Source organism: Thamnophis elegans, chromosome 17, assembly GCF_009769535.1.
Source record: "Thamnophis elegans isolate rThaEle1 chromosome 17, rThaEle1.pri, whole genome shotgun sequence".
Taxonomy (NCBI): Eukaryota; Metazoa; Chordata; class Lepidosauria; order Squamata; family Colubridae; genus Thamnophis; species Thamnophis elegans.
The window spans coordinates 13,702,186-13,772,759 of record NC_045557.1 but is presented as its reverse complement, the minus strand read 5'-3'; the positions used below and the strand labels follow the sequence as shown (position 1 = coordinate 13,772,759).

At 45.9% G+C, this 70,574-nt stretch overlaps 3 protein-coding genes and 1 long non-coding RNA gene across 6 annotated transcripts; 2 read left to right on the top strand and 2 right to left on the bottom strand.

The window, feature by feature from the left end:
- Positions 1-21,857: 21,857 nt before the first annotated feature.
- Positions 21,858-48,129, bottom strand: LOC116520257 (protein Spindly-A-like). Of its 3 annotated transcripts, XM_032234424.1 has the most exons (9): positions 48,092-48,129; positions 38,936-39,065; positions 37,639-37,714; positions 34,901-35,244; positions 28,742-28,852; positions 26,289-26,387; positions 25,227-25,337; positions 23,910-24,047; positions 21,858-22,114 (listed from the first exon to the last, which is right to left on the bottom strand). In XM_032234424.1, the coding sequence occupies exons 5-9, from the start codon at positions 28,829-28,831 to the stop codon at positions 22,112-22,114; spliced, it is 441 nt and encodes a 146-aa protein (XP_032090315.1). In that variant the 5' UTR covers positions 28,832-28,852; positions 34,901-35,244; positions 37,639-37,714; positions 38,936-39,065; positions 48,092-48,129; the 3' UTR covers positions 21,858-22,111. The 3 variants fall into 3 exon arrangements, with proteins under 3 accessions (XP_032090315.1, XP_032090316.1, XP_032090314.1); XM_032234425.1 differs by lacking the exons at positions 34,901-35,244; positions 37,639-37,714; XM_032234423.1 differs by lacking the exons at positions 21,858-22,114; positions 23,910-24,047; positions 25,227-25,337; ... (2 more) ...; positions 34,901-35,244; positions 48,092-48,129 and having other exon boundaries at positions 37,177-37,714; positions 38,936-39,271.
- A 584-nt stretch (positions 48,130-48,713) lies between these two features.
- LOC116520258 (prelamin-A/C-like) lies at positions 48,714-51,327 on the top strand. Its single transcript, XM_032234426.1, has 3 exons — positions 48,714-48,936; positions 49,344-49,592; positions 50,938-51,327. Exons 1-3 carry the CDS (start codon positions 48,790-48,792, stop codon positions 50,962-50,964), a joined length of 423 nt encoding a protein of 140 aa, XP_032090317.1. The 5' UTR covers positions 48,714-48,789; the 3' UTR covers positions 50,965-51,327.
- A 5,275-nt stretch (positions 51,328-56,602) lies between these two features.
- Positions 56,603-64,531, bottom strand: LOC116520255 (prelamin-A/C-like). Its single transcript, XM_032234419.1, is given in 13 exon segments — positions 56,603-57,206; positions 58,397-58,489; positions 59,285-59,404; positions 59,673-59,718; positions 59,720-59,751; positions 61,036-61,246; positions 61,651-61,791; positions 61,793-61,860; positions 62,211-62,336; positions 62,622-62,792; positions 63,795-63,820; positions 63,823-63,919; positions 64,479-64,531. Coding segments are annotated over 12 exon segments (1,539 nt in total). The 5' UTR covers positions 63,875-63,919; positions 64,479-64,531; the 3' UTR covers positions 56,603-56,753.
- LOC116520267 lies at positions 59,769-60,794 on the top strand. Its single transcript, XR_004256740.1, has 2 exons — positions 59,769-60,214; positions 60,396-60,794. It is a non-coding gene; the product is annotated as an uncharacterized LOC116520267 (long non-coding RNA).
- Positions 64,532-70,574: the final 6,043 nt, after the last annotated feature.

The following is a 70,574-nucleotide window of genomic DNA, read 5'->3' as shown; positions in this document are numbered from 1 at the left end:
TGAGATTTGAACAGCCGAACTGCTGAACTGCAGTCAGCTGAAGTAGCCTGCAGTGCTGCACTCTAACCACTGCGCCACCTCGGCCTCTTAAGAGAGGCTTCTAATAAGAGTAAGGGGGCTGGAAAGGTGGCAGTGGTACACATTTAAATTCCAAGGATGGATTAACTAATGTCACAATGCCCCCCCCTTAGTTCCCCCCCCTCTTGCTTGGGACAGCCGGGATTGAGTTAACCCAATAACCATCTAACTGAATCTCTGCAGAAACCCAGGTTTCCTGTAAGAAGAGGATGTCAAATTGTGATATATAGTAAAAAAAAAAGAGTTGGTCATTTGATGGGACGGACCAACCCGCTACATTCCAGGTTATAAGGGAAAGTGGGTCACCTTTTGCAGCTCATCAGGAAACTTGATTTAGAGAAAGGGAAGTTGTCTGATTGTTGCCATGGATTGAGGTGTCATCACACTCAGAATTGGCCTTCTCTAAAAGTAGGGGGGGGGTCCCATCTAAGTCCTGTGTAGACTCCTGAGGAACTTCTTCAGGGGGAGAGGCTTTAGCACCAGCTAACACAGCTTGCCATTCCGATGCGTCTTCTCTGGGTGTGGGGCAAGGAGTTATTAGGTCATGCTTCATTCTTTGAGACGGTGGCTCTGACATGGGTCGTCTCTCAGGTTCTTGGGTTTTATGAATTGAGTGGATGGAAACACAGGAGCCATGGATAGCCAGTAAGATGGTCTTTATTGTTACAGAAGTAAGATAACAACGATTCCTGGTTTCACAAAACACGCCCAGCATTTATAGTAATTGTAACAATCACATTAACCAATCAGGGCCAGGTACCGCACAGCAACTGCTGATGCAGTACTTTAGCCAATCAGGGAAGATTAGCAGTTAAGGAAGGCCAGCAACCGCCTCTGCTGCGTCCTAGCCAATCAGGCCGCAGCAGAGCAGTTGCTGGCCCGTTTGCAAGTCTCCTAATACATAACATCCCTTCTCCCCCAGATCTGCACAAGCTTGGCTAAAGAGCATGCGCAGACGATCTCAGACCAGGCCTCTTCGTTGTAGATGGACTTGGAGAGGTGGTGACTGTTTGATTGGGGGGTGGGGGGAAACACATAGGATCATAACAAGGAGCTTTGAACGTTCCAGAACATTGTAAGAACATTAACTCATTTTAATCAGTTTGTCTGTGTGTTACATTTGCGTGTGTGTGTGTAACATTTAACTTCTCCTTTCCCCCAGTTAATTCACATTTCAAGCACAGTTAAATTCATTCACTTCTCCTTTTCCCCCAGTTAATTCACATTTCAAGCAGTTAAATTCATTCACTTCTCCTTTCCCCCAGTTAATGCATTCTACGTTCCCTCTGCATACTCTATTTTTACTTTTAATTCACATTACCCCATTTTAGCAAATTTCTCATTCCCCTTTCCCCCTTTTTCTATGCATGCCCAAACAAACCCCTTTGAAATTCTCCCGGTCCTGGGCTCGGAGGCAACCTCTGAAGCGAAGACCGGCCCTGGAGGCGGCTCATGGATGGCTTCGGGAGGTCAGTGAGCGGTGATCAGAGGGAGGGCTTTGCGCGGAGGTGGGTGGACTGGCAGGGCAGCGCGGAGGTCCGGCGGGAGGGAAGAGTAGAGGCGGAATGGGACGGCGGCCCGTGACTTCCTGGCCTCTCGCAAACAGGCAGAGGCTCTCCCTGGGCGGCTGGGTTGAGGAGCGTTGAGAGCGGCTCGGGAGACAGCTGAGTTGGCCCTGGAGGCGGATGAGAGCCGGCAGGGCAGGCTGCGCAGGCGGTGAGGCAGCGAGGAGGTCGCGGCGGCTTGACACGGCTGGCCCCGGAGCTCCCCGAGCTTCTCGTTGGGAGGCAGGCATTGGAGGCAGAAGGCAGGCAGACGGTGGCCTGGTTTCTCGGGCTGCTCGCGGCGTCGGGAACAGCAAGACTTTGGCGGCAGGTAGAGGCAGCTCTTCGGAAGGCAGCGAGGATTTGCAGGCAGGCTGCGGAGGCAAGACGTTGAGCTCTTCGCGGCAGGAAGGGTTGGCTCGAACGGGAAGCAGCAGGCGGCTTCTGAGCGGAAAGTTAGGGTTGCTCCTTGGTAGGCAAGCTTCGCAGGCAGGCTGAGTGGCCAGATCGCGAAGCAGTTTGTGCTATCGGGACAGCTGGCTGGATCCGTGAGGTGCACAGAAAGCCCTACGACTTCGGGCCCAGACAGTTCCGGCCGAGGTTGGCTTCCGCAGACTGCGGCTCGTCTTCGGAGTAGGCGTAGACCGGGGGTCTGTTGCTCGTCCTCCGAGTTGGCGTAAATTGAAGCTTCTCGTTGGCTGGATACTGCTGTAGCTGGGCGCATGCTGGCCTTGGGTTCCGGCAGGTCCTTCACGGGCTCTTCTCCGCGGTTGAGCCTCGCAGTCCATTGCTCGTCCTTGCGCATCGGCGGCACTCCGTCCGAGGTGAGCGCGGGACACCCCCTCGGGCGGACGGAGGCCGCGTCTGATCGATGCCAAGTTGGCGGAGACGCTGGCAGGCTCCAATGGCGGTGGCTACGGCTGCTGCTGCTGCTGGAAGGTAGCCTCTGGAGTTGTGCGAAGGCAGCTCGGGTAGCCTCTGGAGTTGTGCGAGGTAGAGGTGGCTGCTACTGGCTGTTTTCTCCCGCTCCAGGATCTGCGGGAATCGCGGATCCCACCTTCGTCGCCAATTTTATGAATTGAGTGGATGGAAACACAAAAGCCATGGATAGCCAGTATGATGGTCTTTATTGTTACAGAAGTAAGATAACGATTCCTGGTTTCACAAAACACGCCCAGCATTTATAGTAATTGTAACAATCACATTAACCAATCAGGGCCAGGTACTGCACAGCAACTGCTGATGCAGTACCTTAGCCAATCAGGGAAGATTAGCAGTTAAGGAAGGCCAGCAACCGCCTCTGCTGCGTCCTAGCCAATCAGGCCGCAGCAGAGCAGTTGCTGGCCCGTTTGCAAGTCTCCTAATACATAACACCGGGTTTGTACACTTCAAGTGATTTTCTTTTGGAAATATATCCTACATGCTGCATTGGAGGGCACTCTTGTCCAAGGAACAAGCCTATGAAATTTTATTTACAGCATTTATTTACTCCCTGCTACTGCAGAGAGGGTCAATTGCGGTATACTCTGCATGCTTCCTTTCCTTTCCTGGGAGTCAAACGTGGGGAAGGGGGGGGGACGTTTATACAGAACCAATTTGGTCTCATGTTTTTGGCCACAGGCGACTGAGCTGGAGAACTGTGAATTCCAATCCTGCAGCTTTGGCCATGATGGCCGGCTGGGTGATTTGGGGCTGGTTATTTTTCCCCCCTTCTGCCCTAGGAGGGGGGCATCGGGAAGCCACATCTGTATCTGTTGCCAGAGCACAACTGTTGGCCCCGCCTAGGCCATTGTGTGCAGCATCCTTTCCCTAGTTACAGGGTTACAACAGGGGAGAAACCCCAACTTTCCTTTTTCAGGAGAATGCGATCGAAGTTCTCTTTCTCTTTTCTGCTTTGGAGCCTGTTCTAGTCCCCTACAAGCAAAAGTCCTGTATGGGGAAGTGGGGGTGGGTGGGGGGGGGCAATCTTTTGTCTTCCCAGCTCTCCTCTTGTTTTCTGGCTATGCTGCCCACAAAGGTGATTTGCAGATCATCTTCCTGAGACAACTGGCATCCCAGGCAAGGCTCACTGATGGCCAGAGAAGCCTCTCTGCTTTTATCTCTTAAAATTCTGAAAATTCTAATCAGGGTGAAAAGGGTGTGTGTGTGTGTGTGTGTGTGTGTGTGTGTGTGTAGAAAGTAAAATTTTGGCAATCTATGATAGAGCCTCCATGGACAAGTATAGTCTATCTGACTCTGTGTCAGGCCTGCAGTGGTTCCTTTAAGAATCTTTGGCCTGCCACACTCTCATTAAGGGGGGGGGGGGATTTAGCAAGAGGTAGAATGTGTTGTTTTCAAAATAAAAAATTCCTTCCTAGAAGCTCAAGGTCATCTTTTGTCTCCCAAACCTTTACACCTGGACGGAAGCAGTTAGGCGTAGACGCCAGCATGGAAGAAGAAGATTGGACCATGTGATGGACTGTGGGTGTGGGGACAAGATAATGAACTTTTTTTGGGGAAGAAGGTGGGGCTTAGCAGTGAGAAGACGGACTTTCAGGCAGTTCCTGAGAGACCATCTATACCGGGTCATCTGGACGATTCGTTTCGGATCTAAGCTGTCCCGGAGAGACAGTGAAAGTTGGAGGGGACTCCAGTGGTCCCAGAGATGTTCGCAAAATCTCTGGGAATTTAAGGAAAGCCCTCCTAATCCAGTGATTTCCGGATCAGCCGATGCTGACTATAACTGCAAAAGCCCAGAGAGAGACTGGATTTAAGCATGTCGTTTGATGTGAGTTTTAAATCTTTTTTTCTTGTTGGAAAGAGAACACTCTAAATTTGGAAACAGTTTAAAATAAGGCTGACTAGTGAGAAAAGCGGCGGGGACAAATCTTGCCGATTGAAAGTTTATTTTTCTGTTCCTTTTTTTTTAATCTTTGGAAGCCGGGCTGGACTCTTTTGTAATTTAAATCGGTTTCTTGTGTTCCTCCTTTTTGTTGTAGATATTTTTAACTTTGAACCTAATGGGGACATTGAATTTAAACCTAAAGTGCTTTGAAGATCTGCTTTTTGTTTTTCTTTTAGCCTTTTGGTTGTATTTTAACAATTAGTAATTAACAAACGCTACGGAACAACAAGCTAAAGCAAGCTATAAACTACAAATCATAAGCTAACACTGCCATCTAGTGGACTTGAATTTTGTTATCAAAATCCCTCCTGTAATGCATTTGATTTACGTATTTTGAACAAAATAGTTGGAAGAGTTCCTTTTTTCCCCCTTTCCTTTTCTCTACCTTCTTTCTTTTCCTTTCTCTCTTTCCCCTTTTCCTCATTTCTCCCTCCTTTCCCCTGTGTACTCTATGTACTTCATACACTGTACTTATAACCCTCCACCCTCTAATACTAATTGGCTATGAGTAGAAAAGCAGTTGCTTTTGGCTCTACATCAACCTCCGCCTCCACACCTGCGGGAGGCCAGAGGACAACACAGACAATGTCCCCGCATGAAAAAGAGAAGGAAGCAAATTTTTAAACACTTATGCAAATGATGCAGAAAATGCAAGCAGGAATTGACAGTAAAGATAGCAAGTTAGACACTCTTATTAAAAAAATGGAGGTAATGGAACAACAAAATCAAAGTATAGTGCAAAAAGTTGATAAAATGGAAGGGAAAGTTGAAAGCATGCACAACTGGATGCTGAAATACAAAGACAGGATTCAAAAAATTGAAAATAAAATCCAAGAAGGAGAGAAGAAAACCGAGAAGCTAGAGACTAGACTAAGTGATCTTTTTATTGGGAATTATATTGGAAACATACAATAGAGAATTGAAATATTTGATTGTAAATGTGTTAACAGCAGCCAGAATTGTATTTGCAAAAAACTGGAAAAACGAAACAATACCAAAACAGGAAGAAGTTATCCGAAAAATAATGGACTGTGCCGAAATGAATAAATTGACATTTGAAATTAGAGAGCAAGAGGATGAACAATTTTATAAGATATGGGATTTGTTTTATCGGTGGCTAGGGGGGAAAAAAAAACTTTGGAAATGAAAAATGATATACTTATGCCTTAATTGAAGAAAGTAAATGATGATATAATTATGCTGTGAAATAATCTAACAATGACACAATGAAGTATTAATATAAGGTCTGGGGATATAATGTATAAGGTTAAGAACTTATTATAATGATATTTCGCTGCTGATAAGCAATTCTAATAGGGGAACAAATGAAAACTGGTATATATAGGCAGCGATGCTTTGTTGAAAAATGAAGGAATAAGATCTCTGTTTGAAGGTATGAAATGCAAGGTTAACAATAAATAGAAGTATACTTCCTGGGGAAAAATAATGCTAATGTTAACTGAATATATATTGCAGAATGAAAATGTGGCCTTTAGTTATATTAGATGAAATATTTGAGACGGTAAATATTATTTGAAGATGCAGATGTTAAAACACTTGTAACCAAACGACATGCTGTATGTAATGATGGGTTTTTTTTCTTTTTTGTCTCCCCCCCCTTTTTTTTAAACCCTAGGTTATTGTGGTGTCTATTAAATATACAACAGAGAGATACGGGATGTGTGTATGGGGGGAAACGTAGTAGGGATGCACCTGTGATCAAATAACATACTGTATGGGACGATGGGGGTTTTTTTGTTTTTTTTTCCCTTTCCTTTCCCCTTTTTTTTCTATTGTTATGTGATGTTGTATATGTAATAAAAAATAAAATTATTTAAAAAAAAAGATAATGAACTTTTAACTGGGTGGGATCCTGATGTAACTCCCAGAATTGGGATCCCACAGCACAATGCCAACATGCCTGTCTTATTAAATTGGAACTTTAAGGATCATTTTGCCTTGGACTCTGATTTAATTCTACATGATACTTGGAACGCTGACACTCTGGACTAATGATCTTTTTTTCTCTCCCTTCAACCGTTAGTTGTGAAAGCAATCCAGAAAATGTTGAATACGTTTGTCATTTGGCTTTCCCACATTGTAGGACCTTATTTTAGGTATTGTCCAGAATATGGAAGGTATTAAATCTTTTTGCTTAAGAGTTATTAATTTAAATATTAAGCAATGGTGAGTCCCAGTCCTGCCTTTGGCTATATGACTGTATGGGCACATGCTCTGCTGTTATGCTGATCTCTTCTGATTTGTTTTTGTAGGAAAAGAGGAATTCTGCCTAGCTGCTTTCTTTTGCATTGCATGGATTATACACTTCAACCTGTCAAGATTCAAGAGCCAACCAAGGCTAGTTACAGTCGACTAAGTTTGGATTTGCCCCCATCCTTAAGATGATGACTTTGACATTGAGACACTTAAAGGTATTTTATCAGGGAGATCATCGGATCTTCCTGTGGAATCATGGCAACATGGAGATGGACACTTCGGGCCCTGGCCAGCTCTTGCCTTGCCCTCATTGGGCCTTTGACTCCCCTGACACCTGTGGCAAAAGTCTGATGTCCAGGTGTCTCATCAGATCCCGAGGCTGGAAAGAGCCCGAGACAATTATGACAATTGATATGAAATCACATATTATCCAATTGAATATATTTGTATACATTATTATTACCAGTGCTTTTGACCCCCAATGTGTGCCAGCATGTATTTGTTGTAAAGGAATCCTTAGAGGTGCATCTGGTAGAATAACTTTGCTCTCTACCTGCCAACCATCGTTCCCCTCCTTGCCTCCGATAAACTTGGCCCATGCCCTGTGCCCGGGTGTATAAGAGGCCGGGGAAGGGGGTATGGATGGAGACATGGGAATTCGGGTAGCTGTTCCATCTGAGTGTCGTAGGGCAGCTTCCTTAGCAGCCCTATCTGCAGCCCAGTTCCCTTTCGCGTAAAGGGTGTCTTCCTTAGAAGGCCCCTTGACATGTATGACTGCTACTTCTTTTGGCTGCCAGACTGCTTCCAACAATTCTAAAATTTGTGGACCATACTTAATAGTTGACCCCTTTGCATTTAATAATCCTCTTTCCTTCCATAAAGCTCCATGGGTGTGCAAGATTCCAAAGGCACATTTGCTATCTGTGTAAATATTTACTGTTAGTCCTACAGCCAGCTGTAAGGCTCTAGTTAAAGCTACCAGCTCAGCCAGCTGAGCAGAAGTCTTTACTGGTAGTGATTTGGCTTCTATAACTTCCCACAGTGGGACCACTGCGTATCCCGCCTTTCTCAGACCTTCCATCATAAAGCTGCTACCATCTGTAAACCATTCACAGTCAGCATTTGGGAGATGCTGAGCACTAAGATTGGGTCTACTGGCATATACAGACTCCACCACCTGTACGCAATCATGATGCAATTCAGTATCCACCTGGGGCAAGAGTGTAGCTGGATTGCCTGGCAAGGTGCCTTGCCTGGCAAGCACCCAATGCCCTGGAGTCAGTAAGGCAAAGATCAACCACTGCCCTCCATGAAGCAAAAAGCTTCCAGTGATCTCAAGGAACCCTTTGAAGACAAGGCCAAATTTTCCTTAAAACCACTGATCAGATTCCCAGAGGAAAGTGAAGGTACTTTTTTTAAAAAATATCTAAAGCCAGCTCTAGCATTCCAAGCACTTATCGTGTGCCATAATTTTGATCATGTGACCAGAGGGCACTGCAATAACCTCAACTTTTCACCAAAGTTTGTTGATACATATAAATACTGAATCATGGTTCAGACCCAAGCCAGAGGTTTCTGGCTAATGAAGCTAAATGTGCCCTATTACCAGTAATAAAGTTGCAGGGTTTGATGAAATAAAAGAAATACTGTTTAAAACTTTCCAAAACAATGGAGTTAAACTTTTACTTCTTAATATAGGAAAAATTCAGCAGTAGCCAAGAGACTAACAAACATCAATTTATATTCCAAAAATCAAACAACACATCTTAAGAATGCTCAAATCTGCAACTCCTACAGAAGCATTTGGACCACAGATCTTGATCAGGATAAAGCAACAGATACAATTTACATAGACTTCTGCAAAGCCTTTGATTCAGTGGTGCATAAGAAACTACTGTTAAAACTAATAATATAAAATCATCTGCGATAATATTATAAGCAGCTGCGTCTTCTTTGCCGATGACATAAAATTATTTAACACCACCAACAATGCTGCTGCCCTACAAAACGACCTCGACTATGTGTCAGAATGGTCGCGCAATTGACAACTCCAAATGCTCTGTCCTACACATGGGCAATAAAAATCAGAATACCAAATGCAAGTTGGGCGGAAACGACCTTGTAGACGACGCTCACTCTGTCAAGGACCTAGCTGTACATTACTCATCTCAAATGATCTAAGCCCCAGAGCTCACTATAACAGCATTGCCCAAAAAGGCATTATGAATTGTTAACCTAATTTTGCAAAACGTCTTCTCTGGCAACATTGTACTGCTAACTGGTGCATACAAATACAATTTGTATGCCTGGAATCCTGGAATCCACACTGTATATCAGACATTAATATGATCGAGTGGGTCCAGAGGTATTTCATAAGAAGTGTATTCCACTCTTCTCCACTCTACTCACAATAGAATCCCTTATGCCACCAGGCTCAACATTTTGGGCTTGAACAATCTCAACTGCGCCACCTGAAGTTGAACCTAAGCATAATACACAGAATTGTCTTCTACAACATCCTATTTCAGCTTCAAGCACAATAATATGCGGGCAAACAATCGATACAAACTCAAGGAAAACTGTTCCAAACTCGATTACAAAAAATACGACTTCAGAAAAAAGTGGTCAATGCTTGGAATGCTCTATCCAACTCCATTGTAACATCCTCAAACCCTCACAGCTTCAGCCTTAAATTGTCTACCATGGACCTCACCCCATTCTTCTGTAAATGGGGTGTGCATAAGCGCACCAGCGTGTCTACTGTCCCTGTCCTACTATCCCCATTTATTTTTATTAATTTCCTTTGTTCATGTCCATATTCATACTTATACCTGCTATCCTGTACATGATTGATAAACTAATAATAAATAAATAAATTACTGCACAACTGCACTTGTCTCAAATGCTGGTAAGAGACACTTCACAATCTAGTCTTCAACAGCACATGAACAGGAAGTGCTAGATGTATAAGCTAGATTAAAAAAAACAGATGCACACAAGATCACATTATTAATATCCAATAGAAAAGGGAGAGAGCCACGTTATTGACAAGAAATCTATAATTGCTTTATGAATTATGCCACATTGAGGGTAACCCTTAATAAGATAGGTTTACCTAGGCCATTTCTTCTTACTGCATAAATTTGCATGATTACTAGGGAGCAACAGTTACAGTGAAATATGGTGCAATTAAATTGTTCAAAATTAATTTTGCACACTGCTACCTTCTTTATCATATATGCAAAGAAATGATACACTGGAATTAGAAACTGGAATTAAAAGTGTTGGAAGAAACATCAACTGCCTCAGATATGTAAATGGTGGGTCTGGAAGAAGGAAAAAGTAAGGAATTTCTTGTTAAAAAGTCAAATAAGCTGGTAGAAAAAAGTTTCTTCTATTTATTAAAAATCCAATATGTTAAAAGGTAATGCCAATATACATAAAAAGATGGATAAGCTGTTGAAGTCTTCATATTTCCAGATTCAAGCATTCACAGATATGGTGACTTATTTAAAAAAATGCCTATTACTTGAAAGAAAATCTAAGATAACTTTATATAAAATACTGAGGTGCAGGGATATCATAATGGAAACACAGGTGTATATTATCAAGACTATTTTTTTCCCAGTTGTAATAAATAGCTCTGAAAACTGGAACATTAGAAAAGCTGAAGAAAAATCAATGCCTTTGAATGGTAGTGTTGGAAAAAATTGCTACGAATACCTTAGACTGGAAGAAAAAATAGTTCATCGATAGATAAGGTAAAAACAGAATGCTTGCTGGAAGCACACATAACGAATCTACTTTAAATATTGTGGTCACATAAAGTGAAATCTATAGTCATTGGACAATATCCTGGCACTTGGAAAGTTCAAGAGATAAGAAAAAAATACCTACATGACTAGATGGCATCAGCGATGAGACAAAATGACTTTAAAAGAACTCAAAGAAGCAGTTAATGACAATTGTGTCAAAGATTGGCATTCAGTAAAGTTTAGAAGTGATCAAACAATTGTAAAATGAAATCAAGAGATAAATTGACTGCTGATTTAGTTTTCAATGGTTTTTGTTTACAGTTAATATTTAAGGTAGATAACAGTATACTTGGAATTTAGCATCACAAAACAGTATTTGAAACTAAACTATGTATAAAAGAGGACCATTTAATTGCTAAAATGCATAAACTTTTGTTGAAATTTGAAATGGAAGAATAAGCGGAACAGTATGATAAAGTGAGCAAATAACTTTGGACAATATTTATTATTTTATTTATTCATTTATTTATATCCTGCCTTTATTATTTTCATAAATAAGTCAAGGTGACAAACATATCCAACACCTCTCTCTTCCTATTTTCCCCAAAACAACCCTTGTGAAGTGGATTGGGCTGGAAGTGACTGGCCCAAGGTCACCCACTTGGTATTTATGGACTTGAACTCACATTGCCTTGCTTTCTGGACTATTGCCTAAACTACTAGACCAAACTGGCTCTATCAATATAAAGAGAGAACAGTGGGAAAATATGTAACTATGAACTTTTATAAAATGATGTACCACTGGTACATGACTCCAGAAAAAAATATCCAAAATATATAAAGATGCTGCAAATTTATGATGGAAATGTGGAAAATATGCAAGGTCATTTTATCATGACTGGCAGACATGCACAAAAGCTAGAGAATCTTGGGTTAGAATATGTATAGTGATAGAAAGAATTTTAAAGAGTAATATATTCAATTGAAAGCAGAGATCTTATTGGAACTAATAGACAGACACTTAAAAAAAAGAGTCATGGAAGACTTTTTATATGTAGCTGCTGCAAGATTTTATGCTAAAAATGGAAAGCTTCCGAAATATGTATGATGGAGAAATAAATGGTAAAGATGACAGAATTAACAGAGAGATAGCAAAATTGTCTTATTAGAGAAAGGACAAAAATATATTTATTACTAGCAGGAAGCTTCTTATAGACTTTTTGTTGAAAAATTAAAAAAATGAACTTGTGCTTTATGGATTTGATGATGAGAAAGGCTAAAGAATGGAAAAAAGGAAGTTATGTTGCGGTCTTAGAGAGAGCTAAATAGCACTAGCAATAGCACTTAGACATATAGCACTTTACAGTGCTTTACAGCCATCTTTAAATGGTTTACAGAGTCAACATATTGCCCCCAACATCCTGGGTATTCATTTTACCCACCCCAGAAGGATGGAAGGCTGAGTCAACTGTGAGCCTGCTGAGATTTGAACTACCAAATTGCAGGCAGCAGAAGTAGCCCACAGTACTGCACTTTAACCACTGCACGGCTCATATATTTGTAATTGCTGTTAAAGATTGGAAGCCATTTGTTTACAACATTATCTGTTTTTTCCTTTCTTTTCTCTATTTTTTCTTTGCATTTTTTGTTCTTTTTTGTTCACTTCCCTTACTCTTCTCTTTCAAAATTTGCATTATTTTAAAAATCTTTAATAAAAATTATATAAAAATGAAAAGGTTTATAAGCGACAGAACAATGGATTAGTAAGTCTGTGTTATGTTGCTGTCTATACCTATTTGTCCTCAGCGAAGAGGTGCTCTGGTTGAAGTTGGGTTTATGGAAACAATAGGGATTGCTGCTGGTGTATTACCAGCCCTGTTTCTCAACAGCTTCTCTGCCTGAGTTGCTGAATTCCATTGCTAAGTTGGCAATAATATCTCTAAAGATGCTGCTCACGTATTTTCAAAACCTTGCAGTTCTTTCTCCTCCAAAAGTGAAAAAGTCAAATGAAATAAAATGACAGTCAAGCTGGCCAATATTAGTATCCTCCATTTTCTTGATGATGTCAAAGCAAGCAGTCTGGTTATTATGACCAGTTTTAAAGACAACTATGCAGCAGAAAGGTAACATAACACCACTGTATTACAATCTTAACACTATAGGAATGAGCCAAGGAATTACGACAAAATGCAATGGTAACTGGTAACCAATGGGTAACTGCCTTGAAGCTCTTGCATTCACATTGCAGAATCCTCCAAAGTATTTTAAAATATATCACAGCAGAGGCATAATCCATGAAAGCTCATTGCCCAATAATCGATTGCATGATTATGTAGGTATAATGCTAATCTGGCAGCAAAGCATCTGAACATATACTTAATTGCTCATAGTTGCTATGAGTAATTTAGTAAGTACTTTAGAATGCAAGGAAACATAAGTGAAATATCTTTTTATAAGCCTTCAAAGCGGCCTAGCTTCTTCCCAAATTGACATGATTTCATATTCATAGGACAGCTACAAATAATCATGTGAATCTGGGAAGAGGCACAATGTAATAGTTCAAAAAGGAAGTGCTTGTTACTGGCCAAATGTTTTCCATAGTACCTCTTCTGAAAGCATTTTAAAGCCCTAAAAAAATATTAAAAGCTCTGTCAATTCATACAAAAGCTCTCATTACCAGGTTATACATCCAGTCGTTCCAATAGCTATGTTACACCCACTGCTTTAATGACATCTCTGGATGGAAGATGGCTGCCGAGTTTTTTCGCTCCGGCTCGGGTTGCTGAGAAATTGCGTGGGAGAAGGTGGAATCTTGGTCCAGGAACCCGGCTTCGTGCTTGAAGGAAGTAAGAACTCCTTAGAATACCCGTGCCAGCAGTGGACTGAGGAGATTTGCCTCCCCAGAGCTGCTAGGCTCGGAAGATGCGGACGAGAGAAGATATCCGGAAAAAAAGCGCTGGGCTGGGGCGGAGACTGCCGGCGCGGCTTGCTAGTGCAACTTGGAGACGTTGCTGCCGGGATCCTCGGAACCTTGGAACTTAGAGGGGCTTGGAGTTTGAAAGACCTAGGATACTCCAGAGTGGCCTTCGATGGTGTCGGACGTCCCCTTTCCCCCTCCCTTACAGCGGACGGTGGCTTGGTCGTGGGCGCTGTTGGATGCCCCCCCCCCCGCTCATACGGGCGGTGATTTTTGGAGTTTTGCCGGCGTTGTCGGGCGCCCCCCCCCAAGCCCCGGAGCGTGTTCCAAGCTAGGGGTGACGGTGGCAGCCGCTTTAGATAGTTTTGCGCCCACCTGGTCGACTGACTCACTGAACCCTTGGGGACTGTTCCGGACTACTATCACCACCTTACCATCAGGTGGAAAAATCTATAAGAGGGGATTTAATGTTCTTAACATACTTCCCCTCTCCTTACGACCCACCTTGGCCTCCCTGGACCTTAGACTTTGGACTTTCAGACTCTGGACCCCCCATTATTATACCGTCCAAGAACGTGATATACCATCTACGTACCCTATATCCCACGGTTGGTGTACAGCTACCTGAACCGCATTTCTAAGAAGCTGCGTAATCCTTCTGTGCGCATGTGCGAAGGAATATGGCTGCCGGGCTTTTCGCTCCGGCGTTCACATGGGAAAAATAGCCAAAGAAGAGAAATTGCCCCCAGAAATCGAGCTTGAGAGAGACCAGGGCACGGGCGATTTCTCGGAGGGTCTGGTGCTGGCAACGGACTGGAGAGATTTTGCTCTCCAAGGCTGCCTTCCACGAAAAACGCCGACGCCGCTCGGAGGTGCCCGGAAGACGCCGCGGCTCAGCTGATTAGTGAGGCGCTTAAAGACACCGCCCGGGTGCCGTTCGGAGCCTGAAGAGAGATCAGGGCACGAGCGATTTTACGGAGAGTCTGGTGCAGGCAGCGGACTGGAGAGATTCTGCTCTCCGAGGCTGCCTTTTGCGAAAGACGCTGACGCCGTTCGGGGACGCCCGGAAGACGCCGCGGCCCAGCTGATTAGCGCGGCGTTTAAAGACACCGCCCAGGTGCCGCTTGGAAGGCGTTGCGGCCCAAGTCGGCCAGAGACGTTGGGTAACTATTGTTGGAGGTTCGTTGTGACCCGGCTGACCTGAGAGAGCCTTGACTCTCCTCCACTTGCTGGCTGAGAGAATCTCCCCCCCCCCCTTTTTATGCTACTTTCTTTGTCTCGTCTGTGTTTTGGCTGCTGTGGACTTGCATTGGATTATTCATCGCCCCGGGGAGAAGGCGGTTAGCCTGGAACAGCACTGGGAGAGAATGGGAGGCTGTCTTCATCTGCTGCTATTGCACCCCCCTTCCTCTCCCCTCGGCTTGGCCTCCCCTGTTGGTGCATTCCCCCCTCCACTGGGCCGTCGCCATCGCAGGGCCTTTTGCTGGGCGAGATTAGACTCCTCTTGGAATGCGGCTTTTGGACTTCTTGGAGTATATCTTCATCTGCTCTTTTATCTGCACTTTCATCTGCCACGGCCACTGTTGCCTGATGCCGCCTTGGACCTGCTACCACAGATAGCGCCATTACTGGCCGAGCGGGGGTACTTACAGTACATAGAAGGCCCTCTCCTTGCCTCAATCATCTTGGACTTTTTTGGACCTTCCCAGAACTATTCGCACTTTAAACTAATCAATTTTTTGCGCAATCTATAATTTATAATTTCTTTCTTTTCTTTCATCTTTCTCTTCTTTCCTTGTATGGGCTATGCATGAGGTATGCTTGAGATGAATGAATGTCCCACTTTTATGATCATATTGTTGTAAATTTTGTGTTTTTAACTTCTTACGTGGGGACTGTTTGGGGGAGTGTATCAGTACGCGTGATTCGGAGGACCTGCCGGGAGTTGCGGGGGCCACGGGGGTGGTTGAGGGGACCAGAGACACGGGAGAGGGTCGGGGTATTGCGGTCGTAACAGGGAGGGGCAGATACGGCGGGGACTTTAGGGCAGGCCATTACCGGGGAAGGAGGGTTCGCTACATTACAGAGATCCCTCCTTCCGGCCCTAGGAGTCCCACTCCAAGACCAGATGGCGCAAGCAGTCAGGACCCTGGTCTCAGGCTGTTGTCGCTAAATGCCAGGTCTGTTGTACATAAAGCTCCTCTCGTCCGGGACTTAATTTTAGACGAGAGGGCAGACCTGGCATGTATTACTGAAACCTGGCTGGGCCCAGAGGGAGGAGTCCCCCTTGTAGAGCTGTGCCCAGAAGGATTTCAGGTGCTGCATCAGCCGAGAGCCCAGGGAAGGGGTGGGGGTGTGGCCGCTGTTATCCGAGAGTCGTTAGTTCCTCGTAGGGTCCCTGCTCCGGAGATTGTCGGGTGTGAGTCTTTGCTGTTAAAGTTGGACCTCAAGGGTCAAGTGGGTCTGCTGCTAACGTACCTGCCTCCCAACAGCGTTGCAGCAGCCCTCCCCTCGCTCCTCGAGTCGGTAGCCGAGCTGGCAATTGAGTTCCCTAGGTTGATGGTCCTGGGGGACTTTAATTTGCCGTCGCTCGGTGAAAACTCTGATGGGGCGCAGGAGTTCATGGCTTCCATGACAGCCATGGGCTTGACCCAAGTAATTCGGGGCCCAACCCATTCAGCGGGACACATGCTTGACCTCGTATTTCTCTCGGAGCAGTGGATTTGTGATCTTGGTCTGAGGGGGAGTGACATCATACCCCTGTCGTGGTCAGACCATTGCCTACTGAGGCTCGACTTCCGGAGGCCAAACCCCCACTGTAGGGAGGAGGAACCGACCAGGTGGTTCCGCCCCAGGCGTCTTATGGAACCGTCAAGGTTCCAGACAGAGCTTGGGGTTATTCCTGACACTTTCGCCCACAGTCCGGTGGAGACTCTGGCTGCTGCGTGGCACTCGGCAGCGTCGGAGGCCCTCGACCGGATTGCGCCACTGCGGCTCCTCCGAGGCGGCGGATCCCGGAGACCCCCTTGGTTTACCGAGGAACTCCGGGAGATGAAGCGCCGGAGGAGATGCCTAGAGCACCGTTGGAGGTCCGATAAGTCCGAATCGAACCGGGCAATGGTAACCACCTGCACCAGGGAATACACCAGGGCACTTAGGGCAGCAAAAAGATCGCACATAGCCACCCTGGTAGCATCCGCTGAGTCCCGTCCAGCCGCCCTGTTTAGGATAACCCGCTCCCTATTGAACAAAAGGGAGGCGGGGGAACCCTTGCAGGGCAGAGCTGAAGAATATGCCCAATTCTTAGCGGACAAAATTGCTCGGTTTCGGTCGGACTTGGACTCCACCCCTGCAGTTCCAGCCGAGGCGCAGGGGGACCAAGTAGAACAGCTCTGGGTTGAGTTTCAGGACGTTACCCCCGGGGATGTGGACAAGGCCATGAGAGCTGTAAGTACCTCCACCTGCGTCCTGGATCCGTGTCCCTCATGGCTGGTTACTAACTGCAGTGAGGTGACACGAGGCTGGATCCAGGCGGTTGTAACCGCCTCCCTTCGGGAGGGGAACTTCCCCGCCACACTGAAAGCGGCGGTGGTGAGACCCCTCCTGAAGAAACCATCCTTGGATCCAGCTGTTCTTAATAGCTATCGTCCAGTCTCCAACCTTCCCTTTCTGGGGAAGGTTGTTGAGAAGGTGGTGGCCTTCCAGCTCCAACGGTCCTTGGAGGAAGCAAACTACCTAGACCCCTTCCAGTCAGGCTTCAGGCCCGGTTACAGCACAGAAACCGCTTTGGTTGCATTGATGGATGATCTCTGGAGAGCCAGAGATGAAGGACGTTCCTCCATCCTGGTCCTCCTTGACCTCTCAGCGGCTTTCGATACCATCGACCATGGTATCCTTCTGCGACGACTGCGGGAGGTGGGAGTGGGAGGCACCGTGCTACGGTGGTTCTCCTCCTACCTCTCGGACAGGTCACAGTCGGTGTTAGTGGGGGGGCAGAGATCGTCCCCTAGGCCCCTAAATTATGGGGTGCCTCAGGGCTCAGTCTTATCCCCCCTACTATTCAACATCTACATGAAACCGCTGGGAGAGATCATCCGCAGGCACGGGATTAGATACCATCAATATGCGGACGATACTCAATTGTATCTGTCCGCCCCGTGCCAACTCAATGAAGCGGTAGACGTGATGAGCCGGGGCCTTGAGGCCGTTATGGACTGGATGAGGGTTAACAAGCTTGTGCTCAACCCAGAAAAGACCGAGTGGCTGTTGTGTTTCCCTCCCAAAGATTTGGCTACTATTCCACCACTCAGGCTGGGGGGTCAAATTTTATACCCCTCAGAGAGGGTTCGCAACTTGGGAGTCCTCCTGGATCCACAGCTGTCATTTGACCACCACTTGACGGCTGTGACCAGGGGGGCATTCGCCCAGGTTCGCCTGGTGCGCCAGTTGCGACCCTACCTGAATCGGGAGGCTCTCACAACAGTCACTCGGGCCCTTGTGACCTCTAGGCTGGAATACTGCAATGTGCTCTACATGGGGCTGCCCTTGAGGAGCATCCGGCGACTTCAGCTAGTGCAGAATGCAGCCGCGCGAGTGATCGCGGGTGCACCCCGATTCACCCGCATTACACCTATCCTCCGCGAGCTGCGCTGGCTACCTGTTGATCTCCGGATGCGCTTCAAGGTGCTATTAATCACCCATAAAGCCCTACATGGCAGTGGATCTGGATACTTGAGAGACCGCCTTCTGCCAATTACATCCCTGCGACCGATAAGATCCCATAGATTAGGCCTCCTCCGTATCCCATCGGCCAGCCAATGTCGGCTGGCAACTACAAGGAGGAGGGCCTTCTCAGCAGTAGCCCCGACCCTTTGGAACGAGCTCCCCGTGGAGATTCGTACCCTCTCCACCGTCCAAGCCTTCCGCATAGCCTTGAAGAACTGGCTCGCCCGTCAGGCCTGGGGATAGGATAGTTACCCCTCCCGAATGATGAATGTATGTTGCTTGCTATTTTATTACATGTTTGTCCTACTGTCTGCATTTCCCCTTCCCAGTTTTTGTGTGAGCCGCCCTGAGTCCCCTCAGGGAAAAGGGCGGCCTACAAATTCTAATAAAATTCTAAATTCTAAATTCTAAATTCTTGTTTCCTCCCTTTTCTTTTTCTTTTTTTTCCTTCTTTGTATGGGATATGTATGTGATTGAGCGAATGTGCCCACTTTTACTACCTATTATTGCTGTATTTTTTGTGTTTTTAATCATTACGTGGGGATTGTTTGGGTGAACGGATGAGTATGCTTGATTCGGAGGACCTGCCGGGGAATGCGGGGGTCACTGGGGTGGTCGGGGGGACCACGGACACGGGAGTGGGCCGGAGCATTACGGTCGTAACAGGGAGGGGCAGATATGGCGGGGACTTTAGGGCTGACCATTACCGGGGAAGGAGGGCTCGCTAAGTCACAGAGATCCCTCCTTACGGCCCTATGAGTTCTACTCTGAGGCCAGATGGCGCGAGTAATCAGGACCCTGGTCTCAGGCTGTTGTCGCTAAATGCCAGGTCTGTTGTTCATAAGGCTCCCCTCGTCCGGGACTTAATTTTAGACGAGAGGGCAGACCTGGCATGTATTACTGAAACCTGGCTGGGCCCAGAGGGAGGAGTCCCCCTCGTAGAGATGTGCCCAGAAGGATTTCAGGTGCTTCATCAGCCGAGAGCCCAGGGAAGGGGTGGCGGTGTGGCTATGGTTATCCGGGAGTCATTAGTACCTCGTAGGATCCCTGCTCCGGAGCTTGTCGGGTGTGAGTCCCTGCTGGTGAAGTTGGACCTCAAGGGTCAAGTGGGTCTGCTGTTAACGTACCTGCCTCCCAACAGCGTTGCATCAGCCCTCCCCTCGCTCCTCGAGTCGGTAGCCGAACTAGCAATTGAGATCCCCAGACTTATGGTCTTGGGGGACTTCAATTTGCCTTCGCTCGGTGAACACTCTGACGGGGCGCAGGAGTTCATGGCTTCCATGACGGCCATGGGCTTGACCCAGGTAATTCGGGGCCCAACCCACTCAGCAGGTCACATGCTCGACCTCGTATTTCTCTCGGAGCAGTGGACTTGTGATCTTGGTCTGAGGGGTAATGAGATCATACCCCTGTCGTGGTCAGACCACTGCCTACTGAGGCTTGACTTTCGGAGGCCAAACCCCCACTGTAGGGAGGAGGAACCGACCAAGTGGTTCCGCCCCAGGCGACTTATGGACCCCCTGAGGTTCCAGACGGAGCTTGGGGTCATTCCTGATACTCTCGCCCACAATCCGGTGGAGACTCTGGTTGCTGCCTGGCACTCGGCAGCATCAGAGACCCTTGACCGGATTGCGCCACTACGGCCCCTCCGAGGCGGCCGATCCCAGAGGCCTCCTTGGTTCACCGAGGAGCTCCGGGAGAGGAAGCGCCGGAGGAGACGCCTAAAGCACCTATGGAGGTCCGATAAATCCGAATCGAACCGAGCACTCTTAACAACTTGCACCAAGGAGTACATCAGGGCACTTAGGGCAGCAAAAAGATCTTATATTGCCACCTTGGTTGCGTCCGCTGAGTCTCGCCCAGCCGCCCTGTTTAGGATAACCCGTTCCCTCCTAAATAGGAGGGATACGGGGGAACCCTTGCAGGGTAGGGCTGAGGATTATGCCCAATTCTTAGCGGACAAAGTTGCTCGGTTTCGGTCGGATTTGGACTCCATCTCTGCAGATCCAACCGAGGCACAAGAGGATGAATTAGTTGACCACCCCTGGGTTGAGTTTCAGGATGTTGCCCCTGGGGACGTGGACAAGGCCATGAGAGCTGTGAGTGCCTCCACCTGTGTACTGGACCCGTGTCCCTCCTGGCTGGTCGCTAACAGCAGTGAGGTGACACGAGGCTGGATCCAGGCGGTTGTCACCGCCTCTCTTCGGGAGGGGCACTTCCCTGCCGCACTCAAAGCGGCGGTGGTGAGACCCTTCCTGAAGAAGCCATCTTTGGATCCAGCTGTTCTCAACAATTACCGTCCAGTCTCCAACCTCCCCTTTGTAGGGAAGGTTGTTGAGAAGGTGGTGGCCTTCCAGCTTCAACGGTCCTTGGAGGAAACCAGTTACCTTGACCCCTTCCAGTTGGGCTTCAGACTTGGTTACAGCACAGAAACCGCTTTGGTCGCATTGACCGATGATCTCTGGAGAGCCAGGGATGGAGGCCATGCCTCCATTCTGGTTCTCCTTGACCTCTTGGCGGCTTTCGATACCATCGACCATGGTATCCTTCTGCGACGACTGCGGGAGGTGGGGGTGGGAGGCACTGTCTTGCAGTGGTTCTCCTCCTACCTCTCGGACAGGCCGCAGTCGGTGTTAGTTGGGGGGCAGAGATCGACCCCTAGGCCCCTAACATAGGGTTCGGTCTTATCCCCCCTACTATTTAACATCTACATGAAACCGCTGGGCGAGATCATTCGGAGGCACGGGATAAGATACCATCAATATGCAGACGATACCCAGCTGTATCTGTCTGCCCCGTGCCAACTCAATGAAGCGGTGGACGTGATGAGCCGGGGTCTTGAAGCCGTTAGGGACTGGATGAGGGCTAACAAGCTTGTACTCAACCCGGAGAAAACCGAGTGGCTGTTGTGTTTCCCTCCCAACAATTTGGCTAGTGTTCCATCACTCAGGCTGGGGGGGGTCAAACTTTATACCCCTCAGACAGGGTTCGCAACTTGGGAGTCCTCCTGGACCCACAGCTGACCTTCGACCATCATCTGACGGCTGTGACCAGGGGGGCATTTGCCCAAGTTCGCCTGGTGCGCCAATTGCGACCCTATCTGAATCGGGAGGCTCTCACAACAGTCACTTGGGCCCTTGTGACCTCTAGGCTGGAATACTGCAATGTGCTCTACATGGGGCTGCCCTTGAAGAGCATCTGGCGACTTCAGCTAGTCCAGAATGCAGCCGCGCGAGTGATTGTGGGTGCACCTCGGTTCGCCCACATAACACCTATCCTCCGCGAGCTGCGCTGGCTACCTGTTGATCTCCGGGTGCGCTTCAAGGTGCTACTTACCACCCACAAAGCCCTTCATGGTAGTGGATCTGCGTACTTGAGAGACCGCCTCCTGCCAATTACCTCCTTGCGACCTATTAGATCGCATAGATTAGGTCTCCTCCGAGTTCCATCCACCAGTCAGTGTCGACTGGCAACCACACGGAGGAGAGCCTTTTCAGTAGTAGCTCCTACCCTTTGGAACGATCTCCCCGTGGAGATTCGTACCCTCACCACCGTCCAGACCTTCCGCACAGCCCTCAAGACCTGGCTATCCCGTCAGGCCTGGGGATAAAGATCGTAATCCGTCCCTACCCGAATGATGAATGTATGTTGTTTTATTTCTATTTTTACTTTATTCAAATATTTATTATTTTATTATTTTATTTTACTCCTTCCCCATTAATTGTAAGCCGCCCTGAGTCCCCTCAGGGAAAAGGGCGGCCTATAAATGACAATAAAAAACATTAAAAAACCAAACAAACAAAAAGCATGAGCAGTAGAGATGCAGGTCTGTGATGATTGTCTTTGCACTGACCTGGTGTTCTCACTCTGACAAGCTTTAAGTTGCTTTTCAGTTACAAAAAGCTTTCGCTCCATCTCCAAGACTCTCTGACTTTCAAATAAAGCTTTCATCCGCTGTAAAGATAATTCATAATTCAAATTTTCTTTCTCTTTACTAAAAATAAGGAAACAAAAAGTAAGTATTAGAAAACATACAATTGCATAAAGTCAACCTTCACATCGCAGGTCTCAGTTCCTTCCATCTTTTTCACTTAATCCCCATATAAAGATATTAGGATTAAAAACGTGTAATATATGAAGCAAAATTAGCAGCCAAAACCATTCAAAAAGATTTATGACGCTCTCAGTACAGAACAATAGTGACTTTTCTAGCCAGCGAAAATCTGTCGCTTTCAGGAGAGAATACAGAAGAAGAAGAAAATTGAAGGAAGAGAACAACTTCAATTATCATTGAAAAATATCATTGAATCTGGCTCATGAAGTAATATTAAAACATTGAAAGTGGTGTATGATTAAGGTATTGGACTAAGACCAGGAAAGATCAGCTTGGGCCCACCTTCAGATAGGGGAAATCATCCCATTCAATGTATGAAATTATGCTATAGCCTGAGGTAAAAATATGTATAAGGGAATATATAAATTCAACTATCTTCAAGAGGAAAATTATCAAATGATTAATGAAATTAACAGCTTACACACCAAATAGATATTTGTGGTATTTTATTGCTTTTATGCTTCGTGAAATCAGCCTAGAAAACACAACCATGAAAACACATTTTGGGTTCTTATTCCAAAATGGCTTGCTCAATGAATATTAAAGCTTGTCTTTATATAAATGCAAAGTTGTAACACCACTTCCCTTCTTTATTGTACTTCCTGGAACTGAGATTGACAGAGCAAACTATTGTGTGTACTATTCCTCAGTAATGGAGTTCCTCAAGTCTTTCAGTATCATCTACAATCATGATGAACAATGCTTGGGATAAGGGTAAAAACAACCCAAAGTCATTCTTCTGTATCTGTCAGTGTTCCAAGTAATGCACCCATAGAAAGCAGAACTCCAAGGCAAGTAGATTCCTCAAAGAACATTTTATTGGATACATCATATTGACACAACTGGTGAAAACCAACTCTGAAAGTTCCTGTGGTTTTCATCTAATTACTTTTTAATTATAAAATTTAAAAAGTTACCCTTCCCCCAAGTCATCAGTTATATTGTCCAATAGAGGTGCTGGCCAGTTGCTTGGTTACTCCACTCCTCCTCTCCCCCAGTCACGTGTTGGAATGTTCTTGGTTTGACTACAAGCCCCCAGTTAGTTATTTTCCCCTGTCCTGTCCCTTCTTCTTCCTTGTGGCAACCCTAAAGCTTCAAAGATGGCCTCAGCCACATTCACTTCAGGATTGACAATCGTTGGAAGAAGCATGGCCACGTTTCATTTTTATTCCAATTTTGGGGCTCTCTAAAGCAAATTGCTCCTATTTCATTCTTAAAACCACATTATAAACTGAGAAACAGAAATTGCATGATTATAATTTAATTACGGTATTTTGCCACTGAATATCCATGATGCATTGGGGAGCTCCCTCACACACTCCTTTCCTGAAACCTTTTGCATTTAAACACCCTGCTTGTGCCTCTTGCCTTGATTTAATAGTTCTTGCTGCCATCACCTATATGCCTGGGAATCCCTCACTTTTGGCGTACTCTCCACTATTCCCTGTGTGTCAGAGAGAGATGGGCCCCATGTTATTTTCGGCATAAATTCCTTTATGGGAGATCTATTTTCTTCAGTTGTACATCTCAGGTATTTATGGTTAAGCCACTCACTCTTATTTCATGATTCTTTTTGCTGCATGGGCTTATACTATGTAATGTTTTCCAGATTAGTTCTAAATCATTCCTTCACTAACTGCCAATAAAGGATTTGATAATTTAGTCATGTACATACCATTGGTTTTTCTAATTGTTTCACTTTCATTTCTTCTATTTCACCATTTCTTTGTTGAAGCATGTTGGGTAAAGGGTCCAGCTGGTCATGTTCTCCCTGTGAACCTATCATTCTTCGAAGATCTGCAGCTATCTGCAGCTACAAATCAAACCAAATTTTGGTCATTTTTTAATTACATGTATATGAAATATACAGGTAGTCCTCGTCTTGCAACAGTTCATTTAATGACTGTTCAAAGTTATAACTGCACTGATAAAAGCGACTTATGACTGTTTTTCACAGTTACAATATTTGCAGTATCCCCATCATCATATGATCAAAATTCAGATGCTTGGACACTGGTTCATACAGTATCTGTTCAAAAAGTAAAGGTAATCCTTGACTTACAACTTTTCATTTGGTGACCATTTAAAGTTACGACGGCACAGAAAAACTTTCAGACTTATGACCATTTGCAGCATCCCCATGGTCAAATGACCAAAATTCAGACTCAGCAACTGATTTTACGATGGTTGCAGTGTCCCAGAGTAATGTGATCGCATTTTGCAACCCTTTTGCAAAGTCAATGGGGAAGACAGATTCACTTAACAATCATGTGACTAACTTAACGTCTGCAGTGATTCACTTAACGTGGCAAGAAATGTCAAAAAATGGGGCAAACGTCACTTAACAAAATTCTCATTTAACAACATAACTTTGGGCTCAATTGTGGTCATAAGTCGAGGATTACCTGTAGTTAGCCAAGTCAGTTCTATGAGATTTAACACCAGTTCTTGTAAGTATTCGTTTGTACTGAAAATATCAACTGAAAATACCAAGCATGGGTCCTCTGGAAAATGTTTTGACTAAGAATAGCACATCAACCAAAGCTAAAATCTTCCTAATATTTCATACTAATACTTTGTTTTCTACAACAGAAATAGAATGGATAAGCATTTCTCAATCTTGACAACTTTAAGATATGTAGTCTTCAACTCCCAGAATTCCCCAAGCAAGATGTGGATATTTGTGCCAGGAAGGTAACGATACATTTTGCTGGTTCATGATTAAAGAAGGCACCATTCACCATTTTTTTTTGTTTTAAGAATTCAAAAATAATTTGCGCTAGAAGGCAACTTGTTTCTAGAAAAGTAGCATTTACATAGTAAGTGATATTAATATTACACAGATGAAATAGCTTTGTTACCTAAACACAGCTTTCTTAATTCCATAGCTGTATCTCATCTTAATTCTGTAACAATTTTATATATGTACAAAACAGAAATGCTTAGCTATTAGAAAGAATAAAATTCTAGAATAAATTTTAAATTAACATACCTCGACTCTTCGCAACTGTTCTCTGGTGAAATTATGCTGTTTTTGCAATGACTGATATTTTACTTTCATGCTAATTAGATTACGTTCCATTTCTACTCCATGATCCTCTACCTATTGAAAAAAAAATCCACGTAAAGTTGGTTCACATTCTAATGCATTCAATATTTATAGCAAATTATATAGTCCTCAGAAAGCTATACAGTACAAGAGAAATTATCCATCTGCTTAGAAAGATAAATAATGAAAGTTAATAACTTTGCCATATTATTCACCAAATCAAAGCCAGGCAGCTTCTATGTAATTACCAACTTATTTTAAAATCATTGCCAACATAATTATTTCCATAAGTTTGAAAGAATCTGTGAGATTACTTGATCATTACTGTTATTACTGTATGGATTAGAATCTTAAAAATTAAGTTCCTATATATTTGAATGCTACATGCATTTATTCGGCTAAATTGTTTTGAATAAAATATTGTCCTAAAGCAGGGGTGTCAAATGCAAGGCCGGGGGGGGGGGGGGTCACCTGACAGCTGCTGCTGTGTTGGAATATTTTCAGGGAGGGCTTATTTTAGTGCATGTGCTCAAAAACCAGATTGGCCTTATTATCCGGAGAGGTCTTATTTTCAGGAAAACAGGATAGACAAACTTACTAATGAATAATTGGCATGAGAAATTTTTGTTACCGAGTCTAGAGAAGTATTTCTCAACCTTGGCAATTTTAAGATGTATGGACTCCCAGAATCCTCCAGCCAGCATAGTGGCTTGGGAATTCTGAGATTTGCAGTCCATACTTTTTAAAGTTGCCAAAGTTGGGAAACCCTGTTCTAAAGGATTCAGCAGTGTTGTATTGTTTCCAAACATGTAATAACTTACTACATGTACTACTAAATGTATTAAGACTTTGGTTAAAATGCTTTTTCAGAATCTTTGGCATCTGCTTTGAATGAAAAATATAATTCAAGAGAATTGATACTGAGAAGTGACTCAATATAAGAAGGCTTTGAAACTAACAATGGCTTTGTTGCAAGTAATATATTATGATTATGAAAATCGGTACCTCAGCAAATAGAGAATTGCCTTGACTGGGAAAATCCTGGGCCTGCTGTAGTGCATGGTCATGTTGAACTTGCAGATCTCGATTCATCTCACAGGCTTCCTGAATTTGAGTAAAACATTGTTAATTTACCCAAACTAAACTCAATTTAAATTTACCCAAACTAAATGTATCTTATTTACAGAACTCTCCAATCCTGTAAATATTCCAAATTTTGAAAACACATGATAATGGCATTACATGTCACAAAACATCAACCATGGTCAGTTTGATCTAGTGTTCAAGGCATCGGGCTAGAAAGCAGGAGACTATGAAAACAAGTTGGGTGATTATTGGGCAGTCACTCTCGGCCCAACCTATCTCACAAGGTTGTTGCTGTGGGGAAAAATAGGAGAAGGAAAGTGTTGGATATATTCACCACCTGGATTTATTTGTAAAAATAATAAAGGCATTATAAATAATAATAGCACTAGGATTTAGACTTATATACCACTTTATAGTGCTTTACAGTCCTCACTAAGCAGTTTAGAGTCAGCCCTAGCAATCTGGATCCTCATTTTACCAATTTCAGAAGGCTGAGTCAACCTTGAGCTGGTCAGAATTGGTCTGCGGTGGGCAGAACTAGCCTGTAATCCTGCATTGCACCCATTGTGACACCACAGCTCCAAAGATAAATGTCTAGAAGCAATCTGTTTAGCAATCTGCTAAGATTGCTCTCTGATACTTTCCCAGGTTACTGTCTTATGCATCAACTTATTTTATCCTTTTTCAGAGCCAGGAGACAGTGCTGGAATGTAGTTGCCTATCATTTTCTTTCCCAAGACAAGACCAGGGTAGGTGCAGAAATGTTGTAAAAGAAATGCAAATCTTCCAGGTTGTCCCAAAGGTGTTTTCTTTCAAAAGGCAACTGGACTTTCTGGTTTTTCTTTGAAGATATTTCGCCTCTCATCCAAGCTTTTTCAGCTGAAGCTGGGACAACCATGACCTGGATGACTAAGAATCTCCATAGAGAATCCTCCAGGTTGCCATTTTGCTTTATCCTACACTAGCAAACATTTTTTTTAAAAAAAACAACTGAAAGAATATGATTATATTCTAATGATGTTAGCAGAGGCTAACAAAAACTAAATAGATAATATATTTTAGCTTCAGGAGATCACAATGTCTGTCCGTCTGTCTGTCTGTCCATCCATCCATCCATCCTTAACATTGTATTACAGAAAACACAAGTTTTATTACTGACTAGTCTTAGGAAAAAAATTGATAATTTAAGGCAGTCCAGTAATTGTTCAGAATAGTAGATGTAGACAATTGCTTTTGATGCTTAAAACAAAATAGAAGGACAAAAATCAAGTAGAGGATTTGCTTTATTTATCCTAGCTACCGATTCAAACAAATACATTCCTAACAAAATAAATAATAGGTAAGCATATGTCCTTTCAGTTGAAATCTGTAAAAGATACAAATCCAGCAAAGCTTCTCACTGCTAAAAATATTTATGTTATAAGGCCTAGAATTAAAAAGCTGATCATTTCTTGGGTACAAGTTTTTGGTTTTTTGGGGGTAAGATTTGTATTGGTACCTATGCTGAGTGATCAAGCTTGGATGACCAAACCCAGAAAATTCTCAGCAACTGATTTTACGATGGTTGCAGTGTCCCAGAGTAATGTGATCGCATTTTTTGCAAACCCTTTTGCAAAGTCAATGGGGAAGACAGATTCACTTAACAATCATGTGACTAACTTAACGTCTGCAGTGATTCACTTAACGTGGCAAGAAATGTCAAAAAATGGGGCAAACGTCACTTAACAAAATTCTCATTTAACAACATAACTTTGGGCTCAATTGTGGTCATAAGTCGAGGATTACCTGTAGTTAGCCAAGTCAGTTCTATGAGATTTAACACCAGTTCTTGTAAGTATTCGTTTGTACTGAAAATATCAACTGAAAATACCAAGCATGGGTCCTCTGGAAAATGTTTTGACTAAGAATAGCACATCAACCAAAGCTAAAATCTTCCTAATATTTCATACTAATACTTTGTTTTCTACAACAGAAATAGAATGGATAAGCATTTCTCAATCTTGACAACTTTAAGATATGTAGTCTTCAACTCCCAGAATTCCCCAAGCAAGATGTGGATATTTGTGCCAGGAAGGTAACGATACATTTTGCTGGTTCATGATTAAAGAAGGCACCATTCACCATTTTTTTTTGTTTTAAGAATTCAAAAATAATTTGCGCTAGAAGGCAACTTGTTTCTAGAAAAGTAGCATTTACATAGTAAGTGATATTAATATTACACAGATGAAATAGCTTTGTTACCTAAACACAGCTTTCTTAATTCCATAGCTGTATCTCATCTTAATTCTGTAACAATTTTATATATGTACAAAACAGAAATGCTTAGCTATTAGAAAGAATAAAATTCTAGAATAAATTTTAAATTAACATACCTCGAGTATTTGCAACTGTTTTCTGGTGAAATTATGCTGTTCTTGCAATGACTGATATTTTACTTTCATGCTAATTAGATTACGTTCCATTTCTACTCTACGATCCTCTACCTATTGAAAAAAAAATCCACGTAAAGTTGGTTCACATTCTAATGCATTCAATATTTATAGCAGACTAAGAATCTCCATAGAGAATCCTCCAGGTTGCCATTTTGCTTTATCCTACACTAGCAAACATTTTTTAAAAAAAAAAACAACTGAAAGAATATGATTATATTCTAATGATGTTAGCAGAGGCTAACAAAAACTAAATAGATAATATATTTTAGCTTCAGGAGATCACAATGTCTGTCCGTCTGTCTGTCTGTCCATCTGTCCGTCCATCCATCCTTAACATTGTATTACAGAAAACACAAGTTTTATTACTGACTAGTCTTAGGAAAAAAATTGATAATTTAAGGCAGTCCAGTAATTGTTCAGAATAGTAGATGTAGACAATTGCTTTTGATGCTTAAAACAAAATAGAAGGACAAAAATCAAGTAGAGGATTTGCTTTATTTATCCTAGCTACCGATTCAAACAAATACATTCCTAACAAAATAAATAATAGGTAAGCATATGTCCTTTCAGTTGAAATCTGTAAAAGATACAAATCCAGCAAAGCTTCTCACTGCTAAAAATATTTATATTATAAGGCCTAGAATTAAAAAGCTGATCATTTCTTGGGTACAAGTTTTTGTGTTTTTTTGGGTAAGATTTGTATTGGTACCTATGCTGAGTGATCAAGCTCGGATGACCAAACCCAGAAAATTCTGGTTTTGAAGATTTCAAATCTTGTTTCACCTCGCAAAACACTTCATCTCTATGCTTTTTAATTTTTTCATCCTACATGGTTGCATCCAAAGTCCTCTTTTCTGATGAGAGCAACTTTTGCCAAAAGCACCAAAAATTGGTTCAATGACCGTGGGATTACTGTGCTTGATCTGCCTCTCCATTCTTCCTCTATACTCTGGGTCCTTGGTTTCCAAATGAGATGCAAAAGTTGCTCTCATCAGAAAAGAGGACTTTGGACCAAGGAGCAACAGGACTTTGGACCACTGTGCTTCATTAAGACCAGGGTCAACGCAGCCGTCTACCAGGAGATTTTGGAGCATTTCATGCTTCCTTCTGCAGATGAGATTTATGGGGATGCTGACTTCATTTTCCAGCTGCCCACACTGCCAAAAGCACCAAAACCTGGTTCAATGACCATGGGATTACTATGCTTGACTGGTCAGCAAACTCGCCTGACCTGAACCCCATAGAGATTCTATGGGGCATTGCCAAGAGAAAGATGAGAGACATGAGACCGAACAATGCAGAAGAGCTGAAGGCTGCTATTGAAGCATCCTGGTCTTCCATAGCACCTCAGCAGTGCCATAGGCTGATAGCTTCTATGCCACGCTGCATTGAGGCAGTAATTGTTGCAAAAGGGGCCCAAACCAAGTCCTGAGTACATAGGCATGCTTATACTTTTCAGAGGTCCAATATTGTTCTATTCACAATCCTTGTTTTATTGATTGCATGTAATATTCTAATTTTCTGAGATGGTGGATTTGGAGTTTTCATGAGCTATACACCATAATCATCACAATTATGACAAATCACAGCTTGAACTATCTATCTCATATATTAGTTTCACCTTTTAAGTTGCATTACTGAAATAAATGAACTTTTACACGATATTCATTTACAACTTTTGGAGGCAAGCTGTTGCACTGTTTAATTGTTCTGTCAAGAAATTTCTCCTCAGTTCTAAGTTGCTTCACTCTTTGATTAGTTTCCACCCATTGCTTCTTGTTCTACCCTCAGGTGCCTTGGAGAATAGTTTGACTCCCTCTTCTTTGTGGCAACCCCTGAGATGTTGGAAGACTGCTATCATGTCTCCCCTACTCCTTCTTTTCATTAAACTAGACATACCCAGTTCCTGCAACCGTTCTTCATATGTTTTAGTCTCCAGTCCCCTAATCATCTTTGTTGCTCTTCTCTGCACTCTTTCCAGAGTCTCCACATCTTTTCTACATCGTGGCGACCAAAACTGAATGCAGTATTCCAAGTGTGGCCTTACCAAGGCATTATAAAGTGGTATTAACATTTCATGTGATCTTGATTCTATCCCTCTGTTTATGTAGCCTAGAACTGTGTTGGTTTTTTTGGCAGCTGCTGCACATGGCTGGCTCATATTTAAATGGTTGTCCACTAGGACTCCAAGATCCCTCTCACAGTTACTACTATTGAGCAAGGTACCACCTATACCAGTGGTAGTCAACCTGGTCCCTACCGCCTACTAGTGGACGTTCCAGCTTTCATGGTGGGCGGTAGGGGTTTGCTGTAACTCTGCTTTATAAATTTTATAATGTAAAGTTACTTCCCTACTTTATAAATCACCATTACTGTGGAACCGGTGGGCGGTTAGAAAATTTTACTACTAACAGAGATGCAAAAGTGGGCGGTAGGTATAAAAAGGTTGACTACCTCTGACCTATACTGTACTTGTCTATTTCGTTTTTCTTGCCTAAATGTAGAACCTTACTCTTTTCACCAGTGAATTTCATTTTATTAGATAGTGCCCAAAACAACAAACACAGAGCAGAAACCAATAACAACCTACAGTTCTAATTGTCATGTTTCTCCATATCACATTGGCTGTCGAGTCATATTTTTTATAAGTCATAGTCCAGACTAACTAATAAAAATATACAACCTAATAGCCAATTGTACAATTCTAGATTGAATTTTCACGTGTCAACAGGATGTCATATAGCACATTAATAGCTTAAATCAGTATTCAGGTGAAAAAGTCAGATTTTACAGTATCTTTCTATATACACTATATTGCCAAAAGTATTCGCTCACCCATCCAAATAATCAGAATCAGGTGTTCCAATCACTTCAATAGCCACAGGTGTATAAAATCAAGTACCTAGGCATGCAAACTGTTTTTACAAACAGTTGTGAAAGAATGGGTCTTTCAGGAACTCAGTGAATTCCAGCTTGGAACTGTGATAGGATGCCACCTGTGCAACAAATCCAGTCATGAAAGTTCCTTGCTCCTAAATATTCCACAGTCAACTGTCAGCTGTATTATAAGAATGTGGAAGTGTTTGGGAATGACAGCAACTCAGCCATAAAGAGGTAGGCCACGTAACATCAGTCCAACATCAGTGTGTGACCTCACAAATGCACTTCTGGAAGAATGGACAAAAATTCCCATAAACACACTCCTAAACCTTGTGGACAGCCTTCCCAGAAGAGTTGAAGCTGTAATAGCTGCAAAGGGTGGACCGACGTCATATTGAACCCTATGGATTAGGAATGGGATGTCACTTACAGTAAGTTCATATGCGAGTAAAGGCAGGTGAGCGAATATTTTTGGCAATGTAGTGTATATCCTGTTCACTTAACCATTTACCAGAAGGGGAAAGGCCCATTTAAAGCTGCTATGCTGCAGAAAGGTTTAAAAACCTTGGATGGCTAAAGCTATTTTCTGCATGCCTCTTCAGTACTAAACAGGGAAGTATTGTTTTGGCAATCTTAACATTTATTTGAACTTTGGAGAAAGGAAACAAGCAGAGATATTCTGTAAGATGGAACAACGGAGGCACCAAATCCAGCACAATTTGGTTATGTCCTTTTACCCCTTTCTAGGTTCAAGTCTGGGGAAACGGTTAAAGCTAATCACTCTTTGCAATGAAAGAATCTCCTTGGCTCCATTCCCTTTCTCTAATTGTTTTAGCAAAAGATTGAAGAACAATTTTTCCTTTCAACCATCTGGTACTTGAGCACTCAGAACAATATAAATATATAAATAAAGTAAGTGAGTGCTCCTTAATTTTCTCTCCACTCCTGGTCAGCACCTTGATAGATTGTCCTCCAAAAACTAGAAAAGATGTCTGAAAGTCTGCAACTGACAGTTTCAATGTTAAGAAATTTTAAAATATCAAAAAATACAGAGGCAAAAACTCAAGAGTATATGCTTTAGTTCAAAAGAATTAAAATCTAAATCTGCATATCCAATTCAAAAGAAACTTGAGCAGCACCCATGTAAATTTCCCTGGATAGGAATAAAAAGTGAAAAAGATTATCAGTTAGGATTGTGGGAAACTTTATTATGCAAACCAAGAGGAAATGGATTGTTTCCAGTTATAGTCCAAAACCAAATGATCTTCAGTGTGTCTGTATGCATATTGTTCTATATATGAACAAATATATAATTATGGAATTGTTAAAATTCCAGTTCTCTTCTAGTACAAATATCTTTATAGGACAAGTACAATATAAAGGTATACTAAAATAAAACAATAGTTAAAAAAAGGTTACATACATAAAAAAGGAATAAATCATAAAAGTAACTCAATTTATCAATTGGCTGGCTATCAATTTTGCATATGAAGTAGAATTTAACTATCGTATTTTTTGGAGTATAAGATGCACCTTTTTCCCTCAAAAAAAAAAAAAAAAGACTGAAAATCTGGGAACGTCTTGTACAGCGAATACAGCATTTTTAGCCCTCCGAAGCCCCGCCCCTTCACCAAAATGGCTGGGCATACTCTTATGGGGACTTTCACAGAGCTCCTGGGGGCTGGGGAGGGCAGAAATTTGCAAAAAACAGGTCGTTTCCCCCCCCCCTCGCAGTCCGCAGCAGCACTCTATAAGCCTCCATAAGGCTATGCATGCAATTTTTTTTGATGAAAAACAGACTGTTTTTTGCTCGTTTTTGCTCCCCCATCTTCCAGGAGCACTCTGTAAGCCCCCCCCCTCAAGGCTATTAATGCCTTTTTGTGAGGGAACGGACCTGTTTTCGGGAGGTTTACAGAGTGCAAAAACTTTTTTTTCCTTTTGGAAAGCTCTTTCACTGATTGATGAGAATTACATTGATTAAGTGCTGTGCCAGCAGAAACACCTACCTATATACTGTATTTCTCTCTCTATTTCTCTCTCTCTATCCCCCTATCTATCTACCCACACTCTCTCCCTACCTACTCTCTATTTTTCTCTCTCTATCCCTTTATCTACCTACCTAACTACTCTCCCTACCTACCTACTGTATTTCTCTCTATCCCTCTCCCTACCTACCTACACATTCTCTCTCCCTACCTACCTACTGTATTTCTCTCTCTCTAACCCTTTATCTAACTACCTACCTACCTATTCTCTCTCCCTACCTATCTACTGTATTTCTCTTTTTCTCTCTCTCTATTCCTCTACCTACCCCCCCCCGTCTATCCCTTTACCTACCTACCTACTCTCCCTCTCTCCCTACTATCTACTGTATCTCTCTCTCTCTTTCTCTCCCTCTCTATCCCTCTATCTACCTACTTACCTTTTTAAAAAAATTGCATCTTCAAAACCTTGGTGCGTCTTATCCTCTGGTGCATCTTATACTCTGAAAAATACAGTACTTTTAGGGAATGGAGTCATGGGTATCCAATATAAAAACTACAACTAAACATTAATCAGAATGTGGACATTTGTTTCACTGATGGGATTAACTCCAAGTGTATACCAGCATAAAAAGGCAATATAGTAAAACCCTTTTCTGACCCTAAACCATTAAAGAGGATCATGAAATAATCTACATGCAGGGTTGAATAACTGAATCTTATTTAGGAAAGGCTGTCCCAAAGCATAAAGAAGGCTCTCCCTACTTTTCCCCCCTCCTTCTTTCTTCATCCAGCCCTCCAGATCAGGTTGAATCCAGCCCTTCATCCAGATCTGGCTGAATTTGCTTTTTACTATTCCCTAAAAGGCAGATGGAGTCCAACACAGGGAGGCAAAGATATGCCTTTCAGCTCCACTGAGTGAAAAGCAGGAAGAGGCGGAGGAAAGAGGAAGCAGGTAGGGACTCAAGTTTAGAGTAACTAACTTCGCTTTCAGGAGGAAACTAGTGTTAGGGTATAACACCAACTGTGGCACTTTCTCCAGAAGACGTGCGGCCAGGAAAGTACTGGCAAACCACGTTTTGTTTTGCCTTTTAAAAGACGGTGAATGCAGCCGTACTGAGTGCTGGTAGCAGAGACAAAAAGAAAAGCTTCTCTTCTTTTGTAGTTTCTGCCGCTCCTGCATATTCTAGTCGCTACTTTTCAATACGTAGCCCCGCTCTGCGAGGTTTGCACTTACCTGTTTCGCCTTTGACTAAGACACGCAACAACCCCGACGAACCTGTGTTTGAATCTTAGGCTTAAAGCCCGCGCCGAGCGCATTCGATCTCGCGATATTTAACGACGCCGGCTTAGAAAGACACTGCGCATGCCCGGTGGAGGACGCGCGTTGGCGGGCGGGGTGGGGGGGGGGGTCGTGGACGAGGCGGGCTTTTCAAGCGGTTTAGCTTCCCTTCGGTCAGAGATGATATGGAAATGGAGTCTGCAGAATGAGCGGCGCCAGGACAACGAGGGATTTCCTAAGTGGGGGAGGGAGCGGGGGAGGAAGAAGGCCGTGGACTCCGTGGTCGGTTTTGCAAACAGCTGCAAGGAAGAAAGGAGAAGTCGGATCTTCTTGTCCTGGATCTTGTCTTTTTACGTACGCTGATTGACAGCATATACACCAAAGACAAATCCCTTGCGTGTTCAATCACACTTGGCCAATAAAGAATTCCCTTCTATCCTATTCGGAGATCCCCGTATTTGTTCATAGGATCCACCTGAAATCACCATTCAAAATACTGATTACATTCGTCTGCATAGAAAGGACTATTACAACCAGTGATGCCCAAGGAATTGGGGAAGTGAAATGTAGATAGATACAGATACAAAGATATAGATATATAAAAATGTATCCTTATAATTGATTATCTGGATACAGATAATCATCACATACTGCTGACATTACAGAATGCAGCCTTCTAGGAAAGTGGCCTGTATTTTGACTATTTCAGTGTTAGTTAAAGTGTGAGTCTTAGGACAGCTGGGGAATCTGACATCAAAGTCGGTGCATGTTGAAAAAGAACACAATATTAAGATCCCATAAAATAATGGAGTAGTGGTAACATCAACAAATGAATCATTTTTAATGTTTAATATGGTAAATGCCTACTACAAACAAAAGGTATTTGGGGATCCCTCATAATTTTTTAAAAGTAGGAAGCTCATATAATTTCATTTGAAATCTTAACAGGATCCACGGTTTTGCATCGCAGCAGTTTATCCTTTAAGCCCTCAAATGCCATTCTGCACAGCTGGTGTCACCATGGATTTTCATTCGATCACTTTAGCCACGCTCTTTAAGCCCAGTCTCCTCACATATGGTTGTGGGGTATAAAGTGTAATAAAAATATCCCATATAAGAGGCTTTTGAGTTCCTGAGGAAAGTGTTATATAATTACACAAATTTAGGATTTTGGTTTCTTACTCATGCTTAAATTGCCCAACCAAATTTTCATGGGATCCTGCGTATAGTAAAGTTGAGGATTGCATACTGTTTTCCCTTTATTGGTGAAGCCTAAAAAACAAATTGTTTCTTGATCATGAGGTAAATTCCACAATAGCACTCGCTGCCAGATAGTTTTGTGTATTCTGGCCCTATATCAGAATTACAGCCAAATTGAATTACCTTTTTCTTTGAATGCTATCTTTGAATAAGATCCTCTACTCAAGCACCATGCCACTAGCTCCACCTTGTGGCAGTTGATCTCCTTATCTTGACATACAACTTGAATCTAAAATTTAAGGATGCAAATCCTGTAGCTACAGCAGATGAAAGTTTTTCTTAACAGTCTTCTAAAAGCCTGTTGTCATTAGTACAGGTAGTCCTTGACTTACAACAGTTCATTTAGTGACTGTTCCAAGTTATAATGGCACTGAAAAAAGTAACATGACCATTTTTCACCCTTATGACCATTGCGGTATCCCTGTGGTCACGTGATTTACATTCAGATGCTTGAGAACTGACTCAAGATTTATGACAGTTGCAGCATCCCAGGGTCATGTGATCCCCTTTTGTACCCTTAGGACAAACAAAGTCAATGGGGAAACCAAATTTACTTAACAACTCTGTTACTAATTTAAAAACAGCAGTGATTCACCTAACAAATGTGGCAAGAGAAATCGTAAAATGAAGCAAAACTTACTTAACAAATTTCTCAATAAACAAAATAAATTTTGGGCTCAATTGTAATCATAAGCTGTATAATACTGTTTTCTCCATAAAGGAAAAAAAAATCATGAAACAACACTAACTTCTTAAATGAAGTATTTTACAGCTATAAATGAGTTTTAAAAGCAAAAAGTGATGCAATTGCTACTATGTTTAATTATTTTTTGCATGGACTACTTTCAACAAAAATTAAAAAATGGCAGTTGGCCTACAAATAATATGTATGTATGTATGTATGTATGTATGCATGCATGTATGTATGTATTTTTTACCCCCTCCCCAAAAAAGTGCATATAATTCTTCCCTAAAGGCATATTGTTTTTTATAGATATCTTGAAATCAGATTGGATGTATCATTCTTTTATTGTTTTGTTGGATTGAGAAGTGCCTCTTGCAATGAGCATTACAATTGAGATAATTTGAGAGGACACTCACAACATGTTCTTGGGTGTTTGGGGGAGAAAGCACAAAGATGTGGCAATAAGAAGCTCTGATTTTTGAGGCCAGGAGGACTTCTAGGTTGTGCATTACTTTTGAAGAGAGCCATCTTGCCCAGAGTCAAGGATGGAAACACCCCAAATCCAGAGAACCTGAAAACTACAGCCACTCAGTTGAGTCAAAACTGAACTCGGTTTCTTCAACCCAATAGTCATAACATGATCTTCCCCAGCCATACCCTCAAAGCCTGCAGACATAGGACAGAACGTCACTTGGATGCCTAATGCAAAGTACACATGGATATAAATAATAAATGAATGATGCCTTACTTCATAGTGAATGACCAGTGGTTTGATGGAGATATTAAAAATGCGGAAGGAGTATAGGACAGAACCCTGAAGCAGCCTGGAAAACAAAAAAAACTTGACTGGAACTGACCCCAGAAAAAGGAAAAGGACTACCTTAACTTGGTGTTACCCACTCCCAACTCTCAAAACCAGTTCAGAATAATAATGTGGCTAAAGGTATCAAAGGTTCCCTAGAGCCAGGATGGGCATGCAACCTCCATTGTGTTTATATTGTGTAGCAACCTATAGTTGCTTAAATTGCACACAACTGGACTCATGAAACACTAGACTTAGACTTAGAATAACTTTATTGTCACTTTGAATGTGAACACTACACCATAAAACAAAGTTTACTATCCTCCATGGCTGGATTCACAAAGTGTACCAAGCAAAACCAAGAAAAGTAGACTATGGTGGTGTTCAGGGTATGAATACAGCCTGTAGGAATTTCAGAATCAGAATTGTATGATTTAAAAAAAAATAGTACAGGTCAACCTCCTGTGGAGGTTACAACCTGCTCCTTCCCTTGCAAGAATCAGTTAAATCAGCCCCCGTTTGAAAATCTCCAGCAAGAGGGAAATTCTTACTTTTCTCTGCAGTGCATTCCAATCTTTAATCATTCTACTATCATAAAATTCCTCCTAAGATACAGTTTGAATTTCCTTTGTTTAACTTCGCATCCACTCAGTGTCTTGTGTTACTCTGCATATTGGTCCAACTCTTTTAATCTATTCTCCCATCATCTGCTTGATTCATGTTAATACTGGTTGCTGAAATCTAAGTCACTTAAATCCTAAAATGTTCTGGATTTTAGTTAAACTTGTATGCAGCCCAATCTAGAGAGATCTAGGGTGCTTTTGTAGGGATTAACATTCAGTGTATCCATTATTAAGATACCATACATCAGAAACTCTGTACACCAGCTAAACTACAATTTTTAACCTTAAGCATTCCTCTCTATCTTCTTATAATCTAATCTCTCTCGGCAACTAACATCTCTGAATTTAAACATCCCACTTGCATTTATACTGTACCATGAGTCAATCTCCTTTTCTTGTCCTTGCTCTAAAACAAAAAAAAATATGTGGATCATAAAAACAAAGCACCAGGATGACACAAATTTAATCCTGTCTGATAAGTCAGATTTCAAATGAGTATCTCATGAGTTCAAAATACTTTTAAGTATTTGTAAGACACACACAATGATCTCTCTCATTCTTCTATTTTTCAAGCTCTGTAGCTTGAAAAGAAATGCCCAGCTGATTTAAACTTTACTTACAAGGCTTGATTTCCAGGCTCTTTATCATCTTCATAACCCAAGCTGCTTTCCATCTTCCTTTTAAAATCTGATGTGTCAACCCTGGAAGCCATCTCTTCCATTGGAGCTTCAGTGCTGCCACATTTAGTGCCTGGGGAAACAGGAGAGGGGATTACAAGGAGTGGTGGAGGATTAGCCATAACACCATATCTTTCTCTCGGAGTAAATGGCATTCGGCTTGCACCTGGATGGGAGTGACTGGGGATTGTCTTCAGTTGGGACTGAATTGAATGGACAATGTGAATAGGATGGATCTTTGACTTTCTTTTGGGTGAGGAAAACCTGAACGTTTTCAGATTTGGGTTTTTCCAGATGTGCCAATAGGACATCTCTAATAAAATGGAACTTTGAGGAACTTGAAGCCTCGTAGTCTTCTTTCATTGGGGGTGTTATTTGGAACCCTGACATGATGCTCAAAACTGAACACAGTACCCCAAGTACAGTATCGGTACAATGAAATCTCCAAAGATGGTGATGTAACTGTTGGCTACTGCATGACATTATTTACTCATGTAGTATAGTAGCCAACTAGAAGCCCTAAAAGAAATCCTTCTAATACCGGGTACTAGCAGACGAAATCTCCTCAATCTGATAAGCATTCCTGATGAGATGCTGGTTAAAGCAGACTGGAAAGAGATGATTGGAAGGAAATTTAAATAGAAGGTGCTTTTTCAAAAGAGCATGTTTTAATATGTGGAATTCATATTAACGTGCTATTACAATAGCATGTTAATAACTACAACTTGGATAACTTTTAAACATGGATGAATAAGTTAATGGCTAGTAGCTGTATTCCAGCCTTTTCTTTTTCCTATCTGAATATTGGGTTTACTCTACTCAAGTCTTTGGTGTCTTGCTATTCCTCCAGTTTTCAAAACATACCAAACATGTTACTTTTATCAAATATTTCAATACTCTGGGATATAATTTGTCTTATGAATGCAAATACATAATTCTTATGTATATCAGACCTGAACTATCTCCATCACCACTCCTTATTTTTATGTGAACGTAGCCAAATGACTTTCCCTTACCAAGCCATATTTAAGCATATTTGAGCCCAAAGTGAAAAGTTGGTCGTTGTTTTACTGCAGGTTCTACTTGTGTCATTTAAATCAAGTTTTTGCAGTGCAACAAAATGCCAACCCCTTTGGTTCCTGTGAGTTACTTATTTCTGTAGTCATCCTTTCTCCTTTAGCCAACAAGATGGGAAAGAGGTCAAATGATATGTCCGCAGAAGGAAGAAAAAAATCAAGGATATTTTAAAAAGGGCTGTAACTGGATTGAACTATTTATTTTCATTAGTGAGATACAAGGACTAAACAGGATAAGTTTACTACTATCCAGGTAAAGTTTACCCTTCTAAATTCTTACTGATCTTTTGAGATCAATGAAGCTTTTGGGTTCCTGCAGTAGGAACTGCTCTAAAGGCCATTCATGTAAAAATAATCATATTGTTGTGCCCCTTTGTGTAACAGAAAGCTCCCAGTTCTCAGTCCACATATACATGGGTTCTTGACACCATAACTTATACGACTAAAATACTGGAGTTAATGTCTTTAATTACTGGAGCCACTGGAGCCGCCAAACTCTTCATTGCAGTTTCCCCAATCCCTCCCCCACCACTCTTGAATTTCAACTTCCTGCCCCAGTGTTTTTTTATAAAATGAAGGAAAGCTTCCTTGATTCCTTCCAAAAATCTGGATCTCCGGTCTCACTGTCTGCCCAGTGCAAACCTATTTACCAATTTGCCCGAAGTCTCACAAATGGTTTGGTGTGAGTCCTTATCGCCAATTGCTCTACAGCCTTACTTTAGAAAAAGTGAAGGAATTCTTTTAGAACACACAGCATTTTGCCCTCTAGTATGAACACCCACAGAGTAGTGCTTGCATGTGACAAGTGTGAGTTATGCAAGCAAGCTTAGAACTGCGGAGAGACATTCCTGGCAGCAATTCTACATTCTTGGAGCTCGCCAAAAGAGAGCTTGCAAAAGAATGAAAGTGTTCAGTCCATCAAGACCCAAAAACAATCATTAAAGTGGTAACAAACAGCAACACTCATGTGATTTACAATGTAAGCATGGAAACAGATCATAGGCCAGACTGTGATGAAGCAAAGATTTGTTTATTTTAAATTGATTTTTCCAGAGTGCAGTTTCTTGGTTTTAGTTGCATAGTGTTATTCTTTTTTCAAAACAAAATAAAATCTTTCAATTGTATTTGGAACTGAGATATATTGAAATCTGTTTGTACATAATTTATTTTAAGGTTTATGCTGATGCATATTGACAAATGGCATGTTATGCTATATAATCAAAAAAACAGAAAGGATGTTTTGAAAACTTGTTAATTCCAACAGAGAAAAGAGCTGTATGGAATTTTAAAGTCAAAATGATTTACTGCAATACGAGCTTTGATAAAACAGAGATTTTGTAAAACTGAAGTTATGGGAAATATATTACACACATATGGAGGTCTAGAAAAAGGATTTTTTTAAAAACTGGATGAAACTTAAAGATAGAGGGCTGAATTGGGAAAGCAATGACTGAACATGTGAGCCAATTGTAGACTTTTCAGAACTATTGAAGTAAGAAGTAACATGGATCTTCTGAGCCACCATTTTACAGCCCACTGAACACCAGCATTTTCCTTTATTTAGAAGTAATCTTGCAAACCATATTTTTCCATGTGACATTCTATGAAGTGAAAGTTAGACTTTGAGACAGCAAAATAAGAAAGGTATTTTTAAATTTTGGGATTGTGGAACACTCCTGAGAAAACCATGGATAGCAAACAAAAGGGCCATCAAACAAATCAACCCTGAATTTTCACCTAAGGAACCAATGACAGGGTCAAATTATCCTCTCTGGAACATATTATGTGAAGGCTAAGCTCTTTAGGAGAAGAAAAAAGCTTCCAACTGAGAAAGGTGGAAGGAAAGGAAGAAGAGGACAAACAATAGCCTGGTGGATGGACTCGATTACAGTGGCAATCAAGTGCACCACTGGAAGAACTGAAAGGTGAGAGAGAGATTGTCATGGAGAAAAGTTAACTGTGTGGCTGCTAAGAGTTTCCAACTTGACAGCAGGGACGTGCAGTCACTAGAGGCAAGGGAGGCGAAGCCTCACCAGTCTCCTCAGGAAAAAGAAAGAAATTTAAATATTATTTTTAAAATAATTAAAGCCAAGATAGTTGCTACCAGATTCCAGGTCACAGTGGCTTGGTGTCTGCTTAGTGTTAACCAAAGCAGGAGGCGAGAGAACTCGGGGCCTCTTTTCCATAAGGAATTTTTCGCCTTCTAAAAGTTAAGAAAGAGTTAAAAGGCAAAGAAGTTCAGATGGAAAAGAGGCACTAATTCTCCCGCCTCCTAATCTGCAAGCAGCGAATCATATCTTCTTGAGCACGCTTACATTGGGCGGGGCGTACTTCAGAGGAGAGAGGAGTGGGCGAGAAGGAGGAGGCTGGCTCTTTGCTGCAGACCTGGGCGCTTGGCGGCTCCCGCGATGCAAAGTGCCCCGCCGCCCCGGCCTGCTTCTCCAGGCTCCGTCGCTGGAAGTCCCGGATCGCCTCTGGGGGAAGGCTGGGTGAGAAGCGGAGCGAAGCTTCTCCGCGGCTTCCCGGCGCTATGCAGAGGCTCTCGCAGGAGCACGTGCCAGCAGCTGGCAGCCCGGAGCGGCCCCGGAGCCTCGTATAATCCCCGACCTCCGATCCTTCCAACGCACCCTAAAAAGTTGGCTTTTCCAGCAAGCCAGCCTGGCCTGAACAAAATAAAATAAATTACTGATCATTGTTAATTTTAATTGATTTTTTTTAAAAAAATGTTATTGTTAATCCTAATTGGGTTTGTTTAGGATATTCTATTTAAAAATTTTTTTAACTTTTGTAATATGTTTTTTTTTTAATGTTGTATGCCACCCTGACTCCTTGGAAGAAGGGTGGCATATAAATCCAATAAACCAAACCAAACCAAACCAAACTCTGACAGGAAAAGTATTGCCACGCCAGCCATACCCATTTGGCTTTCTGTACGTACCCTGGCAACCATAAGGCTGTGTATCTCTGATTGAATGGCTTCAAAGTAGGATATATTATAGTCTAGAAACCAGCATACATCAATCCACTCACCCTTTCTAAAACCCAAAGAGAAAACAATATTGTCTATTAGAAAATGTACTAAATCTATATATTTTAAAATTCAGCTACAGTTCAATTTTTTATAAGGAATAGATTACAATATTAAAAATTGTATCTGCCTTTGCGGTTGTAGATGGTCAACTCTATTAATAAAAAAGGAATATATATATATATATATAAAAGAAAATATAATGCTATGAGTGGGGTCTTTATGAGCCTCTCTTTTCTTAATTGAGCTCCAAGTTACTGGAGGCAGTCTTCTCAGAGGCAATTCAGAAGTTGCTTTGACTAAAATTAAATCTTACTCTTGTTTATTGGATATATAGAGTCATATCTCAGCAAGTGGCAGGATCCAGTTAACCCTGTTGGGCTTTATAAGCTAAGCAGATATTGTAAGACTGCCAATAAATATTATGTGTCATGAGTCTTATTTTGCATATGCACATCTGTTCATGTAGAAATTTCATATTTATTGCAGCTTGTAAAATAGGAAGAGAGTTTAAAACTGACTGCTCATTATCTTCCTTTGTGCTTAGAAATGTTGAGAGCATCATAACCCCATCAGTGCTGTCTCGCCAGCTGACTAATAGAACAATGCAAAAAAAAAAAAAAAAGTCAGAGCCAGCTCAAAGTTACTGACGTTCTAAAAAAATAGAAATCCCTACCACAGGAAGTAAATTATTCCATGAAAAAGAGGAACAAAAGAAACTGATAGCTCCATCTCCCACATATCCATTTTCATTACACCTGAACATCAACAAAAATATCTGATTGATTATTGTCTGAAATAGCTTCCTGGTTGTAGAGTCACTATTCTTCTATCAAGTTAAAAAAAATCTCTTACAAATAATGAAGATAATGTGGCATCAATACGGTAACAAGATTGTTTAAAGTTAGCTTAGCGAGGAGCTAAGTTCAATGTAAAGATGTTATTAATTTCTTATTCTTTTTTCCAATATATTTTAGACTGTGTTTGTTAAAAATCTATACCGTGTAGGTTGTGGGGGGTTGTGGGGGGAGGGATTTATATTAGGTTTGATGAGATGTGTTAGATTTCAATGTAATTTGACCCCACATGTATACTGGTTTTTTTTCTTATATTTTCATTGCTATTATTACTACTATTTTTTTTATTTTTTAAAAAAAACTAGAATATGTTAAGCATATTGACATGTAGCAGAAATACACCAAGGAGAGGAGAGTGGGAAATAGAAGGGAGAAGAAAGATGGGAAGAGAAGGATAGGAGAGAGGGTAAGGGGGGAAGATGAGAAGGATAAGGAGGAGTGGATTGTAGAGAGAGGAGTGGTAGAAAGGGAGAGGAAGTAGAGTAGAAAAGGATGATGGAGGGAAGATAGAAAGTTGGAGGGTGGTAAAAGAAAGAAGTGTATGGAGAGCAGAAGAGCTATAATGGGTTTCTATTTTTCTGGGCATTGTTGACAAGAGGAACTGATGTAATTATTATTTAATACCATATGATACGGGCTATGTATAGTATACATGTGAGTGTGTGTTATGAAAATGAAAATGGAAATAAAAATATTCATTAAAAAAATGAAAAAAAAAATACGGTAACAAGATATTTTCCTCAAAGGTAGAAGCATAAGTATGAAGCTATATTCCAAATCAGGGGTTCAAACTCATGTCACGGTGGCATCACATGACATATGGGGATTTTCCCCTACTTCACGCCCAGGCATGGGTGTGGCTAGCTCATGACACATCCGGCCTGTGGGCTGCGAGTTTGGCAGCCTATTCTAAATAATGCCTGCAGACAGACACCAAGGAAAGTTATCATGAATTAAGGAACTAATGATAAGAACTCATCATAGAGATCAATAACTGCAGAGATGTAACACAGTAAGTGGCGAACCCAGCTTTGCTCTGTTTTCAAATGAATTAGTAAGAACTAGAAATAAATGGACTCACCAATTAACTGACCTTACGAGATCAGATCAGCCAAGAACTGTTGGATGTAGAGGTACCTGAAAATTGTCAAGCTGCAGCTGTCTCCATTCTCTAACTGTTATCTCAGTAGAAGGTCTATCCCATTATGACTCTATGGTGCCATATTATGCTGATTTTATTATGGCTTTATCTTAATTTAATATTTTCTCACACATATTATATTCTCTATATTCAGTCAGCCTGCCTGCCTGCCTGACATCCATCCATCCATCCATCCATCCATCCATCCATCTATCATCTATCTATCTATCTATCTATCTATCTATCTATCGACATGTTATTTGAACTTATACTTTTATATCCGTGATGGCATGACTTCTGTAGTTGCCATATGCCAAATTTAAAAAAAAATCTTAGTAGAAGTGTGCAATAGCTCCATTAAACTTTACCAAAAGTTCTCCCGGATCTGTTGCCACATCTGTAGCATTTTGCCAGAAAAATATGGACAACTCTGATGCTTCAACCTATTCTACTTATTGTAGGGAAAGAACATTGAACTAAATCAAAGGGCCAGACAGATGTACCATTCACTGCTTTTTCTCCCTTGTTCCAGACTTGAATAAAATGTTACACCTTTAAATTATCTGGTTTATTGTGTCATGTAAAAACTAGCCAGTACTGCTTAATATGTTGTTGAATGAGACAGATCTTTTCAGACTTTCTTGATTCTGGACACATTTATTAACAGAGATATTCACTATTCTTTGGAAACTTTTGCACTTAAGGCTGAACAATAGGAACATTATTTCATGACTCATAGATTATGGCTTTCTCTCTTGAAAGCAAGACAATGGGCGGGAATGTGGGATACTTCAGTATCAACAGGCAGGTCAGGAATTCTATTCAGTATATTGTACTTGTAAACATATGATGCAGGCAGCTCTGGCAGCTCTCAGCCACAAGAGAGCATTGCTGCTATTCCGATCTTTCTCATCTCACTATCCCTTCTGCTTGGGTATCATTTCTGTAAATCCCTTTCTGATCAAAAGGACAGGATCTTGGAAGACATCCATGCATCTTATTGGAACAGGATGCTACAGCACATTCTTGTCACTGTGGGTTGCTTCATTGTTCTGGGATGCCAAGAGCCTGATCCAATTTTTTCACACTTTTATGCAATACCATGTGAAGCATTGCCAACGTAACGTGTACTCCTCTTTTCTGAGCCAGGATTTCTGAACTCTCTCATCCACTTCCCTGATGTTAAGCAGGCTCACGCATGCACAAGTTAATGGAGCTCACTTAGTAGAACGTTAAACTTCAGGCTACACACTTTTGTGACAGCTCTATTCACCGTCATTTAGTATATGTAAAGTTTGCTTCCATTTCCACAGTGAAATTCTTTCTCAGAGCAAACAAATATTATACTGAAAATATTACAGCTAAATTGTGTATATAGCTCAGAATACAACCCATTAGATTATCAGAATTGCAATTCCCCCCCCCCCCTGGTATTCATCCTGAAAAATTATAAGTTAACATCAATCATCTCTACTCTCTTCTTCTTTCAGCGCTCACCCTTTAATTTCCCAATAACAAGATTTAGGGTGCATTTTCTATTAAGAGTACATTAGTGTTTCTGATGGACATACAATACAAATTTCTGTTCACATGATCTTATCCCAACATTTTTTTTCTTTAACAAAACTATTTTTCTGATCTCTGTATCTGAAAAACAATCTGGAGGAAGTAATTGAAAATATGCTGTTAGGCCTTACATCTTGTAGGATTATAGCCAGAGCACATTCAGCTCAGAGCATTCGACAAACAAAGCTATTAACTATCAGAGTTTCCATCCCAAAAATAAATAAACCTGCATACCCATGATAAAATACAATACAGCCCTCAGATGCTTAAAAGGGACTCTCTGGAATCACAGGGAGCAAAATGCTAGCAAACGAAACATATCGTTCTATCGTTCTACCTTCAAAATATACTTCCTCTGCATCAGTCACACTCCTTACACAAGTGGACAAAGGCACAGAGGGGCCTCTCATTTTAAAAAGCGACCACCCTTTCCTCACCAAACCTTTTTTTACGGATTGCCACGTTTTGAGAAAATATCTTCAATCTTGGAAAAAAATACACATAATCCTGGAAAATAGAAAATGGTGGGGTCCTGCCTCTGGGCCTGCAAAACCATCTGCCTAGATGAAGCTCTACTTTTCTCATCTGTTTTTCCACACAAAAGGAAAAAATCTGAGTGGAATTCTCAGTGGTCCCAGCGATAGAAGAGGAAGATGGTCTTCAGCCGTCTTATCAGCAGCCTTCCTCTGAAACTACCATGCTATCGCCCCCAATCCTTGGTATTATAAACTCATCAGACTCTGAAAGAACTTATGGAATGTTAGTCATGGGTTATCAACCATCTGAGGCTCTTCCTGAAACCACTGGCTTAGGCTCTGCACAGAAGGAAGCTGACCCTGATAATAAGGAGTTAGATCCCAATCTTGGATAAATGCCTAAAATAAAAAAAGGGTAAAAAAAGAAGAGCTGAGCTGTAGAAATCTGTGGAACTCCTAGAGAAGTAACGATATCAGCTGCAACCAACTCGTGCTCTGCTCCAGTCTATAAGCAAAGATTCATGAGTGTTACATTGTGTGAAAGCTTCTGTTTGATATACAGTCCTCTGCCTCTGTTTACCTACTGAGATGATTTATAGTTAAACTAATTAAAGCAGTTAGAATCAAAGAGCTAATTCACTCCAGACTTTAACATGACACTTTTGAATGGATTTTAGATAGGAGATACTAAATTGTAGAGATTTTGAAAGATGGGTTCTTTTGCATCACATATTTTCGACAGATATATGGGAGAGATAGAGGCCATCCCAATGCATCAGAGTGGATGGGTCGATGTAGGGGAGAAGAAGGTCATAGAGAATGGCAGAATGATAGCGATAGCAATAGCAATAGCAGTAGACTTATATACCGCTTCATAGGGCTTTCAGCCCTCTCTAAGCGGTTTACAGAGAGTCAGCATATTGCCCCCAACAATCTGGGTCCTCATTTTACCCACCTCGGAAGGATGGAAGGCTGAGTCAACCCTGAGCCGGTGGGATTTGAACCGCTGAACTGCTGATCTAGCAGTAGCTTGCAGCGCTGCATTTAACCACTGCGCCACCTTGGCTCCTGATCCAGGAATTGTCAGAGGTCTTCTCCAATTCTCCAATTGGATCTACAGGCTTCATAGATGGTCAGAGCTCTTCCTTTATGCTGGGTTCATTCAATAGACTGTGCTGGCCAGAGAAAAGTAGAAGCATATTTGAAATAAAGCATTTTAAAGAAGCCTACAAAGCCACTGTACAGTAGCATATTAAGTATAATGATGGTGAACAACTTAAAATTCCAGTGCAGTGATCAGCAGCGTTTCCTCTAAGCTGCGCGCGTGAGCGGCCGCGCAGGTAACAAAGGAACACCGCGCAGAAGTTTCAAAGTGCAGCGCAGTGTTTTTTAATGTCTTTAAATGTACTGAAAATATCCCCCTTCCCCCCTTTCTGAACTCTGATTTCTGATTGGTGAAATCAAGGAAAACTCTGCCCGGAGACCGATGACGCTGCAGAAGGGAGAATTCCCATTGGTCCCCCACGTGTCCATTCAATTCCCTACCCAACTGCGCATGCGACACACACACACACACACACACGGGCTTCCTCTCCCCAAAGACTTTCCTGAAGCCTGAGGGGGGGGGCAGAAACGGCCTCCCCGCCCTCCTAGATGCCCTCTGGAAGTCAGAGACAGATCATTTCCGAAGTTGTAGTTGGCCCTTTGTGGGCGTTTCTTGCCCTCTGCAGCGGGCAAAACTTCCCTGAAGCCACGTCCGGCTTCTCCGGGAGGCGGTTGGTGCTTCCGGAGACGGTGGTGGTGAGCCTCGGGGCTCCCGGGCGGCCGATGTGCGCAGGGCGCTGGGCTGGTTCCAGCTGCAGAATGTCAGAAATCGCCCCGTTCTGCCAGGCGGCTGCCAAAGGGAAGGGAGGGTTAGGGCGCTTCTCCCAACAGCCCAGGGCCGGCTCCTCTGCCTTCCTCGGCGGTTGGGAGAGCGCTGCGCCCCTTTCAGTCTCCCTGGGGGCCGCCAGGGTTGCTGCGGCTGGAGACGAGCGCTGCTGGGGAGAAGTCAGCGTGGGGAGGGGGGAGGAGATGGTAATGAAACATCCAGGTTCACAGAGCACCAAGGACCCCCCAGATCCGAATCCAGCATCTCCAGCCCCAGGTGGGGTCTCGGTCCGGGTGGCGCCAAGCTCTGCTTCTTCCCCTCTTCCTCCCTTCTCCAGAGCCACTGCAGTGCCAGCAGAGATCCGGGCGAGTACAACCTGCGTTCTCGCACAGTGTTGTGTGGCACATGTGGGCAGCCGGCAGAGAAGTCATCCGGGGGCACGAATGTGGGCACCAGCACCATGTCCACCGGCTCCTCCTCCTCCAGCTTGACCATCACACGCAGCTACCGCAGTGGAGGCACCAACCTCGGGGAGAGCCTCCTGCCCCGCACCTACATCCTGGGCAGCTCCACCCCACACCAGCAGGTCAGTCTGGGGGTGCCCCAGCTGGCATGTGTGATCCTGGGCCAGAGGAGGAGGGGGCTTTGTGGTGGGAGGCCTCCAATTCTGAGTGCTCCCCTTACGGGGAAGCTCCTGAGACCGATCACTGTGCACTGTCAGTCCTTCCAGGGCGGCAGAGAGATGGCTGTGGGCACCTTCTGTGCCACACGGGGCTCCTCAGCCAGGGCATGTGGGGAAGGCCGGGATGGTCCCCACTGAACAGCAGGCGTGGGGTGGGCTGAAAACCCTGACAGGCTGCATTTTCACACGAGAACAGTCAGCTCCAGTTGGCTTTGTGCCCAGGATTAGCGTATGAGTTGTCTGGCATGGAATTCGGTCTCCGGCTTGAACAGGGGTTGGACTAGAAGACCTCTGAGCTCCCTTCCAGACCGAGTCCCCAAACCATGCGAACACAAGGAGGCACCCGTGTGCTCCCAACCCCCCCCTCAATGCAATGTGTGCGTGGCCACCGCGCATATGTAGCCCCACGCATGCATGCACACATCTCCTGCACATGACATGTGCCCCCCGCATGTGCCCCCCTTTACATGTGCCCTGTTCCCCCTGTTCCCCCACCACTGCGCATTCACGGCAGAACCCAAAGACCCGCTGGCCTGCTGGAAGCGCATGCACAAGTGTGGCAGAGCTGAGCTGGGGCTTGGCCACAAGAGGGCGCCGCATGCCACATGTTAGCCTTCAGGGGCTGCAGGAGGACAGCCGTGTGTGTGCATGTGTGTGCATGGAGTGGGCGGAGCCAGTCTGGGCAGCCAGCCCACTGCCCACAGACCCCCACCCGCCCCTCCACCAAACAAACGGAAGTGGCCTTGGCTGAGGCTGCCCAGTGGCTTCAATGGGGGGGGGGGCTGTCAAAGACCCCCCTGAGGTGGGGGAACTTTTTATGCAGAAAACTTTGCCCTTTGGAAAATGGTCTTGGCGATTGTCTCCCCGGAGGTTTGGTCACACAGAGGCAGCCTTAGCTGGGGAAGGGCCTGTTCTTCCCCTGAGGCAGGCAGGTCCACGTGTGCCTCCCCATAAGCCTTTTGGACTGGCAGCCATGCCTGCCTCTCCCACAACTCCCTTGCTGGAATTTTGAGGGAGGCCCGGTTCTGGATCGGCCCTGAACCTAGAATGAGGGAGAAATGTCCTGATTGTGAGAACAATTCCTCCGTGCTTCGTCCCTGGAGGCTCTTAAGTAGCGATCGGAGGGCCATTTGTGTGGAACGGAAGAGGGTCTCTTGCTTAGGGAGGGGGCTGGGCTAGATGACCTCTGAGGTCCCTTCTGACTCTATGTCAGTCTTCTCTCTCTCTCTCTCTCTCTCTCCCCTCTTAGGGTCCTTCAAACTGCAGCATCATGTAATCGTCTGACGTTCCCAACATGCACGCAAATCTGCTTTATGGAGCTCTCTGTCCTTTATGTGCTCAGAAAAAGAGGAAACCATTTTTAAAAGAAGTTATTTTCTATGCAAGAATTTATACTTTATTACATATCTATATCTATATATCTCTATATAAATATGCTAAAGGTTTTTTAAGGGGGTGGGGGAGGTCTTTTTTTCTATCTCAAAGGTTTAAAAGGAGCCCTGCGCCAAAGAGGTTAATCTATTACTGCCAAAAAGGAAAAAAAGTCCTAGAATTGTCATATGTTTCTTCTAGTAAGGGGGAGCCTGCAAAAGGACAGGATCCGTCTGTGTGTGCTTGAATACCAAAGTTTTCTTTGAAAAACGAATCAAAAATCACAAAGTTTTTCTCCTTCTGGGCCACCGTTTGTCAACTGCACCAGCTTTAAGAGGGGGGGGGGACTTCAACTCCCAAGAATTCCCCAGCCAGTCCCCCCCCCCTCTCCATCTTAAAGTTGGTGGGGTTGTGAAACTCTCTTCCAGGGAAATCTCTTTAAATTTGTTGCACTTAATCTTCTCCCTGTGGGGGGGGGGGGTGTTGACCACTAACTAACCATGGTTAACTTCTGCCTTGCTTCCCAGCGATTCGTGCACTTGAGCAAAAGAGTCCAACTCTTTTGAAGAATCTACAAGCCAAGAGTTGACCTTCGTTTACGTTTTGAAAATGGGAGGGAGACCTTCATACGGAACCCGTTTTGGGTTGCAATGATACTTGAGGGATGCCCCCTGTTGAACCCAGGGTCCTCAGCCCTGGCAGGTTTAAGGCGGAGGAACTTCAACTCCCAGAATTCCCCAGCCAGTATGGGGGACTCCTGGGAGTCGAGTTTTAAAATTGCCACGTTTCAGAAACGTGAATTTAACCTCGTGTCCTCAGTCCCCTCCGGCCCAAATCAGGTTGTTTAATACCTGCATTAAAGCACTTTAGAAGGTGGACATTCAGGGATTCTCCAATTAAAATCCAAATTGCCCTGACTTTAGAACTTCTAGAATGTCTGCTCTACATAGTCTCCATTGACTCCATTTGGACAGAACCAGCGGAGATGCCGAGGGAGGGTCATGCTCAGATTTCCTGGAATGAGTTCCAGCTTGTCACCCCTGAGGAAGTGGACAAGGCCGTGGGAGCAATGAGTGCCTCCACCTGTTTTCTGGACCCGTGTCCCTCCTGGCTGGTCTCAACCAGCAGGGAGGTAACACGAGGCTGGCTCCAGAGGAGCACGAACACGTCTCTGCAGGAGGGATCTTTCCCGCAGCCCCTGAAGGAGGCGGTGGTAAGACCTCTCCTCAAGAAGCCTTCTCTGGACCCAGCTATTCTTAAAAACTATCGTCCAGTCTCCAACCTCCTTTTTCTAGGGAAGGTTGTTGAGAAGGTGGTGGCTCTTCAACTCCGATGGACCTTGGATGAAGCAGATTACCTAGACCCTTTTCAGTCTGGTTTCAGGCCTGGATACTGCACTGAAACCGCCTTGGTCGCACTGACCGATGATCTCTGGCGGGCATTCCTCTATCCTAGTGCTCCTTGACCTCTCAGCGGCCTTCGATACCATCGACCATGGTATCCTTCTGCGACGGCTGGAGGAGGTGGGAGTGGGAGGCACCGTTCTACGGTGGTTCTCCTCTTACCTCTCCAACAGGTCACAGTCGGTGTTGGTTGGGGGGCAGAGGCCGACCCCTAGGCCCCTTAAATATGGGGTGCCGCAGGGGTCGGTCTTGTCCCCCCTCCTATTTAATATCTACATGAAGCCACTGGGTGAGATCATTCGTCGGCACGGGATTAAATACCACCAGTACACGGACGACACACAGTTGTATCTTTCCGCCCCGTGCCAACTCCGGGTAGCAGTGGAAGTGATGTGCCAGTGCCTGGAAGCTGTTAGGGTCTGGATGGGAGTGAACAAACTCGCACTCAATCCTGACAAGACCGAGTGGCTGTGGATGTTGCCCCCTAAGGACAGCCCAGGTAGTCCGTCCCTAAGCCTAGGGGGAGAAAATTTGCTCCCCTCAGAGAGGGTCCGCAACTTAGGGGTCCTCCTGGATCCGCAGCTGATGTTAGAACATCACCTGTCAGCTGTGACCAGGGGGGCCTTTGCCCAGGTTCGCCTGGTGCACCAGTTGCGGCCCTATTTGGATCGGGAGGCACTGCAAACAGTCACTCACGCCCTCATCACCTCAAGACTTGACTACTGTAATGCGTTCTACATGGGGCTGCCCCTGAAAAGTGTTCGGAGACTACAATTAGTCCAGAATGCAGCCGCGCGAGGGATACTGGGTATACCAAGATTCACCCACACTACACCTATCCTCCGTGAGCTGCACTGGCTCCCTATCGGTCTCCGAGCACGATTCAAGGTGCTGGTTATTACTTTTAAAGCCCTTCATGGCCGAGGACCCGGATATCTGCGAGACCGTCTTCTGCCGCATACCTCCCAACGGCCGAAAAGATCGCACAGGGTGGGCCTTCTCCAGGTGCCGTCAGCCAGACAACGTCGGCTGGCGGCTCCCCGGGGGAGGGTCTTCTCTGTAGCCGCCCCGACCCTCTGGAATGAACTACCCCCAGAGATCCAGACCCTCCCCACTCTCATGGCCTTCCGAAAGGCTATCAAAACCTGGCTATTCTGGCCTGGGGCTGTTGACCTCTTGACCGAGGTCCAGCCCCGATTAGACTGGGTGCATGATGTGGTTTTTTAATTTGTTTTCCTCCGTTTTTTTTAACTCTTCACTTTTTAAAATTTATTTTCTGTAAGCCACCCGGAGTCCTTCGGGATTGGGCGGCCTATAAATTTATTAAATCAAATCAAATCAATTGTCCTCTGTTCAAAAATCTCAGGTGTTTCAGGAATCCCCCTCCCTCTGGTTCCATTGAGGATGACGTCCTACTTCTTAAATGAAGTTTGATTTCACTCCCCCTGCAGAAAAGCTGGTCCATTGTCCAAATCCATCCACCTGATGGGAAATTAAGCGGACAGCCCCTCTTTTGCTTCAAGGAATAATGTTGAGTAGAGACGTTTCCCTTTGGAAGAAGAGAAGCTGCCTTAGAGGCTTTGCTTCTGCAGCAATGCTGACCTCTCCGCCCGGCCACCCCTTGCCCAGCCCTACGCATGGCACACGGTGCCTGAGCCTGTGCCTTGCCAAGGGGTGGGGTGTAGAAGTGGGCTCCCTGCGTCTGTCAGGGGAACGCCTGGGCTTCAGGCCGCCTTCCAGGGCGCAGGAATGGTGAGGATGAGGCTTGGGAAAAGTCCCTTCAACCGCCTGCTGTGGGATCGGCTGTTTCTAGTCAAGGGGGTCTTTGAGGCAGAGCGGATGCCTTTTGGCCAGGGGAGGGGGAGGGGCCAGCTGTGCTTTCCAAAAGGGCCCCCACTCTGCTCCACCAGGAGGACCGGACCATGTCTTCTCCTGGGCTTGGAGCAGAGATCTGCAGCCTCGTGTGGTGCCTTGAAGGTCTGGTTAAGTTTGGGAAACGTAGTTCTTGTATGCGGTTTGGGACTGGAAGCCTTACCTTAAACCAGTGGTTCCCAAACTTGGCAACTTTAAGACTTGTGGACTTCAACCCCCAGAATTCTCCAGCCAGCAGAGCTTAAAGTTTGGGAACCGCTGCCTTAAACCTTTGCTGGCTGGGGAATTCTGAAAGTTGGCCAGATGGAGAAACACTGGTTTAAGGTCATGTTCTTCAACCTGATGCTCCTCAGCCTTTGATGGGTAGCTGGCCTCCTGACCCATGGATCTCTTCCTTGGACACCTCCCACCCCAGAGGATCCATGGATGGGATCCCTGCCCCCCCCCCAAGTCCCTTTGGATGGGCCCTTCCCCCCCTTTGAGAATTTGCTGGGAAACGGTGGACCCTCCTATGGGGAAGGACTTCTCACCAAGGATGATGATTCCCCCGACTCTGCACGGCTTCCCAGGGAGGAGGAAGAGCTGCAGGGTTCCTCTAGAGGCACCCCTGGACTTCCTCTGCCCCCCTTCACCTACGTCCCATATGCCTGGAGGGAGCCAATCCTGAGCCTCACCCCCACCCCCTAACCTGTCCTGCCCAGTTGGCCCAGAGGAGATGGTTCTTTGCCTCTCTGCTTCCAGCTCTGGTCCCTCTGACTTCTGCATCCCTCGGGGGTCCCCCCCAGCCCCCGCTTTTCTCCTGCCCTTGATCTCGTTTGCACTTGGAGAGAGGCGCCTTTTGAAAGCTCTTTCCTCAGGAACCCTGGCAGGAGGGAGACCCCCGGCTGCTGAGGGGCGCCCTGCCTCCTTCGTGGGGAGAGCAAGCCTGCCTTTCAACTGGGGGGGGGGTGGGAAAGGAGGAGGGGGCACCAACTAAACCAGCCCACTGCTTGCTCCTGCCTGGTGCAGATGCTTAATGATTGAGGAGGGGTCTTTGCTCCAGTCGGACGCTCTTTCTCCATCCTTCTCGGAAAGCTCTCCCCTCCCCCCAGCAGCCCCTCCCTTTTTCATTGTGCTGTTAACTTGGGGTGCTGTTGGGGGAGGGGTCTGCCAAGGGATGCTTTGTGCTCTGATGGCAACTGGGCAGTATTTGTATTGTTTAAAACCAATATAGTCATCCAAAACTACGGCTGTTGTGTTTCTTTCATTGGGAATGGAGGGGGGGTGTGGACTCTTTGGGGGGGGTGTTGGTGGGGAGGGTTGCTTGGCTTGAGGTCCCCCATCCCACGTGGGGCTCCCCAGGGAGGCAGGGATGGGGATCACTCATCACGCTGCCTCTGCACACACAACCACACCTGTTGGGCTGCCCTCCCAGGCTGGAGGAGGCGGAAGGAAGGTGGCCTCCAGAGGACGGGAGAGACCCCAGACCTGATACCGTCAGTAGGGAAACACCCCCCCACCCACCCCCACCCCACTGCTGACTTTTCTTGCCACCCTTGTCAAGTGAATCACTGCAATTTTAAGTGAGCAACGTGGTTGTTAAGTGAGCCTGGCTTCCCCACTGAATTTGCTTGTCGGAAGGTCGCAAGAGGGGATCTCGTGACCCCGGGACAGTGCGACCGTCGTAAATATGAACCGGTTACCCAGCATCTGGAGTTTGATCGTGTGACCGTGCGATGCTGCAGTGGTCAGAAGCGGACAAACGGAAATGTCACTAAATGGTCGCTAAATGAACCGTTATAAGTCCAGGACTCATCCGATGGGAGAGGAGAGTCACTGAGCGTTGTGTAAAAGCAATTCAGTTCTTGGCTCTTTTCAACAACTTTGATGACTTCTGAGTTTCTTTGGTGCAGTAGATCAGCTTTGCTGGCTGAGGAACTCTGGGAGTTGAAGTCCAGAGGTCTTAAAGTTGCCAAGGTTGGAGGCCACCGCAGAAGATGACACAAAACATCCTCCCGACCTTTTTGCTTCTCAACAACATTTCAAGCTCTTTCTACACTTACAAAATCATCCTAATCATCCAAAATAAATAAAAACACACCAGATTCATATTTTCTTCCAGCTTCGAGCAAAAAGCCCAGCAGCGATTTCCAACTCGAAACCAAATTAGAGACATTCTTTAGTCAGTTTTGCCATTTTCCACACCTCCCACTGGACACCCAACTACACAAACGCCCGCGATTGTTAAAGAGATTGTTTGGACAAACGGGGTAGGATACAAAACGCCACGTGCCAATACAGAAAGCGGAGCATGCACAAAGCCCCCCCCGCCCCCCGCACGTGGGGAGGGAAAGGGGGCGGGGCAAAGGGTGGGGGGGCTCCATGGAGGGCAAGGAGCGCTGCTGCCCCCCCTCCCCTCCCGCCCGCCTTGCTCCCCATTTCAAGCAGCCTGAATGTTGGGAGGGTCTCCCGGGCGTTTCCCACAGGCGGCCACTAGAGGGCAGGCGCTGCCCGTGCTGCCTTCGGAGGGGCGCCGCAAAAGCTGCCTCCAAAGACCGAGGGAAAAGTGGGGGGGGGAGTCCGGGAGGCCCCCAAATCTGGAAGCAGCTGCCGGGGGAATCCTGGGAGTTGAAGTCCACCGGACCTGCTGGCGTGGGGTGGAGCTGCCCAGGATGTAGGTGCGGAGCAGGAGGCTCTCCCCGAGGTTGGTGCCTCCACTGCAGTAGCTGCGCGTGATGGTCAAGCAGGAGGAGGAGGAGCCGGTGGACATGGTTCTGGTGCCCACATTCCTGCCCCCGGATGACTTCTCTGCCGGCTGCCCACATGTGCCACACAACACTGTGCGAGAACGCAGGTTGTACTCGCCCGGATCTCCGCTGGCACTGCAGTGGCTCTGGAGAAGGGAGGAAGAGGGGAAGAAGCAGAGCTTGGCGCCACCCGGACCGAGACCCCACCTGGGGCTGGAGATGCTGGATTCGGATCTGGGGGCTCCTTGGTGCCTTTTTAAAACACAGCCCAGTGTAGAATCCACGTTACATTTAACTATTCCAGAAATAAAAGATTACACTGGAATTGAGGCCAAACGCATTTCTCTCTTTACTGGTTAGATTTACAAGCCTGTTAAATGGAAGCAGGTTAACCAGCTGAAGGCTAAATTTGCAACGTGGTCTGAAGTCTCCAATGGACACAAAGGCAAAACTTCTGCTCTTCCCATTTCAGGTTCTGATTAAGAGGCCTTTGTTTTGTATTTCCTTTCAGTAGCCGTGAATGCTGGGGAAGATTCAACCCTGTGATTCCTCCTCATTTCCACCCACTCCACACAGAGGGGAAGTTTGCCCAGAGTCTGTGACACGGACGGCCTGTCAGTTTAGTTCATGAAATGAACAATAAATAAGGACTGGCTTTACTAAAATTATTTGGCCCTTTTGTTTAAAACAAGGAGAGGCAGGCAAGTATTTCAGGGATCCTTGGTGCTGCCTGAGCTTCCTTGAAACGCCTGCAAGAAAACAAGCAAACTCGGGGAGCCCCCCAGGATCCCTCGTGTCAGCTCTGAGCTACAAAGATTCTCCTTTCTTGGTGTAAATATTTCAATTTCTACACCTGAGAATAATAGCAATAGCAATAGCAATAGTAGACTTATATACCGCTTCATAGGTCTTTCAGGCCTCTCTAAGCGGTTTACAGAGAATCAGCATATTGCCCCCAACAATCTGGGTGAGCTTTCCCCCATTTTATGACTTTTCTTGCCACAGTCGCTAAATGAATCGCTTCAGTTGTTATGAAAACAATTGTTACAACTGAGGATGATTTCGGCTGTCTGCTTGCCTTCATTGTCACTGGGGGCCTCTGAACGGACTCTTAATCTCCGTTGCAGACTAACAGACGGAAGAAATCCTGGGCAGAACACGGTCACACAAAACCCCAAAATTTCTCCCGGGGGGGGGGGGGTCCTGGCCCCACAGCCAGAGCCCTTTGCATTTGGGAAACACCCCACCACCACCACCCCCGGATGGCTGCCGAGTTGTGCTTGTTCCCCATGGAAGCCAGCCCTCGGGGGCCCCTCCACCTCCCCCCAAAACTCACGTGGTGATGGTGGCCGTGGGCGCCATCCTCATCATCCTCTTCATCGTCATCATTGACAACAACCGTGCGCACCAGCTTCCGCATGGCCACCTCCTGCAGGGAGGAAGAAATGAAGGGGCTGTTTCTGGTCCAGTCCATCTCAGCGGGATTTGGGAGGGAAAGAGCCAGGAAAACAGGGGGGCAGAAGAGGGGCTCCCGCCTTCGACCCAGGACCCCCCCCCATAGCCAAGCCCTGAGTCACCCCAGGAGGGGAAAGCGCCTTCCGTCCTGGCACCCCCAAGAAAAGGGCCAGGATGCCTCCATTGGCACCCCACCCACCCCCAACTCATTCATCCCTGGGGTCCCACGTGACACACACAAACACACACACACACACACAAACACCACTGTAATTGTTTTTGCATGCTCTGAATTGCCTCCAAATTAAACGGGAATTGAGAGAGTCACCAAGGCTCCATATATGGATTTCCAGAATTGATTTAGGGGGGAGGGGCATTTTTAGGCAACAAAATTAGGGGGGAGCCTGAATCCCCCTGATGAGGGAAAGAGGAAACCCAGAGGGGCAAAGAGGAGCGTAGCCCCCCCCCCCACACACACCCCAGCCTTTTTACAGTTATGCAGCCAGAATAGTCCATTTTTTTTGTTAATTATAACTCCTCCTATATTTCTCACTCTTTTTCTAGCTCCATTTTTATTGTATTTATAAGCCACCCAGAGTTACTCTGGACAGGGGGGTTAATTCCGCAATCCAGAGATAGGTTAATTGAATTAATTAATTCAATAATGCCCTGTCCCCTTTCCAGCAACAAGGTTGACCCCTTTGCCCACCCACACGAGACGCCGTGGGGCTGTCCGCCCACCCAAATCCCAGAATCCCAGCCGCCTTACCTCCCCAGTGGAGGTCAGCAGTGCTGTGCGTAAGCTGTCGCCGGAACCCCAGGAGTTTTGGTTCTTCCAGACCATGTCCGTGGGGGGGTTGTGGGACACGCCTGCACCCGCAGCCCAGATCTTGCAGGGGAAGGAAGAGAAGAGTTTAATAGATTTAATAGATTTGTAATTTAATAGATTTGTCTCCCGTAAGACAGTGGTTCCCAAACTTGGCTCTGCTGGCTGGAGAATTCTGGGAGTTGAAATCCACAAGTCTTAAAGTTGCCAAGTTTGGGAACCACTGCGTTGACGAACCTTGCAGAGTACCTCCCCACGGCTGGCATGGGCACCAGAGGGACAGGGGGGCTCCCAACCGTTCCTGCCCACCAACCCCACCATTGCTGCTCACCGTGACCAGCTGGCCGGCCTTCAAGGTGAACTTGGGAGGGAACCTGGCGCTTGATCTGCCAATTTCCCAGCGACTGGTCCTAAGGGGGCATAAAGGGGGAGGCATGGCGGGCATCTCACGGGGCTTAGGTGGCCCAAGAGATGCCAGGCAGGCTGGGGGGGAGGAGGCGGCTGTGCCAACCAAAAGGAAGTTCTGAGGGTGGGAAAAGAAATAGAAGGCTGCAACCAGAGAGTGAGAGGCCAATTTACATTTGTCAAAGAAAATCAGAAGTTTAATATTTATTTTATCTTCTTTTTCTGCACTCCTGCCTTTCTCTTTTTCTTCTCTCCTTTTTTCTTCTCTCTCTACTCCAGTAGTTCTGGTTAGTTTTTATCTGGCTTCTTCAAAAGTTTAATGAAGTTATATATAAAAAGCTTCTCCATTCCTCCTGACCAGGAGCCACAGAGTCTCCGCTGGGGGCCCCACAAAGCAGCTCTCTCTGAAGCAGGGAAGGCCGCCTGGAATCTGCCTTCGGCTCCAGCCAAACTCCAACCATTGCACAGGTGACCATTGCAAACTCAAGGAGACTCTCCATGGGCTCAGAGGGAGGGAAGCCACCGCCTTTCCCAGCTCCCAGGTGGCTGCGGGGGGGGGCACTCAGCTCTAAAAAATAGACATGAAGCCTCAACAAAACCTGCTTTGTGGGGTCCTGGGTGCCCTCTCAGCTTGGTGGTTTTCTTGCAGATGTTTCCCGACCCAACTAGGTGACCTCATCAGACCAAACACATCCCCTCTGGCAGGCAACGCCCAGATAAGCAGGGATTAACCCCAGACAAAGAAGCAGAAAACAATACTTCAATCAAGGAACCACCAAGGAGACAGACGCCCCCCTCCCCAGAATCCCTGGCAGGGCAGACTGCTGTTCATGAACAGAGACCAAAGCCCACTTCCATCCAGCACTGATGATGTTACCTAGTTGAGTCATGAGACGTCTGCAAGGAAACAGCTCAGCTCAGAGTTCAACTCTTGAGCTGCAGGGATTCTCTGCTATTAAACCCTAAATTCTTCCATTTATCTTGGGTGGGCAACACATTTAAATAAAAAAGCACCATCTTCAAACTAGATGAGAATTTGCTGTTCTCAGCTGTTGCGTCGCCTCCCTTTTCCATCCCATCCGACTCTTAGGGGGCCCCTGAAAAAGAGGGTAGGCTGCATGACAGGATCTTGGGGGGGCCCCGCCCTACAAAGACATGGCTGCCTCTTGCAGCTCAAAGGTCAACTGGGTGACTTTACGCCCCCCCTAAGCCCCCCCCTCCCCAGGAGCAGACGGCTTCCCCGGCCCTCCTTGCCCAGGACTTCTGGACCTCCGGCCACCAGCACCCACCTCGCTGGACTTGTTCCTCAGCCGGACAAACTTGCCCTCCAGGTCCACCTCCTCCACAGCCACGCGGCCGCTGGTGCGGGCATGCTGGGAGAAGGTGGTGCGGCTCTCGCCGTCCTCCAGCTTCCTTTTCTTGGTGGCGCTTTGTCCAGAGGAAGAGACCCGGATGCGGGAGCCGCTCTTCTGGGAGGAGGGGCTGGGGGAGAGGCGCAACCTGGGGGGGGAGAGAGAGAGGCCGGGGGCTGAGGCAGAGGCCGCTTCCCCAGGGATGCCCACAGCAGGCAGGAGGGCTGCAGTGCCCACCCTCGGTGCCAGGGGAAGCAGCGCTCGGGCCAAGCGGATCTTGCTGCCCGAAGGGTCTCTGCCCCACCCGTCCCAGAAGGGCCCCCAAACGCTCCCCCCAAAGGAGGGGCAGCCGGGCAAACCCCAGATCTGGACCCGAAGGCTTTCCGTCTCCTGGAACCTCAGTGAGGGGGGCGACCTTTTCCCAGCAGACTCTCCAGGTCGCCCCTGAAGGTCCCAGGCTTCCTGTGCTGGGGGGGGGCTGCCCAGCTTGGCAAAGCCCCCCCCCAGGCCAAGGTGGTCTGCCTAGCTTGCAAAGGGTGCCCAGGCACCCACCTCTCCTCCTCGCCCTCCAGGAGTTTGCGGTAGGCGTTGATCTCCATGTCCAGGGCCAGCTTGATGTCCAGCAGCTCCTGGTACTCGTCCAGCTGCTGCTGCATACGGGCCCTCATCTCGGCCATCTCCCGCTCCTTCTCCGCGGCTGGTATCCCGCTCCCGGGCCAGGGAATCCTCCAGGTCCCGCAGCTTTGCCTCCTTGGCTGCCAGCTTGGGGGGGGAGGCAAGAGAGGGGTGGGGGCCTGGACGGGGGAGGGGGGGAGCAGATCCCTGCCCCAGATCCCCAATCCCTTTCCATCCCAACCCAAAAGGGTGGAGGGCAAGCAGGGTCTCCAACTGCGGCAGGGCTTGACCCTAAAGATTGCAGGGGGGGCACTGGATGTCCTCCCCCAGGGTGGTCCCCAAGTCCAGGACCACCAGCACCCCCAAACCTTCTAAGGGGGGCCCAGAACCAGGTGCCACAAAGAGACGCCCTTCCTGCGGCCGGAGCTAAAGCGGCTGGAGGCCGAGCGGCCGTGGGAGCTGCCCCCCTCCCGCCCCTCCCCCCGCGGGGCCCCTACCTGCTTTTGCAGCTGGCTGAGCTGGGCGGAGAGGCTGTCGATGCGAATCCGTGTCTGCTGAAGCTCCTCGTGAGCCGTCCCAGCCAGGCTGCTGTTCCTCTCGGCCGACTGCTTGGCGTTTTCCAGCTGCAAAGGCCAGAAAGAGGCTTATGGCAAAGGGGCTAGACCTCAAGGCTGCTCAGACTGCTCTGCAGGGCAGGAGTGGGGACCCCTCCCCCTCCAAGGCTAAGAGCTTGGCCCCGTCCTGCCTCAGTGCCCCCACCCCCCACCCTCTCAAGGCTGCGGTGAGGGGGAGCAGGGGGGCCTTCCCTGGACTCCAGAGCACCTGAAAGGGAGGGGGCAGCAGAAGGATGGCGGCTTGGGGAGGATGGGAGCGGGAGTCCACCCCCCAGCCACCCCCGGGCGACCTACCTTGGCTGCATAGGTCGTCTCCAGCTCATCCTTGTAGAGCCTGACCTGGGCCTCGTGCTGCCCACGGAGGTCCTGCAGCGCATCGGCCAGCTTCTTCTCGAAGTCCCGCTGGCGCCCGTTGTCGATCTCCACCAGGCGCGTCTCGTGGCGGCGTTTGCTCTCACGGAGCTCCTGCCAGGGGCAGAGGGTGAGCAGGGCATCCCAGGACTGGCAGGGAGGCACAATCCCCCCCAACCGCAACCCCTTCCCCCCAACCCCCCCTGCAGCCCCCAGGATCCCCAGCTCCTCTGCAGGAGCTGGGCTGACTGCCTGGCCCAAGGCAGGGTGGCGAGTTCAAGTCTCCCAGCCCATGGAGAGGGACTCTGTTGCTTAGGTTCGGACGATTAGTGATTAGCTATTATTAGTGAAATGGCTTGAAATATTGGGAAATGTAAAGTGGGGGGGGGGGGATTCTTTGCCACTGTACAGGTAGTCCTCAACTTACGTCCACTGTTGAGCCCAACATTTCTGTTGCTAAGTGAAACATTTGTTAATAGCAATAGCAATAGCAATAGCAATAGTAGACTTATATACCGCTTCATAGGTCTTTCAGGCCTCTCTAAGCGGTTTACAGAGAATCAGCATATTGCCCCCAACAATCTGGGTGAGCTTTCCCCCATTTTATGACTTTTCTTGCCACAGTCGCTAAATGAATCGCTTCAGTTGTTAACAACCTAGGTTGTTAAGTGAATCTGGCTTTGACTTTGTCTGTCAGCAGGTTGCAAAAGGGGATCAGGAAAGGACCCTGGGGATGGAGGCCACTGTCATGCAGGGGAAGGACAGTCCCACACCACGTTTTTCAGGGCCGTTGTAACTTTGAGCAGTCACTAAATGAACTGCTGTAACTCCAGGACTACCTGCATGAAAAAAGTTTGAAGTCTCCACTTTTTTCTCTCCGTCTCTTGTCTCTTCCTTCTCTAACTTCTGTTTTTTCTCTGTTTTTATTTTATAAGGAAACTTAACAATAAGCTTTATTTTAGAATGGGTGGGTCTTTTACGGAGGGAGACCCCCCAACTCAAAGTAAGGGGGAATTCGTGACTACGAGAGCTATGGAGCAGCAGGGTCCCCTTTCTAGACAGGGCAGGGTTGGGCTAGATGACCTCTAAGGGGACCTTCTGGATTCTGGGACTCACCTCACTGTAGATGTTTTTCTGGAATCCAGCTCCTCCTTCAGGCTCTGCAGCCTGTTCTCCGCATCCATCTGCCACAGCATTTCATCCTGAAGCTGCTTCTTGATGTCGGCCAAGGCTCCCTCCAACTGCAGGGGGACAAAGGAGGGACCCCCGTCACGCCCAGAAGGGAGAGCCCCACCCTCTTTTTTTGGAAAAGTTTTTTTTATTGTTTTAATTAAACAAAAACAGAAAAAAAGAATCATCCTTCATTACATCTTGTAGAAAGCGTGTCGATTGGTTACAAATACGTTTTGTGCGTTTCTTCCACAATCATTACCTATACCATTCATATTGAATTGTATATTTTAAATCTTTATGCATTTTACTATCAATGTACCACAATTCTCATTTAACTACAATTATTTAAGTGTGCTTTAAAAAAGAGGGTTTTAGTTCAAGCCAAAAAATAAGGTGACAAAAAATAGAGGGAAAAAAATCAATCCGTTCACTTCAAGCGGAGAAACAGGAAACCTTACGGTCACTTCAATCCACAAAATATCGTTACAAAAAAACCCAAAAACTTTCCAAGGCAGTCCAATAAGAATTAAATTCGTCGCTTTATTCTTTTACTTAAAGGACTAATTTATCTTTTAAAAAAAGTTTCTTTGGCCAATCTTCTCAGAATAGAAAAACAAAAAACCTCACCCGATGGACTCACTTTCACTTCCTTCTTTCCGGAGCCGTCTCCGACTTCGTCAGCTTAGGGCTGCCTGTTTGCCGCCAGCTTGAAGCGCATCCCTTGGGTCAATCAGAGACTTTGCGATGTCCCTGAGACCAGCAAGGCTTTGTCTTCCTGTTCATCGTCTCTACGGGATGGTTTAGGTCCAACTGGACCGTCCAGTGGCAAAAGTGTTAACAGCGGTCTTGGACTGTCGAGACCGCACGTTGTGTTGTCGTGACATTGGCTCCTCCGAGGACACCTCCAACTGCAGGGGGACAAAGGACAGACCCCTGTCATGCCCGGAAGGGAGAGCCTGTGTAGCCTCAGCTGCTCCAAAGGAGCCCCATCCTCTTCAGGTACCTCTCCCCTAGTCAAGAACTGGGAGTTTTAGCCATCCATCCCGATTCAGCTTCTCCCACTGAAGGTCTCCTCAAGCCTCTTAAGAGTCTGCAGGGAGGGAAAAACGCCAGAGAGTCTGAAGCAGAAGGAAAGCCAGAAGGCACCTGTCAGCAAATGAATACTAGCAGGAGACTGGGAGTTCTAGTCCGGCCTTAGGCACAGAAGCCCAGGGTGACTTTGGTCTAATCACCAGGAGACTGGGAGTTCTAGTCCCATCTTAGGCACAGAAGCTCCTGGGTGTCTTTGGTCCAACCACCAGGAGACTGGGAGTTCTAGTCCCGCCTTAGGCACAGAAGCCCCTGGGTGACTTTGGTCCAACCACCAGGAGACTGGGAGTTCTAGTCCTGCCTTAGGCACAGAAGCCCCTGGGTGACTTTGGTCCAACCACCAGGAGACTGGGAGTTCTAGTCCCACCTTAGGCACAGAGGTCCCTGGGTGACTTTGGTCCAATCCCAGGGAGACTGGGAGTTCTAGTCCTGCCTTAGGCACAGAGGTCCCTGGGTGACTTTGGTCCAATCCCAGGGAGACTGGGAGTTCTAGTCCTGCCTTAGGCACAGAAGCTCCGGGTTACTTTGGACCAATCACAGGGGGACTGGGAGTTCTAGTCCTGCCTTAGGCACAGAAGTCCCTGGGTGACTTTGGTCCAATCACCAGGAGACTGGGAGTTCTAGTCCCACCTTAGGCACAGAAGTCCCTGGGTGACTTTGGTCCAACCACCAGGAGACTGGGAGTTCTAGTCCCACCTTAGGCACAGAGGTCCCTGGGTGACTTTGGTCCAATCCCAGGGAGACTAGGAGTTCTAGTCCTGCCTTAGGCACAGAAGCCCCTGGGTGACTTTGGTCCAATCACCAGGAGACTGGGAGTTCTAGTCCCGCCTTAGGCACAGAAGTCCCTGGGTGACTTTGGTCCAACCACCAGGAGACTGGGAGTTCTAGTCCCACCTTAGGCACAGAGGTCCCTGGGTGACTTTGGTCCAATCCCAGGGAGACTGGGAGTTCTAGTCCTGCCTTAGGCACAGAAGCTCCGGGTTACTTTGGACCAATCACAGGGGGACTGGGAGTTCTAGTCCCGCCTTAGGCATAAAATCCCCTGGGGGGACTTTGGTGTAATCACCAGGAGACTGGGAGTTCTAGTCCCATCTTAGGCACAGAAGCTCCTGGGTGTCTTTGGTCCAACCACCAGGAGACTGGGAGTTCTAGTCCCGCCTTAGGCACAGAAGCCCCTGGGTGACTTTGGTCCAACCACCAGGAGACTGGGAGTTCTAGTCCTGCCTTAGGCACAGAAGCCCCTGGGTGACTTTGGTCCAACCACCAGGAGACTGGGAGTTCTAGTCCCACCTTAGGCACAGAGGTCCCTGGGTGACTTTGGTCCAATCCCAGGGAGACTGGGAGTTCTAGTCCTGCCTTAGGCACAGAGGTCCCTGGGTGACTTTGGTCCAATCCCAGGGAGACTGGGAGTTCTAGTCCTGCCTTAGGCACAGAAGCTCCGGGTTACTTTGGACCAATCACAGGGGGACTGGGAGTTCTAGTCCTGCCTTAGGCACAGAAGTCCCTGGGTGACTTTGGTCCAATCACCAGGAGACTGGGAGTTCTAGTCCCACCTTAGGCACAGAAGTCCCTGGGTGACTTTGGTCCAACCACCAGGAGACTGGGAGTTCTAGTCCCACCTTAGGCACAGAGGTCCCTGGGTGACTTTGGTCCAATCCCAGGGAGACTAGGAGTTCTAGTCCTGCCTTAGGCACAGAAGCCCCTGGGTGACTTTGGTCCAATCACCAGGAGACTGGGAGTTCTAGTCCCGCCTTAGGCACAGAAGTCCCTGGGTGACTTTGGTCCAACCACCAGGAGACTGGGAGTTCTAGTCCCACCTTAGGCACAGAGGTCCCTGGGTGACTTTGGTCCAATCCCAGGGAGACTGGGAGTTCTAGTCCTGCCTTAGGCACAGAAGCTCCGGGTTACTTTGGACCAATCACAGGGGGACTGGGAGTTCTAGTCCCGCCTTAGGCATAAAATCCCCTGGGGGGACTTTGGTGTAATCACTAGGAGACTGGGAGTTCTAGTCCTGCCTTAGGTACAGAAGCCCCTGGGTGACTTTGGTCCAACCACCAGGAGACTGGGAGTTCTAGTCCCGCCTTAGGCATAAAAGCCCCTGGGGGGACTTTGGTGTAATCACCAGGAGACTGGGAGTTCTAGTCCTGCCTTAGGTACAGAAGCCCCTGGGTGACTTTGGTCCAACCACCAGGAGACTGGGAGTTCTAGTCCCACCTTAGGCACAGAAGCCCCGGGTGACTTTGGTCCAATCCCAGGGAGACTGGGAGTTCTAGTCCTGCCTTAGGCACAGAAGCCCCGGGTTACTTTGGACCAATCACAGGGGGACTGGGAGTTCTACTCCCGCCTTGGGCGTGAAAGCCGACCGTGTGACTTTGGCACCGCTCCTTCTCTCTCAGCCCAGCCCACCTCACAGGGTTGTTGTGCTGGGAAAAACAGGAAGGAGGAGTAATTTGGTATTGTGGCCAATTTGAGTTGTTCATAAAAATAATAAAGGCAGGATATAAATAAATAAACTATAGAAACAAACAAACAAATGGAAAATGCCCCTGGGCAGGGAGGAAGATCCCTGGCTGGGGATGATGGGAGCAAGAGTCCCCACAGCCAGATCCTCTGAAAGGCCGGTGAATGGAAGAGTCCATTTGCTCTCCAGCTGTCCATTCCTCCTCTCTGCCTTGGCAAATGGTGGGCTCCACCGCCCCCTGCTGGCCTCACCTGGTGCCTGCAGACGTGAATGTCAACTGGTAAAGCATTTACACAATGAGCTTCTCCAGCCCCCCCAGCCAGTTTGGGGGAGCAAGTGGGAGGGTGGGGGGAGTGAAGGTAAAATGAAGCTGATCTTAAAATCCAGACTGTCCTGGAGCACAGCCCAGACAGGGTGCAGGACGGACATAAAGTGGGGAAAGCAGAGGCAAGGAGGGACTAAATTCAGGACAGTCGATGGCACCTCTGTGGCCAGGAGCAGTCTACCTTTGAAGGGCCACAACTGAGCACAGTCAACAGCTCTGCTGGTCCTCACAGACCAAGGAAATCCTCAACCTTGGCAGCTGAATGATGGGTGGACTTCAACTCCCAGAATTCCCCCGTCAGCTGCCAAGCTGAAGAAATATTCTTCTGTATCTTCCTGCTGTTTTGGCCTCCTTCCGGCACAGCACACGTTAAAGCCACGATTACAGAAGCCACCCAAAGAGGAAGCATGGCCAAATTAAAAGCATCGCAGGAGCCCAGCCACCCATTGTCCGGGAGGGGGAAGAAACTCAAAGACCACCAGCCTGCCTTCTGTCCTGGAAGCCTAAAAAGGTCGACCAGCCTAGGAAGGACCTGGAAGGCTGGTGACCGGTCTCCTAGCACAGTGGTTCCCAAACTTGGCAGCTTTAAGACTTGTGGACTTCAACTCCCAGCTCTGCTGGCTGGAGAATTCTGGGAGTTGAAGTCCACAAGTCTTAAAGTTGCCAAGTTTGGGAACCGCTGTCCTAGCAGAAGCACCCTTCCCCTTCTGCACAAGAGACATTTACAGGCATCGTCTACCTGAGCCTACAAACTCACTCCTCCTGGCACGTTTTGGGACCGGGAGTCCAAAGATGGACGCGGGAGGGAGGCCCAGAAGGAGAAAGAGGCCCCCTCCCATCTCGAGGGCGGAGCAGAGGGACCCCCGGGGTTCTTCGCAGGTGTGCCTGGTCTACCTTGGCCAGCTGGCCTCTGAGGTCACGGACTTCAGCCTCCAGGTTGCGCTTCTCCCCCAAGGCGGTGCTGAGCGCAGCCTCCTTGGAGTTGAGTAGGGCCTCCACATCCTCCAGGCGGGCCTGGGCAGCGAGCAGGTCTCCTTCCTTCTTGGCGTTCCTGAAAGGGAAAGAAGCGGCGATGGGGTCAGGAGGAAAGAGCCTTCCCAGCAGCCCCCCCGGAAGGCAAGATGGACTTTGGCAGTTATTCACTTAAGAACTGTGGCAAGAAAGGTGGTATAGTGACCAAAGTGACAATGGCATTGAAAAAAGTGACCGATGATCATTTTTCACACTTAGCGACCATTTTCACACTTAGCGACCGTTGCAGCATCCTCATGGCCACGTGATCAAAATTTTGATGTTTGGCAACAGTTACAATTTATATTTGTAAATTGTAGTTTTGCTGAAATTTTTTAAAAAAATTACAATACTATTTTTGCGTTGTATGAAAAATTTTGTTGCTCCGTATAACATTTTTAATCAACCCCCCCTCCCCCCAGGTCAAAGGTGTCCCTCTTTACCAATCTGAAAATCTGGTCACCTTACCCTTCAGGGGGGGTCCTGGGAGGGGAGCTGCTGCTGCTGCCAGGGGGCTTTGGACCCCCCACCAAAAAAGACCTGAGCAGGAAGAGGAATAGGTGACCGTGATTGTTTTAGGTGGCCATGATGGGGGCTTTGGGCAGCAGGGAGCTGGGCTGGGTGGGGAGGGCTGGGTCTTTCCTGACGGTTGCAGCCCCCCCCCAGCCCCCTCCCCTCCCTCCACTGTGACATCAGAGGTGCCCCCACCAGGGGTCACTAAGCAACGGCCACTGGGAGGGCAGCCACAGAGGTTTGAGGCAGGATGACAGTTGGCAGAGGCTGGCAACCACAGTCCCCTAAATCAGTGGTTCCCAAACTTGGCAACTTTAAGACTTGTGGACTTCAACTCCCAGAATTCTCCAGCCAGCTCTGCCCTAAAATGGTAGAAGATTTTGTTTGAAACTCAAGATAGCAACTGAGAAACCATGAGATAAGGACCTCTACGGCAATTGTGGACACTGACAACTAAATGGGAGGTACTTGTAGAAGATAATACAACAACTACAGCTTTGGTCCAATGACTACAAATACAGAACATTTGGGGAATATTTTATAGGAAAGGTACGGAAATTAACTTGGACAAAAGATTAATTTGGAGAAATGAGAAGGAGGAGGAGAGTATGTGGGGATTCCTTTTCAGGAAATTTACCCAAATAAATTTGGAGAAATGAGAAGGAGAAGGTGAGTATGTGGGGATTCCTTTTCAGGAAATTTACCCAAATTAATTTGGAGAAATGAGGAGGAGGAGGAGGGGGGGAGGAGGAGGAGGAGGAGGAGGAGGAGGAGGAGGAGGAGGAGGAGGGGAGTATGTGGGGATTCCTTTTCAGGAAATTTACCCAAATTAATTTGGAGAAATGAGGAGGAGGAGGAGGGGGAGGAGGAGGAGGAGGGGGAGGAGGAGGAGGAGGAGGAGGAGGAGGAGGAGGAGAGTATGTGGGGATTCCTTTTCAGGAAATTTACCCAAATTAATTTGGAGAAATGAGGAGGAGGAGGAGGGGGAGGAGGAGGAGGAGGAGGGGGAGGAGGAGGAGGAGGAGGAGGAGGAGGAGGAGGGGAGTATGTGGGGATTCTTTTTCAGGAAAAGTACCCGAAATTAGTTTGCTGAAATAAGAAGCAGTTGGTGAGTATTTGCACCGCTTTAAAGAAAAAATTCTTTTGGACAAAGGAGATGATAACTATTTGTAGGTGTTTACTTCATAGAGGAACTGTTCCTTGGTTATGTTGGATAGAAGAACCAGGCGATGGTGGTAATAGGTAAAAGAGGATAGGAACCTTCATGATTTGGGTACAAAGTAATGGTGAGTATTTGTACAACATAAAAGGGGAGAGGGACATC

Bases quoted from the DNA above. Each gene is read 5' to 3' on its own strand.
- LOC116520257 (XM_032234423.1), bottom strand. From the start codon at position 39,147: ATGCCATTTACTCCGAGAGAAAGATATGGTGTTATGGCTAATCCTCCA. The intron at 37,715-38,935 runs GTAAGTAAAGTT...TTTGTTTTCCAG, and splicing joins GAGCCTGGAAATCAAGCCTT to GCTGCTTCAGGGTTCTGTCC.
- LOC116520258 (XM_032234426.1), top strand. From the start codon at position 48,790: ATGCCCTCTGGAAGTCAGAGACAGATCATTTCCGAAGTTGTAGTTGGC. The intron at 48,937-49,343 runs GTGAGCCTCGGG...TCCCTTCTCCAG, and splicing joins TGCTTCCGGAGACGGTGGTG to AGCCACTGCAGTGCCAGCAG. The intron at 49,593-50,937 runs GTCAGTCTGGGG...CTCCCCTCTTAG, and splicing joins GCTCCACCCCACACCAGCAG to GGTCCTTCAAACTGCAGCAT.